This window comes from Humulus lupulus, chromosome 3 (genome assembly GCF_963169125.1).
Source record: "Humulus lupulus chromosome 3, drHumLupu1.1, whole genome shotgun sequence".
Lineage (NCBI taxonomy): Eukaryota > Viridiplantae > Streptophyta > Magnoliopsida > Rosales > Cannabaceae > Humulus > Humulus lupulus.
Genome location: NC_084795.1, coordinates 154,339,735 through 154,411,823, shown reverse-complemented (window position 1 = coordinate 154,411,823; position 72,089 = coordinate 154,339,735). Strand labels below are relative to the sequence as shown.

The window sequence follows — 72,089 nt, the reverse complement described above, 5'->3', positions numbered from 1 at the left end:
GACATCAATCCATACACAATATGCAGTTAATCATTCAAATATTCATTCACATGCACAACAATGCTAATAAGTATGCCTAAATATTATCACACAATAGTCAAGGGTCGGGCCCTAACGGTATCTCATGCTTCCTATTAATTCAGCAAATAACAACATTCATAATTCTTTCCAAGCATGCAATCATATAAGCACAGTTACACATTACCAAACCCTGAATCGAGCTTGTCTCTAGTAGCGAATGTACCTGTCCAGCCAGTCTTCAGGAACCCTTAAACCTAGGATACTCTAATACCAAGTTGTAATGCCCTGGATAGCCAAGACCGCTACACTGTGTATTTATAAATTTGTAGGACTTGCTAGTCAAGTCATTAAAACCATTATTGAGCTATGCTTAAAAGGATTTTATCTCAAAAGATACTTTCCAAATAATTAAACATTTTACACAAGGGATCCTAAAAGAAATAGTGTTCGAAAGTCAGTTTACAAAATTTCCAGAGTACAAAACAACCACTAGCCACTCTAAGGGCAAAACCAACTTTCATGGTTCTCCTATTCCTATCTCCCCTCAACCGTGGCGTTCGAGCAGCTAATCATGTACATTTTGCTCTCGGAGCCCTCCGATTCAGGGTTGATCAAGCTTGCCCTTGCCTTTACCTGCACCACGTAGCACCCGTGAGCCAAGGCCCAACAAGAAAACATAACATTATAGTACAAACAATAACAATAATTGAATAATTCTTAAAGCATGGTCCTATACTTAGCATACCATATTGATCACATAGTCCATAGACATAACCAGCGAATCAACAAACCAACACTCAGCTATTCAAGGTAACAAATTCATCAAATGAAATGATAATTAGGGTCGACGTCCTTAGGTTGCACCCTCTGTTTAATCCCACTGACCCCGGTCAGCTTAAACCGAGCTTAGTGAATAATAAGCTATCCTAAGATACTAGTGGTTGAGCTGCACCTTGTGCGCCAATGTAAACTCCAGTACTCTCGGGCCGTTTGTCTACTATTCACATGGCATAATACCACCCTTTATAAATCATACAAGACAGGGAACACTTAGTCCCATTATAAATTCATAACCAGGTGCAATTTTCTTACCTTTAGTTTCCAAGTGTACTGGTTACCCTAACTTATACCTAGCCACAACCAAGATAAGGGATACCATTAATAATTGTAAAAGGGCTTCTAGATAAGGTTCTAGTCTTCGGAACATTGAATTCCATCAAACACGGTAGTAGATTCGTTCCTGAGCACCCTGGATTAAATTCCCATGCTTAAAATCCCCAAAACCCAAATTTCGTTAAGGGTCGCGGTTCAACCTCTCTATGCCACGACATGGCCCCAAACAGAGGCTCATCCATGCCCAGAACCAGACACGGGCCGCGGCCCTACATAGCCCATGCCGCGGCTGTCCCTCCCTCTCCAGCATTCATCAGCTTCAAAGGACCGCGGCTCACCAAGAACTATGCCGCGGCCCGACCCCTTCAAACTCAGAAAATCCTCCATTTTTAACTCTCAAAACTCACTCAAAACCATCCAAAACCATCCCAATTCTACAACTCAATTATCAAGAACTTTTAATACGATTCCAGCAACACAACCCAGCAAAAACTTAGCCTAGAAACTCACCAAAATCTCACTTCAATCTCTGAAACCCAAAAGCTTAAGAACATCAAAACCATTCAAGAAAACACTAAGATTCAGCCATTAAATCATAAATTCGAGCTTACCTTCTCTAATGAACCAATTCTCTAAGAGATTTCTGAGCTAACTTCCAAGTTCCAAGCTTCAATTCAGTCCTTCAATGTCAAAACCCATAAACACCTCAAAACTCAGCCATAAACACAGAATTTAACCACCGTGCATAAAGCTTATGACTTACCTTAATTCTTGATTGAATCCTCAACTAATTCTTAAGCTAATCTCCTAGATTACAACTCCAATTCTCTGAATCCCAGCCAAGTTTTTCTTAAGTTTCTTGTGGTTTTCTTTGAGAGAGAAAAAGAAGAGGAGGGAAGGTCGGTTCTTAATGCTTCCACCGTGTTCTGTGTTTTACTTAATCTATCCTTAGGTAATTAAGTTAATCCCGAGGCTCGGGGTACCGAAAACGTCCCCGAGGAAAAATGGTAAAATTCCCCAGTATTCCCACCTAAGCTTCCTAACCTCAAATATATCCCCAATTATTTATTTCCATAACCGGATAACCCAGATAACAACCTAATGCCCAAAATACCCCTTGAATTGCTCCAAGTCAAGCATTAGGTCCCGTTGTGACTTTCTCGCTAACTATCTCCCTAGGATCGCCTCAAGTCGCATGCTGCAGATTTACCCACATAATAATGTGCTTCTCACAATTATAACATATAATCACATTTACATTCATATAACCATAGAAGCATGTTTATCATATAATCATGCATTAAATTAATAAATTCACACATGAACCAATTATCCCCTCCCGCACTACAAGAAAAAATACTTTCAATAAGATCGAAAAATTATTATCATATATATACCATAACACATTTTGATGTGTTAAGGAAAGCGGTGTTATAGTAGGTCAGAGCACTTTGCATATTACTTTTCCATAGTTATAGACATGTGTTATGGTATAGCCTACGATAACACTTTTGTTGTGTTATTTTAATAGTTATATAAGTATTTCATTATGCTATTTATAAGTAGATTATATAACACTTTTTTGTACTTATAAAGTAGTGTTATGATACACTTTATAATAACACACTTTCTGCATTACAGAAAATAGTTTGCATAACATAATTTTATGTTTATAAATCGGTGTTATTGTAAAAGATACAATAACACATTTTTTGTATTATTCTAATATTTAGATAAGCTTGAATTATTATTATATAAACCTGTACGTTATAATTATTTTTTATTTCTTTAATTCAAACCTGTTTCATTTAATATACTTAAGACACCCTTAACATTATACAAATATATTTTTGAGTACCAATTATATGGTTCATAACACATATAACCAAATAATTGTGTCAAAATACATTCAAGATTATCTAAAAAATAATACAAAAGTCTTAAGATATTCAACACTGCCTAATTAAAATAAACAAAACATTCTCACAATAGTCAACAAAATAGTCTTAAAGAGTTGCATATTCAAAAGTAAAGGTAGAAATTCATGATCTTCCAAATGTCAGCACACCAAAGCCTTCCAAATAACATTTTCTTTTGCACTTGACTTGTTGAATCTGGTAAATAAATTGTTTGATGCCCAATGGTGGATAGCACTAATTGCTAGTACAATCATCAGAAGAACAAAAAGAAACGCCACACCAATCTGTTGCAAAATAAAAAAAGACGTCTTTAAAAAGGTGAGCACCAGAAACCAAGGAAAATAAGGAGGGAGGGTCTGTAAGTTATTTCTCACCGTCCAAGGTTTAACTACTACTCTAACAGCTGATATTGCACCATGCAGAAGAAGAAGACCAAGAGTAGCAAATATATATACCACTCAAGAGAGTCTCCAATTATCATCTTTCCTAAAAGCAGATTAAAACAATTTCCATGAAAAAATAATTATTTTCATAATGTCAAATGTCTAAAAGCAGCAAAATTTAACTGAAAACTACAGATACAAAAAGCAGAACAAGTTTGCTAACCATTTGTAAAATCCGCAAGAAAGAGACAGTAGAGCTGGAATGGAGATCAAAGGAAGCAAAGCAGCAAGGAAATCAACCTTTGTTGGAACTTCATCATATCTACACTTTATAACCTCCAAATAGGTTACACCAGAAAATGCCACAAGTACAACTACAACAAAACCGGAAGTTAATAGCATACTTCAAAAATGCAATTAAAAATAAATATATAAAAAAACCTCAAGAACTTGGCTTATAGCACGTTTTATTTTAAAGGAAATGAATTGATATGATATTAAATTATATATTTACCTGTGAATATTCCAACACACACGTTCAACTACATATTGGAAAATCACATTGAAAATCCTTGTACAATGTCAAAAACTACACTTACACTCAATATTCCTCTCCACTTTCGACACCAGTTCATGAGTAAATAAAAACATCGATGATAGGAACAGGAAAAAATGGCGCAATATAAAATTTAATTTTAGAATTTCAAAATTCATGTCTATGAGTTATATTAGTTAATGAATACTGAAACACAACTTAACAAACCTTTCTCTTTTAAGTAACCAGTTTATCCATAAAAATTAAAATATAAAGCAACAAAACTAGTGAACAAGATGTGTCCACAGGCAGTGTAAATGAAGCACAAAAATAACAAAATCTCCCCGCTATCCCTAAAGACCATACAAATAGAGATCTGAAGCATCATCCATGCAGCTTGGGCCAGGTGCACCCAACTAGGGTATCTAACTCTATACCTAAGTAAGACTCTTCTTCACACGGATCTACGAAAATTTTCTTGTTTCTTTCTAGCCAAATCACCTCAATTATAACTGAACCCTGCATTCCACATAATCCTACTTTCCCACTTAAAAAAAATATCGAATCCACTGTACAATGCAAAAATAGATGAGCAGAATTTCTCTCTTGTTTCATAATTTTGAAAGGTAAATTTTACTTATTAAATGAAAATGAACAATCAGAAATAAATATTCTACTCGTTTAAATAGGAGAATAGTCAGCATAATTTTCCCATTTAAGTGACCTCAATACATTAAGCAACAAAAAAAAGTGACCTCGATATAAAGTACAATTTAATGATAAGTGAAGGGTACATACCTTGAAAAAGAAAGCATCAATCCAACACAGGTGCTAAGCAGCCAAGCAAGAAAGCCATATTGCAGAAACACACAATTTTCGGAGTGCATAACAAAAAGCACAGTCAACTAAACGATTATGGAAGTCTATTTCTACACAAAAAATGGAATGAATAGAAATTTTTTAGTGCATAAATAGAGTAAACAATAAGAAGACATGTCTGGCTATAGAGAAGAAATGGCACAGAGGTTATAGGCATCACTAGCCAATAAATTGACACAGAGTCAATTTTATTAAGGGGCAAAAAAAAACTTACCATAGAAGTGTTACCATTTAAATATTCTCTCTTTTCTTTCTAGTTTGTCAACCCTCAAGGAAGTATATTTTCTATTTCCATTTCCATCTGTATTTCTATAAACCAAATTTCATAATTTAAAATAATTAAAAATATATGCAAACACAAGAAAATCCTATTTGGACTGTTATGCTTAAATCATTCTAAATAGTACTCTCTCTACCATTTTTTTAATAACATATGCCACATAAAACAAGAAATGAAGTCTTAAGGAGGTTGCAATATTGACCACCATTCTAACTTGGTCAACCCATTGTTCTCTACTAGTCATTTTTAAGGAAAAAGAAAAGATCAAAAACATAGTAAGATCAAAATATTGGTGTGAATGTGACTCAATTGCTACAACAAAATTACCTTTACAAAGCTTGTGATAGGTTGAGTTTGAAAGATCATTGAATGTATTCCTTGTTATTTGGTTATTTTTTTCATGTTCATAATAATGGTGTTAGCTTCTATTCTGCATTCCTGGTTGCAGATTGGTGCAATTATGCAGTTTGTAATTTATGTATAAATTTTATTCAGCATATAATATTCACCACAATGGATGTCAACATATTTTATGAAGATCTACTTTGAAATTTGAAAGCAAAAGTACCTTGAGGGAGGCATTGGATAAGTAGGATATTTTTTTCTTGGTGTTACGGAGTATATAATATTCTTATTCTAGAACAATGCATTATCCTATATCAATCAATTAAAACTATTTCAGGTCTGATCAAATTAAGGCAGTAGAAATCCTTAGTAGTTTCTGCATAATCTTAGGAACATTAGATAGTCTTGGCTTGATATGCACATATGAAAGTTAAACTCTATTGGCCTCAAGAGCTGCATTGAGACTACAATTACGGTAAGTTTTCAGAATATCTTTATGCTCTAAATTTGAACTCTTGCAACCACAAACAAATTTCAGATTCCAAATTTACAATTGGTTTAATTGTATTAAAATGATGTGAGCAGTTGCTGCCCTGTTTTCATGAAACTTTGGTACTTTAAATGATTTGTTTTTTCCAATTCTTCTTGAAAATGTGTTTCTTTTTTTATTTGACAAAGCTATTCAAGTGACATTATTATCACCATTCACAGTCCACTGACCATCCCATCCCTATTCAGGAGGAGTTGTTCTGGGATTTTCATGGTTGCTAAATCTAACTAAATAGTAAAGCTTTTCCTAGAGAAGGTGAGCTCAGGATCAAGTTCTTTCTCAATTGCTGAGTATTTATTTTGTGTTATGATAGGTGAAATTACACCGTGTTTTGCATTCTTAGTTTTCATGTGTGTATTTATATAAAAAGTTTCTTTCAAAATTTTAGAATCATATAGACAAATCCCTATCTTACTTGAATTCTTCCATGCAGTTTTGAGAGTCTATTTTGGCTTGGGTAGTATTATATATCCTTTTATTTGTTAGGGAATGCAAAATGTGAGGATTATTTTTACTGCTTTAATTATTCTCCGAATGTGCATGCTATGGAAAATCCTCAGCAGTTTTAATTAAACTGTTTCAGCAAATCCTTAGCAGTTACTACAAAATCTCTTAAGAATAGTAAATAGTCTTGGCTTGATGTGCCCATATGAAAGTCAAACTTTATTGACCTCAAGAGTTTTATCTGAGAATACAATTATGTTAAGTTGTTTAGAATATATCTAGGCTATAAGATTTTTATCAATGTTTAAGATTTTTTAAGCTTGTTATGTAAGTTGTAGTCTTGATGATAGAAAAACTCACACGAACTCTTTTGTCTAACTCATCAGGCCCCGAGTCTTGCACAACTTGCACCTCTGGGATCTCGAAGTTCTCGGAGTCTTCCTCCCTTAAGCCTTGAAGGAGACATTGTAACACTGTCTCGCCTCTTTTTGGTAACTGCGGACTGTGTCGATACCTAGATCCATGGGGAATTTCATGCACAGATGACCGATGGAGGTGACTGCCCCAAACTCCACCAGTTTTGGCCATCCCAAAATGGAATTGTACGGCAAGGGGCAATCCACCACTACAAAGGTGCAGTATTTGAAGGCTTGGCGAAGTACCTCTCCAAGCATCACGGGGAGCTTTATCTGCCCCATCGGGATGAGGGCTTCTCCCAAGAAGGCATAGAGTGTTGAGGTGCATGGGCACAAATCTATTGTAGTCAACCCTATCTTCTCAATGGATGACTTAAATAGGATACTCACCAAGCTCCCGTTGTCTACAAGAATCTGCGCCACCATTTTGATGGAGATTTGACTCTCGATCACCAACGGATCGTGATGCGGGAAATGCACTCTCTGATCATCGTCTACAGAGAATGTTATGACTTGGTCTGTCATTTGAGGCATTTGAGCAGGTTTTTGGGTCAAATCCATTACCTCATCATCGTGGTTCAATGCTCGCGCATACCTGTTCTACGAGCTTCGTGAGATGCCCCCCAAGTGTGGTCCTCCTAAGATGGTTCCTACCCGTCCATTCACTGGAGGAGGTCCTTGGGCCACAGGATGTTTGGGAACTATGGTAACCACTACCGGGACCTGTGGTGTTGCAAGCGGGACCATCGGTCTGGCCACGAGAGGCTATGCTTGACGCGCTCCACCCTTAGCATACTGATTGAGGTGTCCCAACTTGATGAGATTCTCAATCTCATCCTTGAGCTGATGGCACTCGTTAGTGTGATGCCCTATGTGGTTGTGGAAATGACAAAATTTGCCAGGGTCAGGCCTGTCCCTGTCTCTTCGGATGGGCTGTCGCTTCCTGTAGTGCACTTGTTGTGCCGTGGCTACGAAGATGTTTTCTCGAGAGTCCACCAAGTTAATATACTCTGAATACTATGAGGCATATTTCTTGCATGATGTGACTCCCTTCTCAAGCTGTATAGTTTCACTTCCCTTTAGATTGTGACCCTTACTCTTCCCTCCACGCCTTGTGCCAATGGGAGCTCGACTGGATTCAGCCGGCTGGGGTGGGATGAGAACTCAAACACTAAATGCATGTTAAAAAGCATTGTATCCAGTGGGCACTGCCCCAAACCTTGCCGAAGCCATACCAAATCTAGGAACAGACATGATGCTACAACCGGAAGGGGTGGCACTCTGATTAGGTGGGGCTCCCAACGAGCCATGCTGGATGTGAACATAGGCAGAGTATTGGATCCCCGAGACCATGGGGCCAGGTGTGGCTGAGACAGGAAACAGTGCAGACGCTCCGAACGCCCCGATCTGGGCATCCTCCCAGCTGATGTATTCTTGTGCTCGATGAATGAAGTTGTCAAGATGCCGGCACCCCGTTCGCTGGAGATCATCCCAGAGTGGGGATCCTGTGCATATGCCAGCTTGCAATGTCATCAATTGTTGGCCATCATCGACCCTCTTGGTTCCCCTCGCTTCCTCTTTGAAGCGTTTGATGTAGGCCTTGAGGGTCTCCAATGGTCCGTGATTGATGTGGCCAAGGTGTTGAACTCAAAGCTTACCTTCTAAACCCCTATGAATTGTCTTTAGAAGGCAAATGATAACTGCTGCCACATCTGAATTGACCTTGGTCGAAGCTTCTTAAACCATTCATTTGCTGGTCCTGTCAGGGTGAGAGGAAACACGTGAAATTTTTCCTCATAGGAGACACGATGCACCGATATTAACCTGTTGAACTTGGATAGATGGTCCGTGGGGTCCCAGCCACCATCATAAGATGGTATGGACGACATCTTGAATCCAAGAGGTAGTGGGGCCTCAACAAGGTGAGGAGCACATGGCTATACCTCTTCATCTTCCGAGTCTGACTCGTGGCCTTGTCGCCTGGCCAGTCTGAGCGTTATTTGCGTCAGATTTTCTAAGTTAGATCAGAGAGGGTCACGATCCTAGGTTATACTTTGGGTTGGGCAATCTCTTCTCCAAGCATTGAAATTATCTCAGAGATCCAACGGGCCTTTACCAACATGCTCGCGTACTTCTTCCTTATTACACTTCTGACCATTGAGGTTATCTTGCAAGTTGGCTTGTCCTCGGAACACATCATTGTCTCCTGGGCGAGCCACTTCAGTCTCTCCATCTGACTCATTTTCATTTACTGAGATACTGAGGCCCTACTCTAAATTTTGTGGGGCATTCCTTGGGCGATTATTCCTGTGGGACTGGTTAGGTCCCAAAGGGACACCAGCTCTAGGCCTCGCGTGGTCCGTATCGGTGCGTCAGGGCGGAGGGCCCCGACCTCCACGGGCGCTGTCAGGCTGGCGATGTCCTCGGGCCCTTGTTTCGTTACCTTTTCCAGCCTGGTCGCCTTCGGGCTCTTGACTGGCGCTCTTATGCTTCGAAGTAGGGTTATCATTGGCCTTTACTTTACCATGGTCTTGAGGTAGTGCTGAGGTTCTAAGGTTCCTTTACCCGGCGGACACCCCAGTTGGTGGATCTCGTGCCTTTACACCCGGGTGCTCAGAAGGCACACCAGTTGCGTCGACAGGTGGCATGCCAATGGGGTGCACAAGTTGCACACCTATTGGGTACCCAGTTGGCACGTTTCCACTGGGTCCACTTGCAATCCCTAGGCTGTAAGAGTGGTCATCATGGAAAGTACCATTTCTTAAAAGGCAGCGATGTTACCTTCTTGATCATCAATTTTTAGCTCTTGGGTAGCCACCTGCTCACGGAGCACCAACACCTCCAGCGTCTCTTCTACCTCCATGGGTTGAGGATATTCATCCTTATAATACCCTTGGCCAGCACCATTATATTCGCCGTCGTACTTGGCATTCTCATTGTAGTCCTCCATCATCTCAAGTATGTCCTGAGGTGGTTGCCTAATGGGTTCTCGTCCTTCGATTCCGGTAAGAGAGAGCACCTTATCTATAATGTTTCTTCATGTAGTCACCATGATCATGAATGTTTTAAATGCTTCTTTCAAGATCTCAATAAAAGCACCAAAATGTTGATTGCCTTTTTCGCTATCAACCTTAATAGGAAAGATTAAAGAAATAATAGTAAGAACATAAGGAGTTTTACGTTGTTCAGGTTATAAAAGAACACTAATCCACGAGTCTCTAGTATTAAGAGAATAACAAGCTTGTGGTTGCAAGCTTCAATGGTGTATTCTCAGGTAGCGTGTAGATTGCTCTGAGTACAAATAGTTTTCTCTCCAAAACTGAATCTTTACACTGAGACTCCCGACCCTATTTATAGAGGCTAGGGTCATTAATAATAATCATAGGTAATTAATACACATTCTTCCCAATATTGGGGGATTAATACCAATTTAATGTATCGGGCTTCATTGAATAGAGACTAAGACCCAAACGAGATTTGCGGGGCCCACTGTAGAAAGATAACCACATGCCCCTGGGACTGTCCGGGCATGTTATACATATTTTCGTGTCAGGGGGTGTAGTGGGTGTGCGAATTGTTGAGTCGTACACTCGACAAAACTGTTGAGTGATCTCCCATAAAGGTTGTCAGACGATCATCTAACTCTGAAAACCTGTGCCTACTAACACGTTGCTCCTTGTCTTAGGTTTAGAACCTCGGACCTGGGAGGCAATTGAGAGATGAGACCTCTGGCCTTAACTGTCTAGGCTGGAGAACCTCCATCTCCGAGACCGAACATCAGGGAGTAACTTACCAATGCACCCATGGCCTACTGTCAAAGACAAAGTCTCACCTAGGAAGACCCTTGGTTCGACTATAGGCCTCGGGCAGTAACATGCCCCGAGGATATCCACAAACATCCTAGCCATCCATTGGGAATCACCACATGTCGGAGGATAAAAATATGGACAACACTTATAAATAAAAATTGTGTATATTTTTTCAAATACATAATGGATAGTGACAAAATTTTAGAAGGTGTTAATGAAGAATATATAAAATAAGCTACAACAGAAGAAATTGGAATTGATGAACTTGTCATTGTTGTTGCAAGAACATCGATATATTATGATAATAATTTTTTGGGTAAGGAACCATGTAGAAATTCACTTCACACTAGCTGAAAATTTATGATGGAAATAGTCAACGATGTCATGAGATGTTTCGAATGGAAAATCATGCTTTTTGTAAACTATGTGATAGATTGAGAAGTTACAGAGCTAAAATATAACGAAGGTGTGCGACTAGAAAAGTCAATTGGTATGTTTCTGATGATTTTAGGACATGGTGCGTGAAATAGAATGATTCAAGAGAATTTTCTAGATTTAGATGAAGCTGTTAGTAGAAATTTTCAAATGTACTAGAAAAAATTATTATGCTTTCTTTGGATGAAATTAGACCACCTGAAAATTTTGATGAAGTCCCATATTATATACGAAACAATCCTAGATATTTGCCATACTTTAAGGTATGAATATGTCATCTTCATATGTATATATATTTATATATTTTAACTACTTATGTAATTCATAAATTTATAATTTTTATCAAATTGTTATTAATATGATTGTATTGGAGCGATAGAAAGAACACATATTCGAGTTCCATTTCCAGTAGATCAACAAAAACCACATACATTGGAAGAAAGGGTTGTCCTACACAAAATATTATGCATGTATATGGATTTGATATGTTATTCACATTTGTATCGGCGGGATGAGAAGAAACAACACATGATACTCGTATATTTCTTGAAGAATTAAGAAATACACATCTTAATTGTCCTAAACCATCTGATAGTATGTTTTAATCATTTATATTATTTTTGTCAATATGATTGGAATTTTTTTTTTAAATGATAATCTTTTGTATTGTAGGTAAGTATTTCTTAGTTGAGGCAGGGTATCCAAATATGAAAGGTTATTTAGCTCCATATAAAAGGCAAAGATACTATCTTCCTCAATTTCAATTAGTCAACCTAGTGGCTCTAAAGAAGTATTTAACCACGCTCATTCATCATTGCGCAGTGTTATTGAATGCTTTTTTGGTTTATGGAAAGAACAATGAGAAATTTTGCATCGAATGCCAAAGTATAAGTTTTATAAACAAGTATCTATTGTTACCGCTTCAATGGCTTTACATAATTTTATCAGGAGAGAGACAATTAATGACATGGAGTTCCCATATTGTGATGAAGCAAATGATGATTTTGTAAAAGATGATGAACCAAATTGTTTCCCTAAAAGTTAGCATGATAACGTGACATAAACATAAGGCACATGAAAGGCACACGACAAGTCATTTATAGAAGACAGGTCGATCCACGACTAGACAAGAGAGCAAAAAATATTATCGAACACATGCAGAAGTTATGCAGAGTAGCGGGATAAGAAGTTGGTCATAGTAAATGAGACTAGAGCTACTCAATGAAATGTAGTTAAAGCTCAAATTTAGTTAAATATATAGATATTTATAGGATATCTGTTATTTCAAATGTAAAGTGTATTATTTACATATTATTTTACTATTATTTGTGGCAAAAGTTACACAATGCCCATGACCCATGTTTTTACGTCCTTAAGTCTATATATAGAGACATAAGAATTTGTTATTCATTATGCTGTAATTCTTTACTTTTAGAGAATACTAAGAATCTAGTGTTGTTATTCATTTTCTTGTATCCTTTCTCTTAGCTTATGAAACTTTGTTGACTCTAGCCATCTGATTGCAGGTTTTGGGAATTTACATAAATAAGAGTACTGAGTGGACGTAGGTCATTACCCACTATCAGGGTCGAACCACTATAAACTATGTGGTGTTTATTAATCTTAAATTTAGTTCTTACTCTAAATCATTTATTTGACTCAGTGTCGCTGGCCATTTCGTGGGTCAACCTTTTAGTGCTTTCATTGAGAGTTGAACTCAAGAAGATCAAAGTGAACAAAAGATGGATAAGTCTACTAGGAAAATGCAGGGTCCGTAGGTTGGTCAGACGTTTGAGAATCCTCATAACCCAGCTCCTCCAATTGGAGTGACTGTAGAGGAGCCTCAAGTAGAACTGGAGGAAAAAAGCCAAGAATTGGATCCTGAAACCCTACGAGCATCCATGGGAATGTTGCAAGATAAGTTAGCCACACTAAAGGCTAACCAGGAGAATGTGGCTAAGACTATGATCATGCAACAAATGGAAATTGAAAGACAAATGTGAGAGCTCAATGATAGGCAAGTCAAGATGGATCGTCATCAGAAAGATGTAATTGCGACCTTGGAGGTGGCTATACAATTACCACAAGGAATTTGACATGCACACAACCTTCAACGTGACCCAATACAAAATCCTCAATAGCCAAAACAACACTAGGTTTCCCAACCTAAAAAAAATCCTAGAACTATTGTAGATGTATCGAGCAGCACCAACCTCCTCAATCTGGTCAAGTAAGCAAACAACCACTTCGACTACATAGGGATGAGCAGCGTCCTCGAAGTCCATGACATCTTGTAACAGACGAACAAGTCCTACTAGGGAGAGAACTATGAAATGCTCCCTCAAGAAATAGGAGGTAGCCAGATTTAGGCTTTGTAGTGAGAGACCACCCACGACATAACAATGTCCCAGGACCTAGGAACCAATGCAGACCTCATCGGTCTCCTTCAGTTTATCTAGACAGTTTTGGATGAAGAGAAGGCGATAGTTCATACGCTATTGGAAAGGAGAACACCTACGCAAGTATTATCAATGAACACTTCTTTTTAAAGAATGCCTTGTATTTATTAGTTTTATTTTCACAAGTTTTTGAACTAGGGTTGGTCGTTTTATGGCTGGTTGCTTATAAGCTTAAGATCAATTATGGTCATTGGTACAGACACGAATTCGTCCATTTTTTATGAGAAATAAAAGGAACTGTGCGCATCCAATTATTCTTGCCAATTATTGTATATTTTTACAGGTATTTGTTCATTACGTGTATTGTTTTTCTATATTTTCATAATTATTTATAAGTACGCGAGCAATAATTTTTGAACAGGTATTGGTCTATTACAAGTGACCAAGCAACTTATGCTACTCACGACTCACTAAGCTGGGGGGCATATAAGATAATAAGGGAAGCAAAGCATATGAAAATATGTAAACACAAAAAAAATAAGGGAAAGCATGCAAGAACACTTAGAATAATTTTTAAAATTTTTAGATTTTGCACAAAAATATAAAGTGTTATGTTGAGTTAAATCATGCAAGCAGATATTATAATAAGAGTTATAATATCAAAGAGTTGCCTTTACACCATGAGGAGTACTTCTCGAATGTAATTAAAAAACTAGCATAAAAGTAAAACTGCCTTGGGCAGTAATTTGTTTCAACACCACAAACAGAATGCTTGGGTGTTATAATTACAAAATAAAAGGAAATAAATAAATTCACTGAGCCTGAGGGTATTGATGGGGATGTTGGTTGGCACTAGTTCCAACCCCCTCCTCTCCATCGATCCCCGTGGCTAAAGAAATATTTGGAGATGCAGGGGAATTTTTCTCCTCCTCCAATTGAGCAGCGCATCGAGCAAGCTTAGACTCCCTTATCTGCTCGGGAATATAATCAAACTTTGCACCTTGATTATTATTCCAACACTTGTAGAAGTATGTGAAGGTTGCACCTTGAAACCTTTCCAAGTTGCTTGCATTATTCTCCTCGAGTTGCTTCACCTTGTCCTCCAGCTCATTGGCCTCCTTCTAACTCGTGGCCAATTCATCTTGAAGCTTGACCGCCTCATCGTGGTTAGCCTTGGATGCAGCCTTGTATTTTTGTTTTAAAGCTATGGCCTTGTCCAAGTCTTCCTTGACGACCTTGATCTATTCCTTTGCTGCTTTTCGCCACTAACCAAATTTGGAGTTGTCTTCTTCAACATGGTGCCACCCGTTATTCAAGGTTAGGATATCATGTGAGTAGTATAAAAATTAAAGTGATTAGTGAAAGAAAAAAATAATAGTACTGACCATAATAACATAAAAGTTTTAAAAAGGACTTACGCCGAGCATCCTGTTGAAACTGTGAATAATAACCTGGTCGGTGGTCAACCAAAGAAGAAAGGCAAAAGCCTCTTTGCTGAGCCGATGCTTGGCCACTTTTTCAACTCACCTAATATGGAGCTAGAGGCATTGGTCAACATCTCATTTACAAAGGGATCTCCCATCTGCTCAGTGGAAGATTCAAGTTGAGGAGACAGAGGAGTAGTAGTGGTTTTTGAAGGAAGAAGATTCTTCGTTTATTGAGACTTCTCACTAATAGGTTCCGCACTGGTACCTCTGGTTTCTCTCCTGCTCGATTTCCTTGAGCTAGCGGTTTTGCCTCCTGAAGCATAGATGTCGAAGGCGTTGTTGTCATGCTTGACTGAAAAAGGGGCAAACAGATTAGTTAAAGTGCCCACAAAAATTCATGAAGATCAACAAGGAAAATTTCTAAGTATTTTAACTAAACCACAGTTATTGGTCTCTATGTTATCTAAGTTACTACTGCTACAAACATTATCCTCCTTGAAGAGATCTGAATAAAAGCTACTGGTAAGAAAAATAAATTTTCCATTCCTATTGAACTAACTATTAGGATTGGGCAACATATTCAAAATATTTGATAAATCCGTACCATTTTTTCCTCGGAGGAGTCATATACCCGACCAGGGTGTCGGGTAGATTTTATTTCGCTTTCACGTGGGAAGAGGGAATAGTTTCTAGTGGGGGATTGGAGCTTGGCTCCCTGATAGTGACCTTCGTTGGATGACACCTGGGGGCTTGGGAGATATCTTGTGGCTTGTAATGCCCCAAATTTCCTAATAAGGTTTAGGACCTTGATTAGGAGGCCGGGAGGGCCATAATTGATTTGTTATGGTATTTAATTATTATATGCATGTTTATGTGAATTATATTATTATATGAAGGTGAATGCATGCATATGGGTTCGTATTTTAATTGCAAGGGAATTTTGGTAATGTGGCCGCTGTGGGCGTAATTGTGTGTTTTGGGTGCATGGTTGTGATTAATTAATATAGCCATATTATAAGGTGGATTGGTTCGAGATATTCGGCATGAGACGATCATGAGATGTAAGTGTTCGGTCTAGTCATAACGGGTTTAAGTTCAGGGCTCGGGGTGAGTCTCGGGGTCATTTTGATGATTAGAACATTACCGGGAATTAAATGGTAATGGGATAAGATTTATTGGCATTTGAGAATATTGAGAATAGTGGGAATTGGAGAGCGTTAATTATAATTAACGAGATAAGCGGGAAAGGACGGTTTTACCCTTGGGAGTGTTTAGGAGCCTTTATTTGACCTAGGGGCAAAATAGTCTTTTCACTCCTAAGTTATATATCAGCCTTTGGGAGTGTTTAGAAGGCTTTAGAAGTGTAAAAAAATAGAGCCCTTATCTCTTTCTCACCCGTGCATCATCTCCTCTTCTTACCCTTGGAGGTTTTTGGTCCCAAATTGAAGAAGCAACGTAGGGAGTCAAAGCTTGGGGATTATAGATTGAGTTCAGCCATTGGGAAGGATTCAAATCAGCTGAAGGTAAGGAATTGAACTTGAGTTTGAGCCATACTCTGTTTTTGAGTTAATTTTTAGTTGGTGATTTATTGATGGAAAGTTTGGATTAATGGAAGTTTGATTGATGTTTACTTTGGGTTTGGATGAGGGTGAGTTGTGGATGATGTTTAGTGGTTGAATTGGGTGTTAGGTTGGTGTTTTGGATTGGTTTGAAGGGCTGGTTTCAAGGGAAAACGCAAGGGTAGTCGAGCTGGTGCGTGCTGGGTTTTTGGCTGATTTTCGTAGTGAGTCGTGGCATGGAAATGGTGCGCCGCGGCCCATGGTGCTTGATAGGGTAGGCCGCCTCTATTTGAGGGCGCGCCGTGGTGCAGCTAGGGAGGGCCGCGGGCCTTAGTGGCTTTTTGGCCAGAAATGTGTTTTTAGCTTGGGGATTCAAGCCTTAGGCCTCGGGGTCGAACCTATTACCCGGTTGAGTAGTGTTTGATGTCTCGGAGGCTAGGTTTTGGTTTGGGAACCTTTTGTTATTCATTTTATTGATGGAATCCCATAATTGGTTATGACCAGGTAACCGCTAAAGGACCAAAAAGTTGATCGTTCTCAAGTGTCGTTCTTTTAATCATTCTAGCTCGAATCTGAGGTAAGAAAACTGCACCCTGTGTATATGTGACATGCATGGCTATTCTTGATGCATGTTGGTTGATTATTAAACGTGACATGCATGGCTATTATTGGTGCATGTTGGATTGTTAAATATAATGCATATGATGCTTGAGAAATATGTGATTTGGACATGCTTTATATACTGAGTATGGTATCATTCAGAGCTTGAGCCTCTGTATTCGTGCATAGTCCTAATTGTACTAGTACTTGTTAGGTAAGCATGCTGAATACCTAGTTATGGATATTGGATATGTGATATATGTTTGGTGGCATGGCTTACTTGTGTGTGGCACTGACTTACTAGTCAGAATCGGCAATGGTATTAGATCCATCTGTGAAGCTGTGATTTACTAGTCAAGTTCACAATGGAATGAACACTGGTCGTGTTTTACTGACCTAAGAGTCAGAAATGGGATAGCGTTGTGAACGCCGAGCCAAATGAAGATTAGATCTAATCGATACCAGCAAGAATGACTCATATGGGGTATTAACGCTGGACATACCATAAGGTCGACGAAATTATAAGTGCTTGGCTAGTCTAAGACTAGTTATTCAGAGCCAGGGCATATGGCCCGGTGACTGTTTGTCACATGGCTAAGGAACACTGTTCCATAGTTGTGACTCCAGAGACAGGAGGAAGGTTATGTTGGTGACTAATCTCCATGCACCTATCCTTCTAAATCTAGTGAGATGCTTACTTATTTGTTAAGCCCTGGTGATCCTATCGTCACATGGCTAAAGGGTGTTGTTCCCATATTTCTGACTTTTGATATCTGTTAAGCCCTGGTGATCCTATCGTCACATGGCTAAAGGGTGTTGTCCCCATATTTGTGACTTTTGTGTTAGTCACCTATTTGTTTGGATTGTTGGTCCTGAATAAGTAATACAATCACTATTGATATTATATCATGTTATATTGTGTTTTCTTGCCAGGCTTCGGCTCACGGGTGCTATGTGGTGCAGGTAAAGGCAAAAGAAAGCTGGACCATCCTTGAGTTGGAGAGCTTAGGTGATGAGGTGTACATATGCAGCTGCTCGTCCACCACGGCCGAGGTTGAGAATGAACTAGGGTTAAACCCTGTTTTTCCGCATAGAACGGCCTGTTGTAAATATTTTCTTGTAGTAGACTCTAAAATTATACCTTTGGGATCCTAGTATATATGTTAAACGTTCTAGTGAAACGTTACATCTTATCCAAAGTTTTTAATTCCTAAACCGCTAATCATACTTAGTTACACAATTTTGGCCAAATGACTCTATTAGCGAGTTTAAAACTGTTTACAAGGCACACTGTAACAGTCCCTGGAGTTGGTGCGTTACAACTTGGTATCAGAGCGAGCCAATGTTTATGGTTCCTGAAGACAAGCTGGGCATGTACACTCATCACTGAAGATAGCTTCACTCATGGAATGGTAATTATTTCTGTAGTTATGTGCATAATTGCTTAAATAGAATGTAAATGCTTTACCTGCACATTGTATTAGGGAGCATGAAATTCTGATTGAGCCTGGCTCTTGACTATATGATTATATGCTCTGTAAATGTATATATATATATATGATTGTGATCATATGATTGCCTACTCTATGACTTTATTTAAATGTGATATTTATATGCTGGAGTTGGAGGCATGGTTTGAATGTTGGAAGAGCGGGGAATATGAATAATGTATGAATGCCATGGGCATGTTTTTAGCCCTGCAAGGGGTTAATGATTGTGGTGTGGTAAGATTTATCCCGTGGGGGAAAGCTCTTGATATGCTCATTGTGATTAATGGGTCTTGTTATTGACTGCAGATCTAATCAGCAGGTTTATATTCAAGGCAGATTATGAGGCCTGGTGGTGGTTATACAGGGGTTGGGAGTTACAGCCAGGGTATCAGTTCTTCATCTGCACCCATGAATTTTCAGCAGATGCTTACAGATTTGCAATTAAGATTGCAGATGCATGAGGAAGAGATTATATATTTGAAGCAACAGCGGAGTCTGTTGGGGAGCACCTTTTCCTCTACTATGCCAAGAGTGGCATCAGCTTTAGCTCAGCCTAGGGTTGAGAATAGATGGGAATTTCTCTGTGGAAGATTCCTGAAGTATTACCCTTCAGTCTTCGAGGGAGGCCTAGATCCATTCAGAGCTGAAAAATGGATAGGCATGATCAGTTCCATTTTAGACAGTATGGGGCTGGTGGGTCATGATCTGTGCGACATATGTATTGCGGGATGATGCCCGGACGTGGTGGGAGGTGGTATCCCAGACACGAGATACAACTGTGATGGACTGGAAGGAATTTAGGCAGCTGTTTAATGAGAAATATTACTGTGATGCAGCTAAGACCGCTAAGATGAATGAGTTTCTGAATCTAGTTCAAGGAAAGGCATCAGTAGCCGAGCATGTTAATTAATTTGATGGGTTGGCCAGGTTTGCCTTTGATATGATACCCACAGATATAGCCCGGAAGGAAAAGTTTATTCAGGGGTTGAATCTTGGAATAGCTCAGGGCATTAGAGTTGCCCCAGTGCATGAAGTCTCTACCTATGCTCAGGTGGTAGAGAAGGCTCTTGCTGTTGAAAGCGCAGGACATCAGATTGGGCAGCAGAGTGCTGGAGAGCATGGGGCTCAGATAGCGGTATCTCCACTTATTCGAGCAAGTAAAAAGGAAGGCCGGAAGACATATCTGACATGCACTCGGTGCAAGAGGCATCACCTTTGAGTATGTCGAGCAAGGGCATGTTTCTCATGCAGGATGTTTGGACATCGTAAGAAGAATTGCCCAATGCAGAAGAAGAATGAGAAAAAGGGGATGGACAACTCGACTTCAGCTCGAGTGTTCATTCCGATGCAGTCGGAATCAGAGACTGAGACTAGTTCCTCAGGGGTGGTAGGTTAATTTTCTAGTTTTGATTTCTAAGTTATACTGATTGGTTTTGGTGCCATGCTGTCCTTTTGTTTGTTGCATATATGGAAGCATAAGGATGATATGATGATCACATGGTTATGTTGTGATGGAAATGTAATATGGTATTGGAAACTTAAGAGATGAGTTAGGTTATGGAAAGGACTCATCAGTGATTTTGATAAAGCTGGTTATGACAGGCTTTGGTTTGATCCAGGATATGGATTGGTTAAGTAATTATGAAGTAATCCTGAATAGCAAGGAAAGTATAGTAATAAGGCTTGAGAGCGGAAAGCCTTGTGATAGTTGGTATGGTACATGGTTCTATATGCTTATGATACCTGTAGTAGGAGCTAGAGTTTTGTTGCAGGGAGGTGCATGGAACTCTTAGCTAGCGTGGTGGATACCACTTAGATTGTGCTAGTGAGATCAGGACAGATTGGATTAGTCTATGGATTTTGAATGTGTTTCCAGGTGGTTTGACAGGGCTTCTTTTTATGAAAAGAGACTAGAATGGTGGTTGGACTAGTGCCAAAGATGGAATCAGATGTAAATGAGAATTGGTTTAATGCTAAGTGTTTGTGAATCAGATGAATGGTGCATTCAAAGGTTTATTTGAATGGGATTTGTGATCGTCTTGGACGATGACATTGTGGTATTTTCTTTGCGGAGAATTACCAAGGTTGAAGAGTGCCTTGGGGACAGGAGTGTCCATGGGTGGTAAAGATGTTTTAGGTGCCTTGGGAAAGCGTTCTGGGTCTTTTATGGACCAGGATCAGTTAGTGGATTGTTATGACATCCCAGTAATAGAGAAAAGTGATTGTCTATGCAACATGTTGATTAAAGTATCTGACCGGAACTAGAGTAGAGTTCCTGGTGGGCCAAGTGGCCAGTTTATTGTTTGAGATTCTCATCTCAAGGAAGATAAAGGGGAAAGATGGTTAAGTGAGCCACATATAGGAAATATTGAATGGAAAGCTTTAGATGGATTAGCTAAGAGTTGTACAGTGAAAGATATGAATTTATTATGTTATAGAGATTGGACTTGGAATCCGATGGACATTGAGATTAGCTGGGAGATTATGGATGAATCTCATGTTATTCTTTTATTTTTTTCATTCAGGCATCATGGAAACGTAACAGGATATGAAATCTTCATAGTGGTGGCCTGAGATGGAGAGGGAGCTAATGGGATGTGTGATAAAGTTCTTAACCTATTTCTAGGTCAAGACAGAGTATCAGGAATCAGCAAGGCCATTACAGCCTTTGAGTATTTCATAATGGGAATAAGAGAGCATCGCGATGGGTTTCACAGTGGGATTTCCAAGTTAGTGGGTCAGTATGAGTTGGCATTGAGTCATTGTGGACCAGTAGTCCAAGTGAGTGTATTTTTGTCAGCAAGGATGAATGGTACAGCTGATCAGTATTCTTATCTCTTTGTGAAAGAGATAGAGCACCTTCATGAGTCTCAAGGTCTATCTTATTAGATGAAGACTTTATTGTGACTTCCAAGTTTTTGAAGGGTTGGAAGGCCATGAGAACATAGATAACACTCAGTACAGTTTATTACTCTCAGACTGATGGCAAATCAGAGAGAGAGGGTTATCCGATTATTATTTGAGGAACATCTTATAAGATGAATGCGATAATGAATATCTGGATCCTAAGGTGGTTCAGGGGATTAATGAGATTGTTGGAATTTGAATCTTGGTTGCTCATTTCTCGGAGTAAATGGAAAAGTTTTATTGAATTGAAAAGCAGGAATGTGGAATTCCAGGTAGGAGAATGTATCTTCTTTAAAGTGTCACCATGGGAAAAAAGGGCGAGGATTTAAGGCAAGTTGAGCCCTAGTCCATTTCGGCAGTTGAGTCCTGAACAGGTCTGAATAGATTGACTCTGAATCAACTTTACTTATGGAACTAGCAGTTGCAAACAATAAGTTATGTGTTTCCATGCAGTGGACATGGGTTAAAGGAATTTATGAATTAAGTTATGAGAATTTGAAGGTTAAGGTTAAGTATTCCGGTAAGGAATAGCCAGTTCAAATTGTGATGTAAGCAATAAGGTTCTGCTGGGTGGAATGTATATTGGGTTAAGGTAATGATATTGAGATAGCAAGGTCAAGGAAATGACCTGAGGAATCTGTGTCAATTGTGCGGAATTCTTATTCCTAATAAGGTTTAGGACCTTTATTAGGAGGCCGGGAGGGCCATAATTGATTTGTTATGGTATTTAATGATTATATACATGTTTATGTGAATTATATTATTATATGAAGGTGAATGCATGCATATGGGTTCATATTTTAATTGCAAGGGCATTTTTGTAATGTGGCCGCTGTGGGCGTAATTGTGTATTTTGGGTGCATGGTTGTGATTAATTAATATAGCCATATTATAAGGTGGATTGGTTCGAGCTATTCGGCATGAGACGATCATGAGATGTAAGTGTTCGGTCTAGTCATAACGGGTTTAAGTTCAGGGCTCGGGGTGAGTCTCGGGGTCATTTTGATGATTAGAACATTACTGGGAATTAAAGGGTAATGGGATACGATTTATTGGCATTTGAGAATATTGAGAATAGCGGGAATTGGAGAGCGTTAATTATAATTAACGAGATAAGCGGGAAAGGACGGTTTTACCCTTGGGAGTGTTTAGGAGCCTTTATTTGACCTAGGGGCAAAAGAGTCTTTTCACCCCTAAGTTATATATCAGCCTTTGGGAGTGTTTAGAAGGCTGTCGAAGTGTAAAAAAACAGAGTCCTTATCTCCTTCTCACCCGTGCATCATCTCCTCTTCTTACCCTTGGAGGTTTTTGGTCCCAAATTGAAGAAGCAAGCTAGGGAGTCAAAGCATGGGGATTATAGATTGAGTTCAGCCATTGGGAAGGATTCAAATCAGCTTAAGGTAAGGAATTGAACTAGAGTTTGAGCCATACTCTGTTTTTGAGTTAATTTTTAGTTGGTAATTTATTGATGGAAAGTTTGGATTAATGGATGTTTGCTTGATGTTTACTTTGGGTTTTGATGAGGGTGAGTTGTGGATGATGTTTAGTGGTTGAATTGGGTGTTAGGTTGGTGTTTTGGCTTGGTTTGAAGGGCTGGTTTGAAGGGTAAACGCAAGGGAAGTCGAGCTGGTGCGTGTTGGGTTTTTGGCTGATTTGCGTAGTGAGCCGCGGCATGGCAATGGTGCGCCGCGGCCCATGGTGCTTGACAGGTAAGGCCGCCTCTGTTTGAGGGGCGCGCCGCGGCGCAGCTAGGGAGGGTCGTGGCCCTTAATGGCTTTTTGGCCAGAAATGTGTTTTTAGCTTGGGTATTCAAGCCTTAGGCCTCGGGGTCGAACCTAGTACCCGGTTGAGTAGTGTTTGATGTTTCGGAGGCTAGGTTTTGGTTTGGGAACCTTTTGTTATTCATTTTATTGATGGAATCCCATAATTGGTTATGACCAGGTAACTGCTGAGGGACCAAAAAGTTGATCGTTTTCAATGGTCGTTCTTTTAATCATTCTAGCTCGAATCTGAGGTAAGAAAACTGCACCCTATGTATATGTGACATGCATGGCTATTCTGGATGCATGTTGGTTGATTATTAAACGTGACATGCATGGCTATTATAGGTGCATGTTGGATTGTTAAATATAATGCATATGATGCATGAGAAATATGTGATTGGGACATGCTTTATATACTGAGTATGGTATCATTCAGAGCTTGAGCCTCTGTATTCGTGCATAGTCCTAATTGTACTAGTACTTGTTAGGTAAGCATGCTGAATACCTTGTTATGGATATTGGATATGTGATATATGTTTGGTGGCATGGCTTACTTGTGTGTGGCACTGACTTACTAGTCAGAATCGGCAATGGTATTAGATCCATCTGTGAAGCTGTGGTTTACTAGTCAAGTTCACAATGGATTGAACACTGGTCGTGTTTTACTGACCTAAGAGTCAGAAATGGCATAGCGTTGTGAACGCCGAGCCAAATGAAGATTAGATCTAATCGATACCAGCAAGAATGACTCATATGGGGTTTTAACCCTGGACCGACCATAAGGTCGACGAAATTATAAGCGCTTGGCTAGTGTAAGACTAGTTATTAAGAGCCAAGGCATATGGCCCGGTGACTGTTTGTCACATGGCTAGGGAACACTGTTCCATAGTTATGACTCCAGAGACAGGAGGAAGGTTCTGTTGGTGACTAATCACCATGCACCTATCCTGCTAAATCTAGTGAGATGCTCACTTATTGGTTAAGCCCTAGTGATCTTATCGTCACATGGCTAAAGGGTGTTGTTCCCATATTTCTGACTTTTGATATCTGTTAAGCCCTGGTGATCCTATCGTCACATGGCTAAAGGGTGTTGTCCCCATATTTGTGACTTTTGTGTTAGTCACCTATTTGTTTGGACTGTTGGTCCTGAATAAGTAATACAATCACTGTTGATATTATATCATGTTATATTGTGTTTTCTTGCTGGGCTTCGGCTCACGGGTGCTATGTGGTGCAGGTAAAGGCAAAAGAAAGCTGGACCATCCTTGAGTTGGAGAGCTTAGGTGATGAGGTGTACATATGCAGCTGCTCGTCCACCACAGCCGAGGTTGAGAAGGAACTAGCACCCGTGAAACCCCCAATGTAATTCACTTTCTTTAGGGAACTCTCTTGAACAGTAAGACACATATCAGTAAAATGTCCCACCATCATACATATATCGCATGGTCTCACCTAATGTCCTAAGGCCAATTATTGAACCATGTAAGTGAGTTGAGCTATCTAACGCTATACTGAAGTGCTCATTTCATTATACTTATGAGCCGGTGGCGGTCATGGATCTTGTCTTGCACCAAATTGTTGAGAGTTCGATTCTATGTTAGATATTAAACTTCTTGCTAGGGCAGGGGTTTTTTCCACCAAAACTCCCCCACTTGCATCATCAATCGTACTCCTATCCAATGGTAACAATCCTTCATAAAAATATGGGATAAGGCGTTGTTCGTGTATCTAATGGTGGGGGCAGCTAGCACATAGTCGATTGAATCTTTCCCATTATTCATAAAAAGACTCTCCAGTTTGTTGGTGAACGCAACAAATTTCATTTATGAAGGTTCCAACTTAGATGCAAGAAAATATTTCTCCAAAAACAATGTTTTCATTCCATGCATCAACAGTTCTTGGTTGAAGATAGTGGAGCCATTCCTTAGCAGCATCCTTTAAAGAAAATATGAAGGCTCTTGACTTGAGATGCTCTTCAGTCACTACAACTTGTTTAATACTAGAATAGGCAATATGAAATTATATCAAGTGTTTGTTCGGGTCCTACCCAAGCAACCTGTGAAAGGATGGCAATAAGTGAATGAGACCTGACTTAAATTCAAAGTTGACATCCAGAGTTGGATGTCATATATATAATGGTTGGTGGTCTTGATCTAACGCATCCAACTCTTTCATCATTCTATTATGGGCCATTGCTATGTGAGATTTAACAGATGAATATGAGTTAGAGTCATTGTCAGACAGTAATGGCACTTGTATAGGATTTACTTTGTTTGTTGAAAGTTTAAAGAGTGTATGATAGTGATAGTACGAGAAGAGCGGGACAACGATGTCTAAAAATATTACTTTATCACATGAAATTTGTCTTGAGTGTCATCGCCAGGCATATAAGCGTGAGAGTAAGCAACAAAAGAAAATAAAGTATTTAAAAAATGAACAATAAATATAAATTAAAATAGTGACCAGCAATGGTGCGCCAAAAATTTGATGCGGGTTGTTAGCCATACCAAATTTAATTATTTTATTCCTTATTACTCTCTAAAATTAACGTGGTAGCAAGGGTCGATCCCACAAGAAATATCCATTTAATTTATTATTCAAAAGCAAAAAGTTTTAAAAATAGAAAGAGGGGCTTTTATGATTTATGAATTCAAAAATAAAAATAACAAATCAGTTAAATGAAGAAAAATTCAAAGATTGAAGATAGTTAAGAGTTCATTCTCAAAAACTAGATACACTTTCAATTATTCATAAATTAAATCAGCTCTTATTTCCAAATCAAATTATTAACCCCGCAGGTAAAATATAAGCAGTCATTATCCCGAATTTCCCTAATTTATTTTATTAAAGCGAAGTTTTCTTAATAAATTATATTTACTAAACAACTTAATGGAAAAACATGTTAGATTTAATCTACCAAAGACATTAATTTTAATAGAGATGATTTAATCTAGGTAGTAAACTCAACAAGTGTGCGATACATTTAAATTAGGTTATGTTTTTATAATAAGTAAAGAATAGTTTGACCATAATATCTAATTTTTAACTACCACAAATACTTAGAATTCTATACTATTAGATGAATATCAATTCTATGATGGCATTAAATTCATATTTAAATCATATCTAGTGGTCATATTAATAAGATAAAAATAAAATTTGTAATATTGAGAATCGAAAAACATAATGAATTTGACATAATAGAAATAGAAAATAATAATCATTTCTGATCAAAAGAAAACACATTTAGAGCTCTATAAACACCCTTAACCTAAGAAAATCTTAGGTAGACATAATAGACATTAAGCACAAGAATTCCATGAAAAATAGAGAAAGTGACGAAGAAGAATAGAATTGAAAATATATAACTGATTTCTTGAATTCTCTCTAAAATTCACTAAAATAATAATAAATTTTCTATAAAAAAAGTGTGCTCTCAAAAATAGAGTTAACTCTAAAAAATAATAATTTACAGTGCCAAAAATAGAGTTCAAAGATGCTACCTTCCACTCACATAAAATAGTCACTTGTGGATCAAATTATTTGAACCATGATTTTGGTACCATGAATATTCAAAATTTCTTGAAAATTTGTAGGATGCTCTAAATAAATTCAATATAGACTTTCATAAATAAAAAATTCGTACCAAAAATCATCCAGTTGCAAAAAATGGGAGGGGACTACCAGTACACCAAAAAATGGAGTGTATATCGTAGAATCCCCCTATAATATATAATAATCATAAGAGTAATGATATGTTCACAAACAAATTATACCCAAACATTACACACACTTATGTGACAATTTTTTTCAAACAATCGTATTTACTTAAGATGGGTCCTACTAAGTAAAAGAGACTTGCCACATAAGTGTGTGTAATGTTTGGGTGTAATATGTGTGTGCACGTATCATTACTCTAATCATAATATCTAATAAATGTTTGCTTTTTCAATTGAATAGTTGCTTCAGTCCACCACGCTTGAAGAAAAGAAGAAAATGGTTTATCACACATTTTGATTTCTGCACGAGAGAAGGCTACTAATTTTTTTCCTTAACACAAATTTATTTTTATTAAAATTAAACATATTTCCTAATTAAAAATTTATCAACTAAATATATAGAAATATTAATTAAAACTCAATATACTTTAATAATAATAATAAATATGTATTTTAACTCTTAATTTTTTTTTATAACTAAAAATTCACAAAATACCAAAACCAAAACTAACTGTAACGCCCTGGATAGCCAAGATCGTTATACTGTGTGTTTATAAAGGTCCAAGACTTGCTTATCAAGTCATTTAATTAGAACGTGTTACCGAGACTATAGTTGAACTAGGGTTAACAGATTTTGGTCTCAAAAGTTACATTTCTGATAATCAAACATTTTCTTATAATCAAACATGGGATCCAAGAAGTAGTATAGTTATAAGACAGTTTACAAAATTTCGGGATTAAAAATACAGTTAGTAGCCACTCTATGGAAAAACAGACAATTAGGCTTTTCTCGTCCTGTACCACCCCTCGGCCGTGGGGGTGGATCAGCTGACTATGTACATTCAGCCTCGAAGCTCTCCACCTCAGGATTGGTCCAACTTGCCCTTGCCTTTACCTGCACGACGTAGCACCCGTGAGCCAAGGCCCAACGAGAAAACACAATAACAGAGCATAATCATCAAGCAAACAACCAGATAACTTATACAACATTAACATGTACTCAACAGTCCAAACATTCATGTTATTCAAGTATTCAACAAACCAAGTACATCAATTCATATCAATAATCAATTCATATATGATAACCAGGGTTAATGCCCTTAGGCCGCACCCTCTATTTATCCCACTGACTCCGGCCCACTTAAACCGAGCTCAGTGAATATTAAGTTGTCCTCAGCTATCAGTGGTCAGGCGCCCTGTGCGCAAGTATTATTTACGGCACCCTTAGGCCATTTATCACATGTCCCATGGCATAAAACCATCTATGATATCACATATATATAGGGAGCTCTTAGTCCCATCATAAACACATAACCGGGTGCAGTTCTCTTACCTTTAGATTTCGATAGCTTTGTTCAACTCGATCCTCAAGCACGATCCCGTCTGAGCCCTAGCGTACACCTAGTCACAGTCACAAGTTAGAACTAACTACAAACCTCAATTCCAAGACCTAGCCTCAGGACCAATCTCGAGCCCTCGAGAATCCCTAATTCTACCAAACGGGGTGGTGGAATCAAACCCCGAGCCCCCGGGAAAAAACCCTAAGAAATAACCCAAAAACCCCTTTCTGGGAACAAGGTAGCGCTACAACGCCCTAAAGTGGGTGCTATAGCGCTACAAGCAGAGCCATCAGACTCCCAGATGCCCAAGCCTAGCGTTGTAGCTAAGGCTAGCGCTACAACGCTAGTTACAGCCAGACACTACCCAGTTTTCTCCTCTTCGAATTTCCTCGAGCCAAACTTTTCTAAAACTCAACAAAACTTCAAAACAAGCCTCCCAATACCTTCAACTCATCCCAAACAACCTAACCACCAATAATTCAATCACATGCACCCCAAAACACAAAATTCACCATGGCTGAACTTAGAGCTCAAAAACAAAAACAACTGAAACCACTGAATTTAAGTGACCAAGTTCAGAACTTCTTACCTTCAGCAGAGAGGTTCAACCTTAGCCTATCGTCCACTCTTCCTTAGATTTCACTCGTCAAAGCTTCAACCTCAATTCCCTAGAATTCCCACCAAAACTCAGCTCAAAATCCATATTAATACTAAAAACCAAAAATTGAGTTACAACCTCAAGACCTTACCTCAAATGATGAGTAACCTCTGCCAATTCCCCAAGACAAATCAAGGATCCTAGTGTTGATTCCTAGCCTAAACCTTCTCTGAACTTTAGCTCCAAATTTCCAGAGATTTGGTGAAGAGAAGCCCAAACGTGTGAGAGAGAAAACCCCTGCTTTTTCCCTCCTTTCCTTTTCCTTCTTTCTTTTTCTTTTCTTTCTTCAGACTTCCAACACATTCTACACAATCCACTAAAGCATAAAGCTTAATAACACTTATCTATGCTTCTAACTCAAATGACCAATTTACCCTCCCACTTAAAATTAGGCTTCTAAACCTCGTAAGGGCATTTTAGCCACTACACCCAATTCCCGCTAATTCCTCGAATGCCTCCAATATTTACCGCTTACTCCCCAACACCTAACTAACCACCAATTACATTCCTCAATATCCATATAGACTCCAATATATTCTCTAAATCCCCATAAATACCCCCAGGCTCGCTCCCGAGCCGGGTATAAATCCCCGCCGTGACTTTTTCGCTAAACCGATCACTAGGATCGCCTCAAGTCATAGATTGCAAATATATCCGCATAATAATGTGGTCTCAACAACTTATCACAATTATTTACATTTATGCCCTCAACGAGCTAAAACTACGAATATGCCCTTCTAACCTACTCAGGGCCTACATGCATACTAATATACATAGTCATGCATCACAGATATTCAAATAATCATATAACATGCGTTTAATCATTAAATCACATATAATCCAATTATGCCCTCCTAGCACACTAATCAAGTCCCTTAAGCCTTATTAGTGAATTTGGGTTGTTACACTAACACTACAAGAAATAGTATCCTTAGGGTTCGTTGCCCCTAATAACCCCAAAAGTCGACCATAATACCATCAACTCACGGATAATATGCATTTTTAACACGACATTGTTTGTCTCTGCTAATAATTATGCCGCTAATACTTTCAACGTCGCTGCAAAAGGTTGATCCATTTGGCAGTTCCAGAATTGTTTTCACTGCTAATAATAAGTTATTGCCGCTAATGTTATATTATTAGAAGTCGCAACTAATAGATTTTTTCAAATAAAAAAATTTGTATTTATTAATAAAAAATTTAAATAATATTTTTTAATTCATAAAATAATAACAATTACATATCAAATAAATATTCAATGAATGTGTTTGACTCAACTTCTACTACTGTTACACCCGAATTTCGAGAATAAATAAACAGCCTCAAAATGTAGGCTCGTAAAGTGTAAGCTCAGATTTAATAAGTATTAACATTATACTTGTACAAATAAAAATGAAGTTCCAAAATGCCATTTCTTTTCACTTGAGCATTAGTTGCAGGAATAACGACAACAAGGGTCTGCTCTGAAAGATGAGTTTGATAGACCAATCAAGCAAGGAGGTAGAGACAACTGGAACGATGAGCATGAAGCTACATATGATCTCGAAAGCGCACAGAAGCAACGTTGAAGCTCAAACGTGCATTAAACCAATACACGGAGATACTGTTAGGAAATCCCTATAATCATCGAGATTTAATTCAAACCGTGTAATCAACCCTACTATTTAGGGATATTTATCTACAATTAATTGTATTTTAATTAACAGATTTGTATTTCAAATTCAAACCTTATATGTATATTGTAATTCCCCACGAGTAAGGGAGAATTCTTGGAACCGGGTCTATAAATAGCCTGGGTTTAGTCATTTGTACTCACACACTATTTTGTACTAGAAAACGCTATGTGAAATGGCTCTCGGAATACTTTAACGCATACCTTAACAAAAGTGACTCATGGATCTAGGCAAATTTTAAATGCTGAACCACGTAAAAATCCTTGTTCATATTTTCTTTCTTAAATATACATTGCTTAATTGCACTTTTGTGTTAGTTGATGAAAAACGTCATCAATAGTTTGGTCCTTTCATTGAGAGCATAAGCATTCTTGTTCTTTCAAACCTTTCATTGAACAAACAATGGTTGCACCTGCTGGCAACGTCCCTGCATCTTGAAATGGTCAACCATTTCCTAGAATCCCTGAGGAGATCACTCCTCAAATGGAAGAACATCCATGACGGCCTGGCAAACAACCAATGAATGAGGAAAATCCTGCTCAATGGAGTGCGTCATCAGCCCTGCGAAAACCTGGTTAGGGGTCTAGGCCACTTAACGAGGATTATTAGTATTATAATCTCGAGAGATATGTGAAAATGGTGGATTTGGAGACTCGAAAGCTGCGAGAAAGTCTGGCTGAAGCCACGCGGCTGAACGAAGAAATGATGTGGAAGGCTGCAGAATTGCAGGCACCCCCACGATGGACTAGGGGACACCATCTAGGTATAACTGTGGCAAGGGTGGCCAAACAAAGATCCTAAAAAGGTCAAGTAACAAGGGCTGGAACGATTACTATAATCAACAAGTCCTGGATGTCATCGTGAAACTCCTCGCAAACCAACCAGCAAAGAGAGGTTTTGATCTCCATTGGGAACAACCGAGCTACCCTGCAAGCAGCCCAGAATAATAACCCAGAATCCAATGAGGCCAGCCGCGAACAATGAGAGGCCACTTCCATCATCAATTAGGCATCCTCCATCACCCATTAGACGTACCCCAGTGATATCCTAATGGAAATCGAGCTGGGGAAAGGGAATCTTAAAGGCATGCCCAAAGGTCTAGGAGTGCAAGCCGGGATAGAAGCCATCAAACTCGACCCGAGCATAGGGGTAATCGTCATGTCCCACCAGGGGCACATGAAGAGCATAGACATGCTAGACAACCCCAGCTATCAAGAAGTTATATGTCTAGGTCACGTACTGCCAGAGTTACGGTGCCCATGAATAATCCACCTCGAAAACATGCCCCACAACATCAACAGCAGCCACAAAAAATGGTTAGCTTCCTTGAGGGAAGGAAGGATTATAGCAGGTTGGTGAGTGTATAACACCAAACCTAGATATTACGAGAACTATCCAAATGATCATCCTGATCTTCAAGATGATCTTAACATGAACCGGGGGCAATTCAACCAGCCAAACCCAGATGTGAGGGCACATTTAAATGCTCAAAGGGAGCTTTTACAGCCTATGTACAAGAATTATTATAACCATATACTGCAACAAGGAGTTGGAGTTCTTATGAATAATAACCAACTCCCAGTGGCATAGGCTTCCACTCCGGCAGAATCAGTTCAAGAAAGAATTAACCAACTCGAGGAAGCATTTAGGCTTCTTTGAGAAAGGAAAAACAAGAATAAGACTTATGACATAGATGAGAAGCTTGATCCCTTTGCTCCACATATCACGAGCACGCCTTTCCCCAATGGATTCAAGATACCTCAACTGGCACCAGTCGACTGGATTACCGACCCATGCAGCCATATGAGAACATTCAATACAATAATGAGGGCTAGTAGTGTCAGATACGTGCTTAGATGCATGCTCTTCCCAACCACACTTACTGCACCAACAAAGAGTTGGTTTGAAATTTTTTTTAGGCACTCGATCTCGTCATGGGAATAGCTCTCTATGGAATTGAAGAAACAATTCCAAGCTGCAAAAAGCATCAAGCCTGAGGCTTCCTCCTCGACCAATATAAGGCAGCAGCTAGGAGAATTGTTCAAGAGTTACTTGGTCAGGTTTAATATAAAGGAAGCCCGAGCTCACAACGTTGATGACAGTGGCCTTCTCATGGAAGTGTGAGCTGAAGTATTAGAAGGAAGTCCCCTTTGGGACAGTATGTAAAGGAAGCCCGTAAAAACGATAACCGAGTTTAGCACTCGATCTTAGAGTTTCATCAATGTAGAAGAAGTAAGGTCAACACTTAAACTTGCTCTTTCCCCCTCAATAATTACAACGACCAGCATTAACTCAGCTACGACCTCGACCATGCCATTCGCGGCACAACCTTCAGGACACTATTCTTCTAAAAGAAAGAAGAATGAAGGAAATAACCCCGAGGCACTTGGGGGTGAAAAGAAGAAAGGAGATAAGAATTTCTCCTTTCTCATAGACACCCCGAGAACATATTTGTCACAAATGAAAATTAGGTCCACGAGAACATATTTGTCGCAAATGAACATATCAGGTCCAACCGTGTATACCAAGCTCATAGACACCCATGAGAACACATTTGTCGCAAATGTAAATCAGGTCCCATTTAAACAGCCCGAGGGAATGTCACATCAACACAACAAGAAGGATTTGAGTAAGATCTACAAATTCCACAGAGACATAGGTCATATAACTTAGTAATGTAGACATCTGAAAGATGAATTGAAGGACTGATCTCGAGGGGTTACCTCGAACAATATGTCCAAAACTGAAATCAAGCCCAAGCTCCACCTAATCAAAGAGTAGCTCCAGCCCAACCTGCTCAACTAGCTATGACACCACCTGCAAGGGAGGATAATCGACCTCCCCCAATCAATGGAGATGACATAATAACCATCACAGGGCACCTCACATTACAAGGGTGAGCTGAAATGCTCAAAAGAGGTATGTTGTAACGCCCCAAATTCACTAATAAGGCTTAGTGCCTTAATTAAGGGTTCGGGAGGGAAATGATTGATTTAATTTTATTATTACATGATTATTCATGATATATGTGCCTCATTATGTGATTGCTTGAGTAATGATATGATATGACTAACTATGCATGTTTAGGTGTAGTAAACGTGCATGTGGACCCATTCTGGTTAATAAGGGCATGTTTGCAAATTTTGACCCATTGAGGGTATATATATGTGTTATGTATGAGATATGAGTAAGACCACAGTATTGTGGATATATATTTGAGAAGTGTGGTCTGAGGCGGTCCTAGGGAGTGAATTAGTGGAATAGTCACAACGGGGTCACTACAACAATTTTGACATTTGATGACTCATTTTAATGTCTTACTCTATTGGTGTAAGGCATTAAAATTTATTTAGGATATTTGATGTCTTAGTGTGAGAGACATTAAAAGTTTTTATTAATGACTAAATTGGTAACACATAAAATTATTAGGAAGACGTTGAAACTGGACTGAGTGGGAGTGTAACGCCCTGGATAGCCAAGACCATTACATTGTGTGTTTATAAAAGTGCTAGACTTGCTAATCAAGTCATTTAATTAAGAACGTGCTTCTGAAACTATAATGGAACTAGGGTTAAAATGTTTTGGTCCTAAAAGTCACATTTCTTATAAGGAAACATTTCCTGTATACATGGGATCCCAAAAATATTAAGATTAAAACCATTTACAAAAGATTCAAGAATTAAATACAGTATTAGCCATATTAAGGAAAAACAGACAATTAGGCAATCTCTGTCCTGATCCACTCCTCGGCCATGGCGACCAAACAGCTGGCTATGTACATTCAGCCCCGCAGCTCTCCATCTCAGGACTGGTCTAACTTGCCTTTGCCTTTACTTGCATCACGTAGCACCCGTGAGCCAAAGCCCAGCAAGAAAACAGAATAACAGAGCATAAGCAATCAATAGACAATTCAATATCGCAAATTCCATAAACATGTTCTCAACCATTTAAACATTCAGAATAACCAAGTATTCAACAAACCAAACATATCAACTCACATCATACAACAATTCACAAATGATAACTAGGGTTAGTGCCCTCAGGCCGCACCCTCCGTTATCCAACTCACTCCGGCCTGCTTAAACCGAGGTCAGTGCATATTAAGCTGTCCTCGGCTACCAGTGGCCAAGCCGCGCCCTATGCGCAAATATTGTGTACGATACCCTTAGGTCGCTATCACATGTCTCATGGAATAATACCATCATTGACATTATACAGATATTGGGAGCTCTTAGTCCCATCATAAGCATATAACCGGGTGCAGTTTTCTTACCTTTGAGTTTGCTAGCCTTGTTCACTGTGATCCTCAAGCACGATCCTTCCTGAGCCCTAGCACGAACCTAGCCACAAACATAGACCCAAAGTCATTACCAACCCTCAAGTCTATAACCTAGCCTCGGGACCAATCCCGAGCCCTCAGAAAGTCCAAATTCCACCAAATAGGGTGGTGGAATCAAACCCCGAACCCTTGGTCAAAAACCCTTGAAAATAACCCTAAAACCACTTTCTGAACACAGGGTAGCGCTACAACGCTCATTGGAGGGCGCTACAGCACTACAAAAAGAACCAAAATGCCCTCAGAAAACTTGGCCTAGCACTACAGCGCCCAAACGGTAGCGCTGTAGCGCTAGTCACAGACTGCTAAACTGCTCAATTTCTTCCTGCGATTTCTCCCAAGCCAAACTTAACCAAAACTTCCCCAAACTTTCACCAAACTCAAAATCAATCTCACTAACATGTCTAACTCATCCCAAGCATCATAATCATACAAAATCTAACCACATGCACCCCTAATCCCAAAATTCACCATAGCTGCTTCTGGACTTCATAATTCAGTAAAACACAATCAAAACTTCAAAGTTTAAAGCTTAGAATTGTATACCTTTGATGGAAATTCGATTTCTAGTTAGCCTCTAGACCTCCTTAGCTTGTTCTTCCTCAATTCCTTGGCTTGAATTCCCCTAAAGTTCCCATCAGCTTAGCTTAGACCCCATAGCTTAAACAGGCCAAACCAGAAACTGAAAACTCCAAAGTCTTACCTTAAGTATTGGTATGTTCCTGCTAATCCCTTGCCAACCCTTCAAGTTTAGCTTAGAATTCTTGTTGCTCAGCCTAACCTAGCTCCCCTCTGAGTTCTGCTCCAAGAAAACACAAGGAAATGGTGAAGGAAATCACCAACCGACCCTTAGAAAAACACCTCTGTTTTCTTTCTTTTTTTTTCTTTTATTTCCTTCTTTTCTTTCTTTCTTCAGACTTCTATATTATTCTACCAGTTCCACAAAGTATAAAGCCTCAACATACTTATCTCTTGCAAGCCAATTGACCATAATGCCCTCCCTTTTAATTTTAAACCTTTAAGTGCACCTAGGGCATTTTGGTCATTTTACCCAATTCCTGCTAATTCCTCAAGTGTCTCTAATATTTCCCACTCACTTCCCGATACCTAATTAATCACCAATTATAATCCTTGATGTCCAAAATAGACCCCAATATATTCACTAAATTCCCATTTATACCCCCAGGCTCGCCCCGAGCCGGGTATAAATCCCCGCCGTGACTTTTTCGCTAATCTGCTCACTAGGATCGTCTCGAATCACAGATTACAGATATATCCACATAATAATGTGGTCTCAACAATTATCGCATAAATGTACAGTTATGCCCTCAACAGGCCAAAATTACAATTATGCCCTTTCTAAACTAATCAGGGCCTACATGCATACTAATACACTTAGTCATGCATATCAAATATTCAAATTTCCATACGACGTGCTTTTAATCATTAAATCACATATATTCGGATTATGCCATCCCGGCACACTAATCAAGGCCCTTAAGCCCTATCAGTAAATTTGGGTCGTTACAACTATCCCCTCCTAATGAGAATTTCGTCCTTGAAATTTACCTGAATAACTCGGGATACTAATCCCGCATCACTGTCTAAATCTCCCAGGTCGCCTCCTCGACCCTATTATTCCTCCACAACACTTTAACAAGAGGAATCGTCTTATTCCGTAATACTTTATCTTTTCGATCCAGGATCTGAACTGGTTGCTCTTCATAAGCCAAATCTGTCTGTAACTCCAAATCTTCATACCTCAACACATGAGTTACATTCGAGATGTACTTCCGGAGCATAGAAACATGGAATACGTCATGAACTCTAGAGAATGATGGTGGCAAAGCTAATCTGTAAGCCACCTGACCAATCCTTTCCAGGATCTCAAATGGTCCAATGAATATAGGGCTTAGCTTGCCCTTCTTTCCAAACCTCCTCACCCCTCGCAGAGGTGAAACTCGAAGAAACACGTGGTCCCCAACCTGGAACTCCACCTCCCTACGCTTAGGATCAGCGTAGCTTTTCTGTCTGCTCTGAGAAGCGAGCATTCTAGCCCGGATCTTCTCTATAGTTTCACTTGTCCTCTAAACCATATCTGGCCCCAAATATCTCCTCTCACCTATCTCGTCCCAATGAATGGGTAATCTACACTTTCTCCCATACAACATCTCATAGGGAGTCACTCCAATCGTTGACTGATAACTATTGTTTTATGAAAATTCAATCAACAGAAGATACTTACTCCATGAACCTTCAAAGTCAATCACACACGCTCTGAGCATATCCTCCAATACCTGAATTGTCCTCTCGACTGTCCATCAGTCTAAGGATGAAAGGCTGTACTGAACTTCAATTGAGTCCCCAAAGCCTTCTGCAGACCACCCCAAAACTTGGAAGTGAAGATAGGATCCCGATCTGACACTATAAACTTAGGGACCCCATGGAGACGTACGATCTCCCTCACATACAACTCAGCATATTGACCCACAATATATGTTGATCTTACTGGACGAAAATGGGCTGACTTGGTGTACCTGTCTACTATCACCCATACCGAGTCATGAAGCTCCACTGTCCTAGGTAAACCTCCCACAAAATCCGTAGTAATATCCTCCCATTTCCATTCAGGAATACCCAAAGGCTGAAGCAACCCTGCTGGTCGCTGATGCTCAGCTTTCACCTGCTAACAGGTTAAACATCTGGCTACGTACTCCACCACATCCTTCTTCATCCCAGGCCACCAATACAACGTCTGTAAATCTTGGTACATATTCGTGGTACCCGGATGAAGCGAGTATGACGTCGTATGAGACTCATCCAGTATCTCTCGTCTGATCCCCTCATCAGCTGGAACACACATCCGTCCCTGATACCGAAGTAACCCAACCTCAGAAACAGAATAGCCCTTAGCTACTCCCACTAAGACGCCCTTCCTAATCCTCTGTAACTGAGCATCTGCTAACTGTCCTTCTCTGATCCGCTCTAGCAAGGTCGACTGCAAAGTAATATTGGCCAACCGGCCTACCACCAACTCTATCCCTGCTCTGACCATCTCATCAGCTAACTCTCTTGAGATCTGGGTGGAACTGTACAACTGACCTGCGCCTCTCCAGCTCAATGCATCTGCCACCACATTGGCTTTCCCCGGATGGTAAAGAATGCCTACTCAAGCCAAAGCCTCGGCCTCATGTTCAGGTCCTTTTGTGTGAAGAAATACTTCAGACTCTTATGGTCAGTATATACTTCACACTTCTCCCCATACAAATAAAGTCACCAAATCTTCAGTGCGAATACTACCGCTGCTAGCTCTAAATCATGGGTAGGATACCGCTGCTCATACTCCTTCAGCTGTCGTGATGCATAAGTTATAACCTTCCCATTCTGCATCAACACACAACCTAGACCCAACCTTGACGCATCACAGTAAACAACAAACTTCCCTTCCCCTGAAGGAAGACTCAACATAGGTGCCATAATAAGCCGTCGCTTCAGCTCTTGAAAACTATCTTCGCACCTGTTTAACCAAATAAACTTCAGATTCTTCCGTGTCAATTATGTGATCGGTGCTGCTCTCTTTGAGAAGCCCTCTACAAACCGTCTGTAGTAACCCGCCAAACCAAGAAAACTCCACACCTCCGAGGCATTCCTTGGCCTCGGCCAATCCCTGACTGCCTCCACCATAGATGGATCCACCTTAATCCCATCTGCACCCACGATATGTCCAAGGAATGTCACTTCTGGTAACCAAAATTCACATTTCTTAAACTTGGCGTACAATTGATGCTCCCTCAATCTCTGAAGAACCTGTCGAAGATGAAGCTCGTGCTCTGTCTCTGAACTAGAATACACCAAGATGTCATCGAGGAAGACAATAACAAACTGATCCAGGAAATCCTTGAACACCCTATTCATTAGATCCATAAAGGCTGCTGGGGCATTGGTCAAACCAAATGACATAACTAGAAATGCATAGTGCCCATACCTCGTTCGGAAGGCCGTCTTAGGTATATCCTCATCCTTGATCCTCAACTGGTGATAACCAGATCGAAGATCAATCTTTGAGAACACCGTCTTACCCTGCAGCTGATCGAATAAGTCGTCAATCCTTGGTAGGGGATACTTATTCTTAATAGTCAACTTGTTCAATTCACGATAGTCTATACACATTCTTAAAGTTCCGTCCTTCTTCTTCACAAATAGAACTGGAGCACCCCATGGTGAGTAACTAGGCCTGATAAACCCCAAATCCAGAAGCTCCTGCAACTGTATCTTCAATTCTTTTAGTTCCGCCGGTGCCATCCTATATGGTGCCCTCGACACTGGCTCTATCTCCGGTGCCAACTAAATAACAAATTGAATCTCTCTACGTGGCAGCAACCCGGGCAAGTCCTCAGAAAACACATCCAGGAACTCAAAAACCAATCTGGTCTCCTCCGGTCCTATTGGTGAAACTCTGGTGGTATCCACCACACTAGCCAGAAAACCTATACATCCACCTTGTAACAAGTCTCTGGCTCTCAATGCCGATATCCTGGGTATGCGAGGTCCATGCACCGCTCCCACAAAGACAAAGGGATCCTCGCCCTCTGGCTCAAAAGTTACCATCTTCTTCCTATAGTCAATGGTAGCTCCATATCTAACCAACCAATCCATACCTAAAATCATATCGAAATCCTCCATACTCAACTCAATCAAATCTACTAAAACTCCCTACCATCAACTATCACTGGCAGTGCTCTAATCCACCTCCTAGATACTACCAGTTCCCCTGTAGGAAAAATAGTCCCAAACCCTGAAACACAATACTCACTAGGTCTACACAGTCTATCAATCACCTTACTAGAAACAAATGAGTGTGTAGCACCAGAGTCAATCAATACAGTAAAAGGAGTGCCAGCACTAGAAAGCTAGCCTGTCACTACTGAGGGACTAGCCTCAGCCTCCGCCTGCTTCAGGGTGAACACTCGAGCTGGAGTCAAGCTGTCCACCTTCCCTGTATCTCCCTTCTTCACTATCGGGCAATCTTTCCTGAGGTGTCCCACCACCCCGCACACATAACAGGCCTTAGCCTGACACTCGCCCGGATGGCGTCTCTTGTACCTCGTGTACTCAGGATAAGTCTTCCATGTATCACGACCTTCCTGATGGCCTCCCTAAGTACCCCGACCTCCCCTATCAGGACCAAGAGCGATCGAAGCATCAGGAATCTTCCTCTTCAAATCACTTGGGCCTCTGCCCCTACCAGAACCAGAATATGGAGGCACCGCCCTGCGGCCCTCCCTCCTCACTGCACTCTCTCTCCATATCTTATTCTCCGCTTCCTCAGTGGTAAGAGCCTTCTCTACAGCCTGGGCATAAGTTGTCCCTCCAGGAATTGTTGTAATTCTCACATCTCTGGCTATCATAGCATCAAGCCCTCTAGTGAATCTGTCCTGCCTAGCTGCATCAGTAGGCACAAGATCTGGTGCAAATTTCGCAAGCCTGTAAAACTTTAGGGCATACTCTGTAACTGTCATGCTGCCCTGAACTAACCCCACGAACTCATTTATCTTCATTGCCCTGATGGCAACATTATAATACTTCTGACTGGATAGATCATTAAATCCTTCCCAAGTCAAAGCAGTAACATCCTTGGTCTGTGATGCCACCTCCCACCAGATTCGGGCATCATCTCTTAGCATATACGTGGCACAGGCCACTCTATCATGTCCCTCTACCCTCATAAAATCAAGAATGGTAGTAATCATAGTCATCCACTGCTCAGCCTTCAGTGGATCTGGTCCTCCCTCAAAGATCGGAGGCTGCTACATCCTGAACTGCTCATACAACAGCTCTCACTTACTACCAACCTCAGTTGGCTGCACTACAGGTACCACTGCAGGTGGCACAATAGGGGCAACACTCCCAGATGGAGCCTCCTGCCATAGAATTCGAATCTGTTCATCTTGGCTCTGAAGCCGAGCTGGAATATTTGCCATCAATTGTTGCTAGTTCTCAGGGACTAGTGGAGGGGTCTGGCCCTGATCATCATCTCTAGCCCCAGACCTGCCGGCTAGTCGCGTAGATTTTCTTGGACGTATAATTATCCAAGTCAATCTGCAATCAACGACTCAGCAATTAGACTATGATGACAGGGTAATAATCCTTTCATGATCCATCACTGGAACTCCAATCATTCACAAGCAATCAAAATATAGCAATTTATCCAAATATTCATCCACATGCATAGCAGTGCTAATAAGCACGCCTCAATAACATCATGCAATAATCAAGGGCCAGGCCCTATCAGTATCTCATGCTCCCTATTAATTAAACAGATATCAACAGTCATATCTCATTCAAATCATTTAAACACATAATCATGTATACACAATTACCAAACCCTGAGTAGAGCTTGTCTCTCGCAGCGAATGTACATGTCCAGCCAGTCTTCAAGAACCCATAAACCTAGGACGCTATGATACCAAGTTGTAATGCCCTGGATAGCCAAGACCGTTACACTGTGTGTTTATAAAAGTGTTAGACTTGCTAATCAAGTCATTTAATTAAGAACGTGTTTCTAAAACTATAATGGAACTAGGTTTAAAATGTTTTGGTCCTAAAAGTCACATTTCTTATAAGGAAACATTTCCTGTTTACACGGGATCCCAAAAATATTAAGATTAAAACCATTTACAAAAGATTCAAGAATTAAATACAGTATTAGCCATATTCACTATGATCCTCAAGCACGATCCTTCCCGAGCCCTAGCGCGAACCTAGCCACAAACATAGACCCAAAGTCATTACCAACCCTCAAGTCTATAACCTAGCCTCGGGACCAATCCCGAGCCCTCGGAAAGTCCAAATTCCACCAAACAGGGTGGTGGAATCGAACCCCGAACCCTTGGTCAAAACCCTTGAAAATAACCCTAAAACCCCTTTCTGAACACAGGGTAGCGCTACAGAGCTCATTGGAGGGCGCTACAGCACTACAAACAGAACCAAAATGCCCTCAGAAAACTTGGCCTAGCGCTACAGCGCCCAAAGGCTACCGCTGTAGCGCTAGTCACAGACTGCTAAACTGCTCAATTTCTTCCTGCGATTTCTCCAGAGCCAAACTTAACCAAAACTTCCCCAAACTTTCACCAAACTTAAAATCAAGCTCACTAACATGTCTAACTCATCCCAAGCATCATAATCATACAAAATCTAACCACATGCACCCCTAATCCCAAAATTCACCATAGCTGCTTCTGGACTTCATAATTCAGTAAAACACAATCAAAACTTCAAAGTTTAAAGCTTAGAATTGTATACCTTTGATGGAAATTCGATTTCTAGTTAGCCTCTAGACCTCCTTAGCTTGTTCTGCCTCAATTCCTTGGCTTGAATTCCCCTAAAGTTCCCATCAGCTTAGCTTAGACCCCATAGCTTAAACAGGCCAAACCAGAAACAGAAAACTCCAAAGTCTTACCTTAAGTATTGGTATGTTCCTGCTAATCCCTTGCCAACCCTTCAAGCTTAGCTCAGAATTCTTGTTGCTCGGCCTAACCTAGCTCCCCTCTGAGTTTTGCTCCAAGAAAACACAAGGAAATGGTGAAGGAAATCACCAACAGATCTATTTTCTTCCTTTTTTTTTCGTTCTTTTCTTTCTTTCCTCAGACTTCTATATTATTCTACCATTTCCACTAAGTATAAAGCCTCAGCATACTTATCTCTTGCTAGCCAGTTGACCATAATGCCCTCCCTTTTAATTTTAAACCTTTAAGTGCACCTAGGGCATTTTGGTCATTTTACCCAATTCCCGCTAATTCCTCAAGTGTCTCTAATATTTCCCGCTCACTTCCCGATACCTAATTAATCACCACTTATATTCCTTGATGTCCAAAATTGACCCCAATATATTCACTAAATTCCTATTTATATCCCGGCTCGCCCCGAGCCGGGTATAAATCCCCGCCGTGACTTTTTCGCTAATCTGCTCACTAGGATCGTCTCGAATCACAGATTACAGATATATCCACATAATAATGTGGTCTCAACAATTATTGCATAAATGTACAGTTATGCCCTCAACGGGCCAAAATTACAATTATGCCCTTTCTAAACTAATCAGGGCCTACATGCATACTAATACACATAGTCATGCATCTCAAATATTCAAATAGCCATACGACGTGCTTTTAATCATTAAATTACATATATTCTGATTATGCCCTCCCGGCACACTAATGAAGGCCCTTAAGCCCTATTAGTAAATTTGGGTCGTTACAGGACACTAATCAAGGCCCTCCCATAGCAAGACATTGGAGACCTCCCATGTCTCCCTATGGGAGACATGAGATGTGTGTATATTTAAATAACAATAAAGAAAATAAGAGAAACAACCCAAGTTTAAATCCCTCTTTTTCTCTTACATTTATTATGAATTTAAACTAATCTATTTATACTACAACCTGAAAAAGGAAACAAAAGGTCACGTTTCCATCACTCTGTCCCACGTACATTATTTATTATTATTATTATGAAAGGTACATATTATTCTCTCTCTCCATCAAATGCACGGTTATAATTATTAGTATTATTACTATTATAATAAATTAAAACATAACAACTACATATCTCATTTATCTCACTCCCTTCGCTCTCAATAATATAGAACCCTAGCCATCCCTTTTATTTTTCATTACTCATTTCTCATCTCTCATTCCCTACTCCTCAAACATATCCCATCTCTCTCCAAATTTACTCAGCAGCCCCATCATATTTCTCTCAAACTCTCTTTCATAAGGGAGGCGACCAGGGTGCTAGTAAGCGGTAGATGCAAATCCATAGGTCGCAGTAAAGAGGGCTTGCAGAGGTGAAGACTTGGCATGGTGGTGAGATTTTGCGACAGGTAGACTAATGGCGAGCAACAAGGGCTTATGGCTAGCATTCTTTGTTTTTATGTTTTTTATGGTTATACTTGTTTTTCTTGGGGAGAATGAACTATTTTTGTGTTAGAATTGTAAGAGTATTGTCTTTGTTCTTGTGATAATTTGTAGCTTTGATCTGTTGTGTATTTTGACTTTTTTTTCAATAGTTTTGTATTTTGTGTTAATCTGAGTTTGTATATTGTATTATTTGTTGTTGGCTTGAATTGTGGTGTTTTTTTGAATCTGTATATATTATTTTAATGAAAATTAGAATAATTTTAGTATTAATTTTATTGTTTATTGAAAAAATGTTGATTTCAGTTTTATTAATTAATTTCAATTTAAATTTAAATATCAATGTCAATATCAATATAAATTTGTTTTATTAATAAATATATATTTTAAATATATTAATAATATAAATATATATTATTTAAAAAAAAATGGAAGACCCATAATGTCTCCCCTAGGGAGACGTGGTAGACATCTCACGTCTCCCTAGGGGAGTCGTTGTAGCCCTATAGTGGATTGACTCCCTATAACATCTCACATGTGGAGACATTAAAAGTCTCCTATATCTCTCATACGAAGATGTTAAATCAACAACTACAATGACTCTCTCTAAAATATCTTCCCTTATGGGAGACATGGTAGACTTTTGATGTCTTCCAAATAAAGTCATAAAATATTCATTTTGTTTTAGTGGGTCAAATACCCAGCTCAGGGTGAGACTAGGGGTATTTTGGGAACGTAGTGTTCGGGGTTACTGGGTAACGGGTAGGTATTTAGTGATTATTTGGGTATGGTAGGATTAATTAGGGATTTGTAGGACTACTTGAGGAATTAGCAAAATTATGGCAAATGATGGATTTTCCCTTGGTGGTATTAAACGGCTAGGAATTGATCTAAGGATTGTTGGTCTTTTGGTGCTAAGGATAGAATCGGGGAAGCTTTGAGAAGTAATCAGAAAGGGAACACTTATTCTCTCATCTGCTCTCTCTATCTCTCTAATTAGTTCACTCTCCCTCCTTTGGTGTGCTTGGAAGCTTTATGAAACCGTTGGAAGATTGGCTCAGGAAATTGAGGAATTGAAGCTAGGAATAAGTGGAGTCGCTCAAGGAGATCGAGATTCTCAGTGGAGGTAAGGTTTTTACTCTGATTTTTCGGTGAATTTCTGCTAAGCTTTGAGGTTTAGCAAAGTTTTAGACTTAGGTTGGCTTTTGATTTTAATTAGGGATTTATTCAGTTTTCTAAGGTGTTTGTTCAGCTCAAAGTATAGTGAAGATGTTTTGGGACTTAATTATGGCCTTAGAGCATGTATGGAACGATTTTGGGGAGTTTGGAAATCTCAAAACTCTTGGAAAAATTGGGTTCCCGAGGTCGTGCCGCAGTGCTGTTCTTGAGCACCGAAACCCCCATGAACCCACAAGGACTTAGGGGGTTTGCTGAATCACCTAGGTGCCACAGCGCAGGTTGGGGAGCACCATGGCCCGTGTCCCCCAAGTGACATTCTCGAGCTCTCTGACTTGTAGGTGGTCACGGTGCCTTTGAGGAGGGTCGCGACTCAAGTAGAAATTATTGGCCAATTAGGGTTTTTGGGCTTCGAAACTCAAACTTAGGGGCTCAGGAAGGATCCTACTACCGGGTTTCCTAGAATTCGAGGTCCTGGAGGCTAGTATATTATTCCGAAAGATTTTAATCAGTTTAGATTGTGATGGTTATTTATTATTACGTTGTGACTAGGTTTTACCGCTAAGGCTAGGGATTAGGGTTTGTGCTCGGGATCGCCTTGTACTGTTAGCTCGAGACTCAGGTAAGAAAAATGTACATGCCCTTAGAGCAAGGCATAGCTTGATTATCTATGGTTAGTATTATCTTTGAATTTTTGTAATTGCTATGTCATGTATATGTGTTTGTGACTAATCGACGAAGGCCGGGATCGGCAAGGGCTGGGATCGACAAGGGCCGGGAATATCAAGGGTCGAAAATGGCAATAAGCATGTTGAATGTAGGCTGCCATGGCATGTAAATTTAGGGTGTTATATTCACCCGCTTGATTAGGACCATGAACCTGGTGCCTGTTAACGCACCTTGATTGGCTTAGGCCGCTGTTGTGGATTGTGTGTTGTGTTTGTTTCGTTATGTATTTATTGAAATGAATTTTCATACACTATGTTTGTGGATTTTTCTTGTTGGGCCTTGGCTCATGGGAGTTCTATGGTACAGTTAAGGCCAAAGGAAAGGTCGACCAAGCATGAGTTAGAGGGCATGGAGCGGTGCATTCATGTTTTGTCTACCTAGCCGCCACTGCTGGGATAGTTTTGAGGAATACTGTGAAAACAACCAATTTTGTCACCTACGTCGAGTGTATAATAACTTTTCACTTGTAATTATGTTTTAAAAAATGTTTTGGGATCCCAATGTAACACTTTTATAATCTTAATGAATACCCAAACCTATTATATTAAAGTTTCACCTAATGAGTCTTCACCATAATTTAATCACACGTTTTGGTCTAAAACTTTGATTAGCGAGTTAATGGCACAATTTAAAATCACCTGGTAACGACTCTACATTGGTAGGGAATTACAACTGGGTATCAGAGTGTGCCAAGGTTTATGGTTCCTGGAGATTAACCGAACATGTCCGCTCACTGCCAGAGACAAGCTCGACTCAGAGTTGGTCGGTATTAAGTTAATTGTCTATATAATCGCTTATATGAACTGCCTGTCTACTGTTGATATATATAGAGAATGATGTGTCTATAATGCTAGGGCATGGTTGTAACACCCTACTACCTTAGAGCCATTACCGTGTGATTTATAAGTGTGCCATTTACTCGCTAATCGAGGTTTTAGGTTAAAAAGTATGATTAAATCACAATAAAGACTCATTTGACAAACGTTAATTATAAAAGATTTGGATACTCATTAAAGTCATAAAAGTTATACATTGGGATCCCAAAATACTATTTCAAAAATGTATTACAATTCAAAAGTTTCAATATAGTCCACCTAAGCAACAAAATCAACAATTTACAGTAAAATTCTCAAACAATCCTGACCGTGGCAGACCGGTAGGTTGAACATGTACACGTCGCTCGACGCTCTCAAGCTCTTGGTTAGTTGACCATACCCTTGCTCTTACCTGCACCATAGACCACCCGTGAGTCAAGGCCCAGCAAGAAAACTCAACATAAAGCATATCACAATTAAATCAAGTAATACATAACTTAAATAGATAATCGATTAAACATATAATGACCTATGCTGACCCAGATGCAATACCAGGTACTGGGTTCACGGTCTTCACCGAGTGGGTGAGTACAACACCCTTAGGTGGGTCTCACCCTAGTTTCCTACATTCAGCATGCTTAATGCTTATCCCGACCTTTGTCGTCCCCAGCCTACGCCATTCCCTACCTTTGTCGTTCTCGGCCTTCGCCGTTCTTAGCCTTCGCCGTTATCAGCCTTCGTTGTTCCCGGCCTTTTCCATTCATTCATAATAATGCACAACATAGCATAATATTTACAGGTATTCACACACATATTAAACATAAATAATAGGGACATGCCCTGCTCTACGGCCACAAACAGTTTTCTTACCTGTGTCCCGAGTTGATTGATTAATGAAATCCTGTGCAGAATCCCCTAAACGCAATCCTTGACGTAAAACCTAGTCACAATGCATCAATAAATAGACATCCATCAAGCCCTAATATATTAAGAACTTCAGAATAATATTCTAACCTTCAAAAACACGAATTTTACTAAACCGAGTAGCAGAATCCTTCACGAGCCCTGAAATTTGGGTTCCCAAGCTTAAAACCCCACATTGGCCATAATTCCCTATTTGAGGCGCGACACACCACCAGTCAGAGAGCCTTGGGCTCTCATCAAGGGTACACAGGTCGCGACATGCCTTAGCCTGTATCGCGGCGCCTGGACTATTTTAGATGCTCCCAAGCCTCTTTGTTCATACGGGTCGCGGCGCCAGAAGAGGAGGGCCGCAGCTCAAGCCCCAAAACCTAGAAATTCTAGTATTGTCAGAATTCTCAACCTCCTGAAATTTAGTCTAAACATGCTCTTAAGCCAGAGTTATGTCCCAATACACTTCCACTATGCCCAATGCAGTACATAAACCCGAAAAACTAAACAAAAACCTCATTACAACTTAACACAATCACTTGAGTTCAGAAAACCCCAAAAACATTTAAACAACAGAGAAATTCATTAAAAATCTTGCTCTAAACCTTACCTGTGCGATGATTTTGACCCTGAGCTGATTCCCTAACACTTCTAGCTTGTTTTCCCAAGTCCCCAGCCTCAATTCGGAGACAATTCCTCAAAGAATTCACCAAAGCTCCAAGCACACCAAAGAGAGAGAGGGAGAGAAAGAGTCGAGTGGAGAGAGAGAGAGAGAGAGAGAGATAAGGCCGAGGTGCGTTTTTTTCTAATTTCTGGCTCATTCTATAGAATTCCTAAGGCTAAGGCTGAGTCTATCCCATAGTCCAAAAGACAACAATGCCCCTAACCTATCCTTAACCCTTCTAACACTACCAAGTGTAAAATCATCATTCTCCACATCCTGATAATTCCTTGAGTGTTCCTATAATTCTCCATTTAACCCATGACATATATAAACAAATCGTTAAATTACTACCTGTTAGCCAATAATCCCAAACACGTACCATAGGCTCACCCTAAGCAAGGTATTCAATCCCGTTGTGACTATTTCGCTACTCCGCTCCCTAGGACTGTCTTGGATCACACATCACAATTAAATCTCCACAATCTTGTGGTCTCAAGCACAACACACATAAGTTACATTTATGCCCTCAACAGGCCAAAATTACAAATATACCTCTATTAACCAAAATGGGCGCACATGAATATTTAATTCACCTAAACATGCATTTCTAATCACATAATCATTTAATGCACGTTATAACATAAGTAAATTAATTATTTCCCTCCCGGCACAATAATCAAGGCACTAAACCTTATTAGCAAATTCAGGACGTTACAATGACCCATTTGACTGTTATATGATTATGTCATGTGTGAATTGTGTTGGTTTGTAGTTTTATTTGACCGGGTGAGCTGGGGTGGTTTCTTTGGATGTTGTTATCGTGCTTGATTTGCGATTCCATTGATTGCGTGCATATTAAAGTTATGCCTAGGCGATCAAATAGATTTTGTGGCAATATGTCCGAAGATAAAAACCAGGGTCAGGACCCTCCACCTACCCCACAGAATTGGCAACAAATGTTTGCAGAAATGCAAGCGTGACTTCAGAGAACTAAAGATGAACTCTGAGAGCTAAGACAGCAGGCTCCTCCTCGGGATGTTGGATCACAGGTCCCATAGGCTGTGGCACCAGTGCCAGTCAAACTTGTGATGGAGAATAGATGGGAGCCTCTGTATGAGAGGTTTAGGAAGTAGCACCCTTCCACCATTGAGGGTGGTCCACACCCATTGTGGGCAGAGCAGTGGATGAATATGATTTCATCCATACTGGATTTCATGAGGGTGGAAGGAAATGAGAGGGTGGCTTGTGCCAGCTATATGTTAAAGGATGATGCCTGCATCTGGTGGGAAGTTGTGTCTAATAGGATAGATGTGACTATTATGACTTGGGATGAATTCAGGGATGTTTTTAAAGAATTGTACTACAGTGTGGCATTTCGAGCTACAAAGGTTGATGAATTCACCAACCTAACTCGGAACAGAATGATTGTAACAGAGTATGCCTTGAAGTTTAATCGGTTGGCTAAGTTCGCATCAAACTTGGTGCCTACTGATATGTCAAGGAGAGATCGCTTTGTATAGGGGTTTAATGTAAATAAATCCTGAGATGTCAAGATAACATTGGATACAAGGACTACCACTTATGTTCGGGTAGTGGAAAAAGCCCTTACTGCTAAGGGTGTTGAAGACCAGATTTGGAAAGAAGGCACTGCAAGGCGCGATGAGCAGAGGATGGTGCCTCCCTTCACTGTTTCTATCTGAGGTAGTGGCCCAATTGAGGAAAAGAGAAAGGCCCAAGATTATTTTGTTCCTCCTGTTCCAGATAAGAGGGCACGTGGTGCCTCTATGGCCGACTGGGCGGGGGAGAGAACTGGAGAGGCTACCCAGAGTGTGCACGGAGCAGGCGATGCCTTCTTGGAGAGAGCAGAGTCAAAGCTTGTTTTGTCTGTGAGAGTGTCAGCCATTTGAGGAAAGATGACTCTCATGTCAAGAAATAGGAACCAAATAGGAGAGACAGTCTCACTCCAGCCAAAGTGTACACCTTGACCCAGACTGGGGCTAAGGCTAGTCCCTCGGTTGTGACAAGTCAGATTTCTAGTGTTGGTTCTTCGTTTATTACATTGATTGATTCAGGGGCTACTCATTCATTTGTATATGCTAGAGTGATAGACCATTTGTGTAGACCTTGTGATTTGTATGCTAGGGGATTTAGAACTTTGTTGTCGACTGGGGGAATCGGTAGTCTCTACGAGGTAGAGACAGATAGTAGGGAGTCATCTGTGGATCTTATTGTAACGTCCTAAAATTACCTAAGAAGGCTTAGGGTCTTGATTACGGGGCCAGGATGGCAATATGTTGAGTTATATGTTTATTTGTTATATTTAATTGTAATTATGTGGATTACGTGATAATTTGACTAGTTGTGCATGTTTAGGGGTATTAAATATGCATGTGGGCCCGTTTCTTATTGGAAGGGCAATCTTGAAAATTTTCCCATTATGGGCATAATTGTATATTTACGTGAATATATGTGATATATGTGTGAGACCACATTATTATGTTGGTTAATTTGAGTTACTCGGCACGAGACGACCCTAGGGAGCAAGTTAGCAGGAAAGTTACAACGGGACCCAGTACCCGCCTCGAGGCGAGTCAAGGGGTATTTTGGGTATTAGGCATTTAAAAGGGTTATCAGGTAATGGAAATTAATAATTGGATATAGATTTGAAGGTAGTAAGTTTAGGAGGGAATACCAAGGAATTTGACCATTTTTCCCTTGGGGACGTTTTTGGTACCCCGATCCTTGGGATTAGCTTAAGTCATTTAAGTCTTAGGAAACACAAGACAAAACACAAACAACACTTCTCACTAACTGAACCTTTCTCTCTCCTTCACTCTCTTCCTCTCAAAAGCTTTCTGAAGCTAACCTTTGATGAATTAACGAGAATTTGTAGCTGAAACTTGGAGAATTGAGGCCTTGAATTCTTCCAGAAGACAAGATTTTTCACCTTCCATGACCTCAAAGGTGGCGACCTTTTCTTGCTAAACTATACATTTATTTAATTGCTCTTATTTTTAGTTGACGAAAACGTAATCAACAATTACTTTATGGAATTTTAGACTTGCACAAATAGGGTGTAGCACCATTAAAAGAACAATTAAATATGGATTGATTAATTGTGATAATGTTGAGCATGATAAGTGTGAGCTATGTGTAATATCTAAAATGGTTCAATAACATTTTCATTGTGTTGATAGAAATTCTAACTTGTTAAATTGTTAATTAGAGGAGAAAGTAGTTATTTTATTACTTTCATAGACCCACAATAGCAAACTAGGATACTACAGTAGTCTGTTGTAGTGGGAGAGTTGTTAGACAACCTATTCATTATACTTGATTCAAAGAAGCACAAGTTGCAATATTTAATGACAAGGTTGATGAATCGTTGACTTTCTATCAAGCGATGAATGATCCTGATAAGGAACAATGGCTTGAAGCTATGGAACATGAGATGGAGTCAATGTACTCTAACTCAGTCTGGGAACTTGTAGATCCACCTCATGATATAGAACACATTGGGTGCAAGTGGATATAAAAGAGAAAGAGAGGAGTTGATGGGAAAGTAGAGACTTTCAAAGCGAGGCTAGTATCTAAAGGCTACACACAGAAAGAAGGCGTGGATTATGAAGAAACATTTTCTCCTGTGGCCATGCTAAAATCCATCCAGATCCTCTTATCCATTGCAAATCATTTTGACTATGAGATTTGGCAAATGAACATCAAAATGGTTTTTCTTAATGGTCACCTTGATGAAAATATCTTTATGGTACAACCATAGGGCTTCATAGAACAAGGCAAAGAGCAAAATGTTTTCAAACTGCAAAGGTCCATTTACGGACTTAAGCAAGCGTCCAGATCATGGAACATAAGATTTGACCAAGCTGTTAAATCTTAAGGTTTTGATCAAAATGTTGATGAGCCTTGTCTATACAAGAAAATTGATAAGGACAAAGCTTTCTTTCTAGTTTTATACGTAGATGATATATTACTTATTGGGAATGATGTGAATAAATTATCTGACGTAAAATTCTGGCTAGCCAACCAATTCCAAATGAAAGATTTGGGAGAGGCAAGCTACGTTCTTGGGATATGATGAATTTGTGACTGCAAGAAGAAGTTGTTGGCACTGTCTCAAGCATCTTATATAGATAAAATACTTGCAAAGTATGTGATGCAGAACTCCAAGAAGGGAAACCTCCCATCTTGTCATGGTGTTCACCTCTCCAAGAACCAATGTCCTAAGAAACCCCAAGAGGATGAGGAAATGAGACGAATACCCTATGCCTCTGCAGTAGGAAGCTTAATGTATGCAATGTTATATACCAGACCTGACATTTGCTATGTTCTGGGTATAGTCAGTAGGTACCAGTGAAGTCCAGGAATCGATCACCAGACAACAGTCAAACACATTCTCAAGTATCTTAGGAGAACGAGAGAGTGTATGCTAGTATATTCCGAAGAGAGTTTGATTCCAATCGGATATACATATTCTTACTACCAAAGATTCTACGAAATCTACGTCTGGTTCTGTTTTCACACTTGGGAGTGGAGCAATTATATGGAGGAGTATAAAACAAGCTTGCATTGCTGACTCCACCATGAAAGCAGAGTACGTTGTTACAAGCAAAGTAGCTAAGGGGGTTGTATGGCTTAGGAAGATTTTGGGTGATCTGGAAGTTGTTTCAAATATGAATAAACCAATCATACTCTACTGTGACAACAACAGAGTGGTTGCCAACTCAAAAGAACAAAGAAGCCATAAGAGAGCCAAGCATATAGATCGTAAGTACCACCTCATAAGAGATATAGTACATAGAGGGGATGTGATCTTTCAGAAGATTGAATCAGCAAACAACCAGGCTGATCCCTTTACAAAGACACTGCCTGCTACGAGTTTGATAGTCATTTCTTACACTTAGGATTACGTGACATGTCTCATCTACTTTAGGGAAGTGGGAGGTTTTTGGGCTTTGTGCCCTTAAAGCGTATTTATGCTCTTTACTCAAATGAAAGAAGATTAGTTGTTCCTTTTAGTGTTGATTCGGGACTTGAACATAGAGTGCTCAATTTTTGTTAGAGAACCGAAATTTCATTCTATAATTAAATTTATAGAATAATGATCATTAGAGGATCAATGGAACTAATTGATAAAGACATAATTATAGAGGTTAACGGACATTAAGACCTAGCTTTAATTATGAACAACTAGTAGAGGGTCATCACTCATGAAATGACTAAATCAATGGACGACTTTATAGTTATTGCTTCTAATAATATAAGACTATAGTTTTGAGAGTTCAACTATGAATTTCTAGTGGAATAATTCATAGTTAATAAATTAATTAATGGAATTAAGAGTTAATGAAATATATTAAATTATTGGAGCTTAGAACTATGGGTCCATACTATCCCTGTGCTAGCTCGATAACACAAAGGTAGGATTTTGGTATTAAAATGAAATAATTAAAAACAATAAAGTATTATTTTTAATCTCATGAAATAATATTATTTGTGAAATAATATTTAAAATATTATTTATGAAATAATATTTAATTGTAAATAAAATCATATTTATTTTTGTGGTATAATTGTATACTACATAAAATCATATGATAAAGGCCCAACAAATAGCATTATATAGACATAAAATACCACGGGGCCCAAAGCCCTATAGTTGGTGCCAACCACAGTCCAAATGGACTGTGGCCCACACAGAGGCCCAATGTGATTAGGGCTAGGTCTTCTTATGATTGTTATATTAATGTAACATAACATCATGAGAAATAGACATCAGATGCATTTCACCTTATTTTGCAAAGAGAGAAAAATAGAGAACTTTGTTCTCTCTGTATTGTGATAAGAACATCTCTCATGTGTTGAGATTCAAAAGTGTGTTCTTGTGTATCCTACCAAATAGCATAGACATCCACCTATCTCCTTCTCTTTGTGCTAGCCATAGTATGGAAGATGGTGGGTTAGGAGGCTAAGACGTTATTTGATCTACACGTGTTCTACATCTAGAATAGGTATTTATAAATTTTTATTTTATTCAGATTCATGTGCATGTGAAAGATCCCATTCTAGTTATGGTTCCTAGAGTGATTTGTTCTTATGCTTTAATAATTGTAATTATTGCATTGAAATATTATCCCATGATTCCGCTGCACTGTCAATCACATGATCGAAAACCAACAATAGTTACAAACAATACACATAACACTAAGAACAATATAGCTCTATGGGCACAGACAGATTCCTTACCTAAGTACCGAGCTAACAGCAATTAGGCAAGTAAGCATGGCTTCCTAGAACGATCCCCTCCCGAGCCCTAGTGGTAACCTAGTCACAAACCACAAATAACATTCTCATTACTATTCGATTCCATAATTGAACCCTGGGACCAATCCCGTGCTCTCGGGACCTCCAATTTCCCCACACGGGATGGTGAAATTATCCCCCAAGGCCCTTGGACTAAGCCCTAAAAATACGAAATCAAGGCCCCCGAAAATGACCTAGCGTCATGGCACAGTCTAACAAGCGTCGTGGAACCCAGCCAGGGCCCCCTGCCCTGGATCATCCCAACATCGTAGTTCGGAAGAACAACGTTGCGACGCCCTTAAGCGAACGCATAAAAATTGGCTTTTTCCACCATTTTTTTCCTGAGACAAAAACCCTACAAACTCACTATAGCTCCAATCGAATGCCCAAATTATACCCCACAAAGATTCCCAACCATCCTAAACAACTTATAAACCCAATTAATCTCAACATAGCCCAATACCTCTAATTAACTACACGCTACACGGTAAATCTTGAACACGCACTAACTTCCAAAAATACCCCTAGGCTCACCCCGAGCCGGGTATTTGACCTCGTTGTGACTATTCCGCTAATCTTCTCACTAGGATCATCTCTGACCACACATCTCAAATATATTCCCATAACACTGGGGTCTCACTCACAACACATACATAATGCAAATATACCCTCAACGGGTCAAAAATTACAGATATGCCCCAATTTACATAAATGGGCCAACAGGCATATTTAATACACATAAACAAGCATATCTTGTCACATTACCACACAAATCATTAATATCGTATAATCACAAATATGTCCCACTAATCCCAACTATAATTCTGACTATGCCCTCTAGGCACAATAATCAAGGCACTTAGCCTTAATACCGAATTCGTGACGTTACAACTATCCCTTCCTTATCAAAATTTCATCATCGAAATTTATTCAAACATCTCAGGATACTAATCCCGCAACTCTGACTAAAGCTTCAGAGTCTAGTCTTTTACCTTGCTATCTCTTTGTAACACCCTCACTAGATTGACAGTCTTATTCCGTAAGACTTTATCTCATTTATCAAGAATTCCACTAGCTTTTGCTTACACAATAAATTCCACTGAAATTCCAGGGTCTCTTCCCCCAATCAGGGGTAGTACTCAACTCCCTTCCCTTAACATTAGCACTAGTAACACCTTATGAGGCTCTACCCATGCTGGGGTAAGGCTAATTTGTATGCCTCTAGCCTAATCCTTATTAGAATCTCACACGTCTATCAAATCTAGAGTCAAAACTCCCCTTTCTTTCCCAAACTATCTTACCCTTTTAGTCTTCAATACTCGAAGAAGTACAAAGTCTCCAATCCTGGAACTCCACGTTCCCATGTTTGAATTTGCAAATTCTTATATCCTTTCAGTAAAGCAGATAATCCTACCCTGACAATCTTTAATAACTTTATTGGCTATCTGAACCGACTCTGAATCGGAACACCTCCTGTCCCTCGTTTCAGTTCTCGAAATGAGTACTCCTCGTTTCCCCATCTCATAATATCTTATTCAGAGTTGCTCCAGCCATCGACCGGCATTCATCACTGTGAAAATGCACTCCAGGGATTGTGTCTACCTCAATATCTAAAAAATCTACACATTCGAGGGAAAATACTTAGAGTCTGAGTTGTTCCTTCAAGTTATCAGCCTGTCTGAAGATAACCAATAATCCCAAATCTCATTCTTATACTCATCAGCGTCTATGACCCTTTTCAGAACCTGGGAACTAAAGGGTCTTAATCCGACACTATCGACTTCAGTGTTCCATGGAGACGTACAATCTTTCTTCGCACATACACTTTCCTATGATAACTCGCTCACACCAGTCAGAGTGTACTAATATAATATGTCAAGTCACCATTCTCCGTACCCACTCATCTCACCTACCTTCTGAGGTGATCCACCCTTACGCTCCATAATTATATCCCTCCAAACTAACTAGAGTCATAATAGCCCTTCTGGCTTTTGTTTATCATTTCTCACCTACTAAAAGATTAGGTTGCGCGCCTCCTGGTATACAAATTTTAGGCCTTAATGCCCATTCAAACTTCTTGGATACAAAAATCATATAGGGTAGTATAAGACTCATCCGGGATCTCCACCACAACGTCAGCATCCATCAAATCACTCATCTGATTCTCATATCTTAACATGTCCATGCTAAAATAGTAGGATTCTAAATCATTCCTACAAGATCTTTCTTATGTATTTCACTCTTCATAGAAGTATATCGGTTAATTATTAATCATAGATTCTGTAACGTCCTGAATTTTTAAGACTCAATAATGTAGAAATATAAACGTTTTCATTTAACAAAATGTCTCAAAAACCCGTATATAAAAAAAACTTTTTAAAGTCGTATGGCCATACTTAGTATTTAATACGAAAAGTAAACTGGGCTTTGTTTATGAAAATAAAACAACATTCCCAAAACAAATAGCTTCCCAAAAGGTCAGTCCACATGTACATCCACAAAGTAGACTTGAGTGCTCACTGCTCTAATTTGCCCTTGTTCTTACCTACAACAGGAAAAAACTACGTAAGAGCTAAGTAAGTTCAACTTTAAAACAACAGCATGTAGAGAAGACAGGTGGTCACTAACCACTGGTAACAATATCTCAACAGAATTGGGGTTCCAGTTCCATCCGGACCCTAAATAATCAATTTCAAGAACACAAAAGCGTCCTAGAAAACTTATGGTCATGCCTAATAACTAATGGAAAATTATTATAGATAAACAGATAAATCCCTACACTTAGAAAATCCCAGAGCAAACTGATATAATATATATCAAAATAATTTGTGACCAACGCTAGACAATTTCCAACAATTCTGGCGTACCACACCCTCCAACATTTTTGCTAATCAATAGGGGAGATCCGAGTCTCAGCACTAAAATCTAGCCAATAAATATTGCCATCGGAGGTAGCTATCAAGTTACCTAGGGCATCGCTACTTATCAAAAAGTAAAATCCCTCACAGTGTAACTATAAGGTTACCTAGGGCATTGCTACTATTCAAGAGTGTAATCAAAGTTACAATGGTTTATAGAGACTTCTATGTTAATCAGTGGTGATGGCGAGCAGTTTCCCCTAGGGTATTCTACCTCACTGAAACTTGGCGACCCCTAGTATGTCGAGGCACTATCACTGAATGGCCAATATTCATGGTTGCTATCTGGGAATAACTTATCAGAGCACTTGCTCGGGTTCTAACCGTTCAATGATTAAGTAAGCATGAGGGCCCCTAGGTCCCATTTATTTTGGCGCCCCTAGGTTTAAACCAGCAATCCTCGCCTCTTGGCCACTCGTCGTGGTAGTGAACCGGACATAATAAAATCAAACAAGCAATTTGAGAAGAATCAATCGTCTAGAATATGACAGATATCTACCATTCATATTTTCTGAACCAACACGTCTCTATGTAAACTTTCTACGTTAGTGTAAACATGTGCATATTTTTCTATACTAACAGACATTACACCAATCGTTTCATGTTGTAGCCAAACAATAGAAGTTGACTTACTTAGAGTCCTTAACTTTTAGCAGGATTTCATCCTCCAACGTATAGTCTAGTTATGCTTAGCCAATACTGTAATTATCCATAGAGTATACTCAGATTAATTATGGCACTTCATAATTCATTATTATTATTTTGGGCGGCTTCGTCATTTTCAAGATCATTTGTAAGGATTAAAGATCCTTATTTGGTTTTAAACCCATTCAAGAAATTGGTACCCAAAAATTTGAGACTAAACCGGTAACGACCTCAAATTCACTAATAAGGCTTAAGGGCCTTGATTAGTGTGTCGGGAGGGCATAATTGGGTTTAATGTGATTTGAATGATTTTATTGATTTAAATGCATAATTATATGATTAAAAATGCTTGTATGACTATATTGGTATTAATGTGATATGTATATATGGTAATTGTGATAACCACATTATTATGTGGGTAGGTCTACAAAGCACGACTCGAGGCGATCCTAGGGCTAGTTAGCAGGGAAAAGTCACAACAGGGCTTAACAGTTGACTTTGGATAAGTCAGGGGTATTTCAGGTATCAGGTAGCTATTTAGACTATCGGGTTATGAAAATAAATATATGGAGATATATTTGAGGTTAGGAAGTCTAGGCGGGAATATTTGGGAATTTTACCGTTTCGCCCTCTGAGACGTATCCGACACCCCGAGCCTCGGGATTGACTTAATGGGATAAGATTGGACTGAAGCTTTAGAAAATAGTAGACAGAAAATTAAACTGACCCTTTATTCGACCTTTCTCTCTCTCTCTCTCTCTCAAGGAAAACCACAAAGGAAAAACAAGGAATTTCTGGGATTTTAAGCTGGGAATCTGCTGGGAATTCTGTGGGGATTTGAAGCTAAGCTCAGGGATTATCTAGGAGATATTTAATCAAGGCTAAGGTAAGGATCAAACTCTGTTTTTGAAGTTTCAATTCTGAGTTTTCAGCTGGGTATTGAGGTGATTTCAATTTTGGTGTTTAAGGTGGAATTTGAGCTGGAAAGCTTTGGAAATTAGCTGGGTTTTGGTTAGCGAAAGGATTCCATTGAAGAGGTAAGCTTTAATTTATAAATTAGAGGTTCAAATCTAAGCTTTGACTGGTTGGTTTTGAGTGTTTATGCTCTTATGTTTCAGGAATTAAAATCATGATTTCTACGAGTTTAAGCTGAGTTTTTTTGTTGAATTGCGTGGCTTAACTTGTTCTGAAAGTGTTGCGATTGTTGGGTGTTGAAATGGGAAGCCTTGGGATGGCTTTGGATGAGGTTTAGATGTTGGAAATGGTAGGAATTATGGGTTTGAAGGGAAAGGTCGCGGCTCTGTTCAAGAGTGCTGCAGCCCTAGGTTGAAGATGACCAAGGAGGCTCGGCTAGGGTGTGCGCCACGGCGCCCAATGCTAGGGCCGCGGCGTGTGTCTTTGTCCAAGGCTTTCCTTGGTTCTATTTTGAGGCCAGGGCCACAGCTAAGCTTCAAGGTCCGTAGCCCTTAGTTGTGCACTTGAACGTTTAGGGTTTTTAAGGTCAGGAATTGAGCCTAGAGTACTCGGGATCAATTTCACCACCATGCTTGGTGGGATTCAATTTCCGTGAAGTTAGTTTTGTACCCGAAAACCTATATTTGGATATTAATGAAACCTAATACTTTGGTTGTGACTAGGTGATAAAAGCTTAGGCTCGGGAACAGATCGTGCTTGAGGAGTGTTGCTCATAAACAATAACTGCAAAGACTAAAGGTAAGAAAACTGCACCTGGTTGAATATATGTGATGTGACTAAGGGTTCCCTATCATGTATGCTTGTAAAGATGGTATTATTCCATGTAATCTATTTAGTGAAACAACGGCCTAAGGGTGCCAAGGGTTACACTAGCGCACAGGGCGCGGCTTGGCCACTGGTAGCTAAGGACAGCTTAATATGCACTTAGCTCGGTTTACGCTGGCAAAAGTCAATGTGGTAAATAGAGGGTTCGGCCTAAGTTGTCAGCCCTAATTACTACCTGATGTGAATGTTATAAGTGTTTGATTGCATCCATGATTCTGAATATATGCTAAGTGATTAATGTGGATTACTTCGTGAGAGTTCATGCTTAGTGAGTTTGCTATCTGTTATTACTGTTTGTGTTGCACATGTTTTCTTGTTGGGCCTTGGCTTACGGGTGCTACATGGTGCAGGTAAAGGCAAGGGAAAGCTTGATCAGCCTTGATTGGAGAGCTCTGCGAGTGGAATGTACATGGCCAGCCGCTCAGCCGCCACGGTTGAGGTTTAAGTAGGGACGCGAGACCCAAAGATTGTCTATTTTGCCTTAGTATGGCAAATAATTGTTTATGTACTTTTGGAAGTCTGTTAACCAACTTTTAACTCTGTTTCTTTTGGGATCCCATGTATATAACAGTTTAATTATATAAAATGAAACTTTTGAGACCAAAACCTTTTTAACCCTAGCTCATACATGTTTAGTGACACGTTTTTAAATTAATGACTTTATTAGCAAGTCTTGCACCTTTATAAGTACACAGTGTAATGGTCTTGGCTATCCATGGTGTTACAAAACACTAAGTCTCGAGGAGACCTATCCTGTGGTCTCAATACCTAGGCTAGGGTATCGCAATAGTAGTTCCCATAATTCGCTAAAATACTTACTCTTTAAAAGTTCTGCTATTAACCCGTGCTTTCAACAAGTCAGTTAAATATATAAAGATTTTTGCCGGTATCATATCCAGAAAATACTAATTAAATTCCTCACTTATTTTTCAAGAAAAATAATCTCTTAGTTTTCCTTTTAATTTTCTTAAGGTTTTAATCTCTAAAAATTGTTTTAAGAATATAGCCTAATCCTAACTTAATTAGGAAAAAATGTTACTAATTTCTTATCTTGACTAGTTAATTCTCCAAAGTCAATTAATCAAGCTTACTTACTAGAAAAATAATTTAATTAATTGTTTTCTCAAAATAGAGGGTTTTAAGCCCTCTTTTAATTTATTAACTTATTAATAAATTAAATCTTTTATTTTTAGAAATAATAAAAATTATTTGATAAAAATAATTCTCACTAATCTCAAAGTGGTATTTAGGTCAAAATGTTTTTAAGACTTACCATGTTTTTATCTTGCAATATGCACATGTACTTTTATCTTAAGTTCCAAAATCTCATTTTTGCACTAAGAGTGAAAACCTCATTTTTCACATTTTTAACTACATACGTTGTTAGGTCATAATTTGAAATTTACTTACCCAATTGTTACCAAGTTTCCCAATTCCATCTTTGCTATTCCATTTAGGTCTTTGTAAAATCTTAGGTCAAAAAGAAGAAATTTTATTGGTGAAAACATTATTCAAATATTGAGGTAAAAATGACCTTATTTTGAAGTTCTTATTTTTTTTTCAAAATTTGGTACTTAATAACTCTCAAAAAGTTAAGTATTTTGTTACCAAATTTTACACAGGCATACTAGGGTCTGCCAAGAACATCGTCACCAAATTTTAGAAAAAACTAGGTTCATTTGCCCAATACAGTGGTTGTCCAAACTTGGTCCCAAAATTAAGATTACGAAGAAAAAAAATGAGCTTTTTACCTAAACATTGAAATAGCATAACTAAATCATTTCTAAACGTTTTTTAGTGTTTCAAAAGCTAAAATTCATGTAATCCATCTAAACAACATCACAGTATAATTTATTTTTACAAAGTAAGTTTATAATGGATTCTTGACGTCTTGGAAATCACGGCTCAAAACTTGTATTTTTGTTTTAGGGTTTTCAACAAAACCCTTAGGGATTTTTGGTCCCTATTTTAAAAAATCAACCTACAAGCATCGTAAAAATTATCAAGCTACTACCCTAGCTTTATTACATCACCAATAATAAACTTTAAGTATTAAATACACAAAATAATTCTTAAAAATAAAACTATACAAAAACAACCATAAAAAGTAAACTTTTTCCCTCTTGTTGTTCTTGCTTGGGTTTTTAATGTTTCTACTAGCTTTATCGGCTTCAAAAACTTTTTCAAAACCATAAATCAACTCCCCCAAGAACATATATAGTTAGTTATTGAAGGATATATGATTAAAATCTTCACAAAAGTCATGTTTTTTAAACTTTTACCTTAGGAAAAAAACTATTCCAGAACCAAAGCTTAAGATTCCAAGTATTCTTAGTGTTCTTGGTAGTTGAAAATGGTGAGAAACTTGAGAGGAAATTTTTGAAGAAGATGAGAGTGAGAATAGAGAGAGTGGGCAGTTTGGGAGAGGTAAATAGAAGAGTATAACAACTAAAAAAATATCTAAACACTTGAGTGTTTTTACTTCATGTCACACTGATGTCATTGACATTAATGGGTGTGATTAAAAGCTTAAATTTATTTGAAACACACCATTTTAACACCTCATGGCCGGCCAAGTTTGTATGTATATATATATATATATATATATGTATATTTTTTATAAAAGGTTAATAAACATTTCCTAAGAATTTGTCATTTTCCAAAAATCCAAAAATAAAATTCTATAACTTTTTTAACTCTTGTAAAGTTTTAAAAAAAAATTAAAGCTTAACACATAATAATTAAATTAAATGTCTTTCACATTTAATTTAATTAATCATACAATACAATTTAACCTAAAGTCCATTTATGGAATAAAATTCGATAATTCAACAAAAATTAAGCATTTAATAAAAAATGCCCTAAATTTCCATTTCCTCTTAGGTTTATTATTTTTCACAAAACTTAAATTTTTATGAATGTATTTTATGCCCAAAATATTTTTTGCATAGTTTTTTATTTTATTTTCTGAGATTTTTACCCGATTAGGGTTTTTGTGTCGGTTCAAGACCGAAAGTTTTATCTTGACTTTTAATCACACAATTCATAATTTGGCTAGCAATAACTCATGGAAATAAATTCCAACAACTATAATATTATTTCAATATTATTCTTAACTCGTGTAAAACAATCCCGACCCGAGTTGTTTAAAAGTACCAACCCCGGTCGTTACCTCACCCTAACCGTGGCTAACTGGCATTACTGCCAACTTAAAGTCCCATGTAAAGCATCTATGTTCTTATTTCTTTATCCACTGTCAAGCACGAACAATCACATTTTCGGTCTACACACAGGCGCACCCATATCCTTAATGCACCGCACTATAACTCACATTTTAACCAGGGACAGTGTCCTTCGCACTGTCCTCCTATACCAGTCCATCACATGCATATTGTAGTACCATGATGTGTGAATCAACCCTTATTTCAACTTCTGAGAATTTTGCATACAACTATCAATTCAAACATACTTTAGGTTTCTACGTTACTTCAGTCAAGTGTATGGCGATCCTCGAAGATGCTTCAAGTAAAAGCTGACGTGCCTTACCAGTTCCCAATGGTCAACCCCGTTACACACTCAATTTCCTAGTCACAACAGCAATCCTGGCGAATCTGTATAAACCTATCTGAGACCTCACTGAACGATCTAGTTTTCCCTCTGGTCTAACTGATATAATTCCTGGTGGTACCCACCATAATAGCTTGGCATCTCATGAACGCAACCGGGTCCTTTCCTTTTAAACTCAAAATTAACCATCCTCTCTAACAGTCCATAATTGTCCCTTATTTGGCAAATTAATCCATACATAGGATGATACCGAGATCATCATATAATCATCTTAATCAATTATTACTGCTAACTTTGTACCCATAATACTCTGACCCATTTCCTGGAATTACCAACTTTTCCTAGCAGACACAAGATCTCAAGCTCCATAGCGTAATAACCATATAGTATGTACCACATATCTATGTCTCCACCAGGAGATACGTAGCACCAGACTCAATCATTATAATATATAGGAACGAGAACTTAAAACCCAACTTGTCATCTCCGAGGAACCAGCCTCGGGCTCTGACTTCATTAAGGCGGACACTCGAGCCGGAGTCGGGCTATCCGCACTCCTTGGTTCTCCCCTTTTTGATCTTAGGCAATCCCTCTTGAAGTTCCCAACTATTTCATATCGAAGACATGCCTTGACTCGGCATTCTCCCAGATGGCATCTCCTGCACCTGGCGCACACTGGATAACTTCTCCAGACCTCGTTGTCGCCCTGGCGACCGCCTTGAATACTGTGACCCCTCTTGTCAGGACAAAGAGTAGTAGAACTATCAGGGGTCTTTCTTTTCTGGTTACTGGGGCCTCCACCCCAACCTGACCCCACAAACAACGGTACCATTATTTGAGCTTTGTGTCCTACGACACTCTTACTCCATATTTCACCTCCTGCGTCCTCGGTAGCAAGGGCACTTCCAACCACCTGAGAGTAGGTATAAATCTCATGTACTAGGGTGGTCCTAACTCTCTGGGCTACCCCTGAGTTCAATCCCTGAATGAATCATTCCTTCCTATCCACATTCGTTGATACTACATTAAAAGAGAATTTGGCCAACCCATCAAATTCCTTGAAATACTATGTCACTATCTTACTACCTTGAACCACATTCATAAACTCATTGGTCTTCGCTATTCGAACTACGTCACAGTAGTATCTCTTGTTGAAAAATTGTCTGAATTCTACCCAATCCATCATGACAACATTCCGGGTATGGGATACAACTTCCCACCACATTCGGGCATACTCCCGCAACATGCACATGGCGCAAGTTACTCTATCATTGCCTATCACTCCCATGTAGTCGAGGATGGAGCTAATCATGCCCATCCACTGTTCATCTCTGAACGGATCCAAGCCTCTCTCGAAAACTGGAGGATAATTCTTCTGCAATCTTTCATGCAGTGATTCCCATTTGTTCCTACCCTCCGGTTGAACCAAAATTGGTGCCATTGTTACCAAAACACACGGGCTAGTGTTCCCTATGAAACCCACTATCTAAACCAACTAATTTCTTCCTCTTGCTTTTGCAGTCTTGCTTGCATGCCAACAAACATTTTCTTCCAATCCCAGGGGGCAAATGGAGGGTTCTGGCCTCAACTGTCATCTGTAACCCCAATATTAACAATGCCTAGTCCAGTTTACTGCCTTGGATACATAGTTTCTGAATCTGTCTGCAGTCCACAACTTAGCATATCAGGCATGATGATCATATTTGAAACTACTCTTCGGGGAGGGCCAAACAACACAATAGCCACATACAATAAGCATACCAAGACACAAATATATAATGCTCATGCTGCATATATTAACAAGTAGATGAGGCAATTCAGATAAGCAATTAGACAAATATTTCACTCAATACCAGCCAACCCTGAGTCGAGCTTGTCTCTGGCAACGACCGTACATGTTTGGTCAATCTCCAGGAACCATAAACCTTAGCTCGCTCTTATACCAAGTTGTAATGCCCTACTACCCTAGAGTCGTTAACATGTGATTTTAAAATGTGCAATTAACTTGCTAATCGAGGTATTAGACCAAAAAGTGTGAATAATTAAAGTGAAGACTCATTTAAGTATAATTTTAGCATAAAAGGTTGGACATTCATTTAAATCATAAAAGTGTTACATTGGGATCCGAAAAATATTTTTTAAAACATATTTACAACTCAAAAGTTAATTTATAGTCGACCTAGGCAATATCAAACATTTATAACATGTTCCTCAAAATACCCCAGCCGTGGCGACAAGGTAGGCCAAACATGTAAGCACCGCTCCATGCCCTCCAACTTATGCTTGGTCGGTCTTTCCTTTGCCCTTACCTGCACCATAGAGCACGCGTGAGTGGAGGCCTAACAACATGACAAATAGTGTTTTAGATTAAATAAATGTGACAAATAGTGTCACATATTGTAACATATAATAGAGAAGTACAATATTTAGATATATGAGATATATCCATATATGTAACATATTTGGTGTTACAAATTTGTAACTTCCAAATATTACCCTTTATTGTGTAAATTTGGTGTTACACAATATTGAGATGAATTTCATAAAGCTATATGAGAAATGGCTGTTAGAGATATGATTTTAACCCCAATAATGTGTTTTGGGGGTTATACAATCAATTGGGAGGGTTTGGAACCATTTGGAAAAACAACACAAAATGTGTGCTGAAAATGGTCAGTGGCTGCGGCCTAGGGGATAGAGAGCAGTGGCCCCGGCCACTGATGTCCCTGGCCACGGCCACAGGTGCATTACTGGCCATTTTTTCAAATTTTTCAATCTTTGTTGAACGCCTCCAAAAACCCAAATAACTCCCAAATCTCATATTTAATTCCATAATAATCCAATTAATCAATGGTAATAGCCATGTGGGTTGGTGGAATTTGAAATTCAAAGGTTGTTTTTAAACTCTATAAATAGGAGCCTATAGCTCACTTGAAAAACACAACATTTCTAAACATTAGAGAACTTGGCTAGAAACACCTTGAAACTTGCTAATTCCATAAAGCATTTCCAATATCTGAGAGAGATCCCTTGGTGCTTGAATTAGGGGGAAATAAGCTTTTGGACAAAGGTTTTAAACTTTGTTCAAGTTGGTGATCCCCAACACTCTTCACTTAGGTTGTGTAAGTGAGAGTTTCCTTTTGTTTTGTTCTTACATTTTTCTCTATTGCTTTTCTTCTTATTTTCATTTTCTATTTACTTGTAACTTTTGTTTAGAGTTGTAATATTCTTTTCTTTTGTTTCGAACATCTTTCCTTTACTTGTAATCTTTTGTTTAGAGTTGTATCTTTCATCATTCTCTTCTTCTTCTTCTTCTTCTTCGTCTTCTTCCCCTTCTTCTTCTTCTTCTTCTTCTTCTTCTTCTTCTTCCTTTTCTTTGTTTATTTGTAATTTTCAGTTATAGAGTTGTAACTTTATTTAATCAATCAATATTTATTTGTAATATTATTGCATAGAGTTGTATTATCTTACCATTTCCATTGAGGCAAATACTATTTTTCCTAACAAAAACTTCACAGCATAGCATACAATAATTTATTTCAACAAATGCATAATTAATCAATTCTCTATTGCTTTTCTTCTTATTTTCATTTTCTATTTACTTGTAACTTTTGTTTAGAATTGTAATATTCTTTTCTTTTGTTTGGAACATCTTTCCTTTACTTGTAATCTTTTGTTTAGAGTTGTATCTTTCATCATTCTCTTCTTCTTCTTCTTCTTCTTCTTCTTCGTCTTCTTCCCCTTCTTCTTCTTCTTCTTCTTCTTCTTCTTCTTCTTCTTCTTCTTCTTTGTTTATTTGTAATTTTCAGTTATAGAGTTGTAACTTTATTTAATCAATCAATATTTATTTGTAATATTATTGCATAGAGTTTGTCGATCTCGGCCTTTGCGCTCTCGACTTTTGTCATTCTTGACCTCTGCCTCTCCTAGCCTTTGCCATTCCTGGGCTTTGCTGCTCCCAGCCTTTGCCGTTCCCAACCTTTACCAATCCCGGCCTTTGCCATTCTGTCACAAACACATGTATGACGTAATAGTTACAAAAAATACACATAACACTAAGCACAATATAGCTCTATGGGCATAGACAGTTTCCTTACCCGAGTCCCGAGCTGACATCAATTAGACAAGAAAGCACGAGTTTCGAGAACGATCCCCTCCCGAGCCCTAGCAATAACTTATTCACAACCACAAATAACATTCTTATCACTATTCGATTCCATAATTGAACCCCTAAAAATACAAAATCAAGGCCTTTGAAAATGCCATAGCGCCGCGACACAGCCTAACAGACACTGCAGCACCCAACCATGGCCCTATTCCCTAGATCATCCCAGTACTGCAGGTTGGAGGAACAACGCCGTGACGCCCTTAAGTGAATCTAGAAAAAGTGAGTTTTTCCACCATTTTTTCCCGAGCCAAAAACCCTGCAAACTCACTACAGCTCCAACCAGAGGCCCAAATTATACCCCACAAACATTCCCAACCATCCTAAACAACTTATACACCCAAAAAACTCAGCCAAATCCTTAACCCAAATCAAAACCCAACAAAAGCTTAAAACTTTTCTTAACCTTAAACCACAGCTAGAATTTATCAAGAAAACAAAGCATCATCATACCTCAATAAAGGATCATGCCCTTGAGTTGCTCTTATTCAATTTCTTCAATCTCCATTAATTCCATTCCTTTCCTCCCAAAAATTCAACAAAACCCCCCTAGGCGTAAAGAGATAGAGAGAGAAACGAGAGAGAGAGAGAGAGAGAGAGAGAGAGAAAGAGAGCCGAGAGAGTGTTTCTATCTTGTTTCCCCTAGGTTCTGAAATGTTCTCAGCTAACTAAGCTATCCCTAGACATAAAAGGTCCAGTATGTCCCTTATCCCACTAGCTACTCTCTAATGCTCACAAGGGAAAATTCGTCATTTGCTACATTCCCGCTAATTCCTCAAGTAATCTTATAACTCCCCAATCAATCTCGGCATACCCAAATAATTATTAATTAATTACCTGTTACCCGGTAAATCCCGAACACACACTAACTTCCCAAAATACCCCAAGGCTCACCCCGAGCCGGGTATTTGACCTCGTTGTGACTATTCCGCTAATCCTCTCACTAGGATCGTCTCAGACCACACATCTCCAATATATCCCCATAACACTGGGGTCTCACTCATAACACATACATAATGCAAATATACCCTCAATGGGTCAGAAATTACTGATATGACCCAATTTACATAAAGGGGTTCACATGCATATTTAATACACATAAACATGCATATCTGGTCACATTACCACACAAATCATTAATATCGCATAATCACACATATTTTCCACTAATCACACCTATAATTTTGATTATTCCCTCCAGGCACAGTAATCAAGGAACTTAGTCGTAATAGCAAATTCAGAACGTTACATATCTTGTAATTTTAAAATCAATAAAAAATGGTACCCTAGACACAAATTTTGTCAACATTATTTTATAATACCCAGATAACTCTTAGTTATATATAATTAAATAATTGTATTTATAATTAAAATGATAGTCATTTTATTTTAATCCAATATTCTTCAAAGCCTCAAACCTTGAAAAATAGAGCAAATTTTTTTGTGAAATCTTACCCTACATTTGAATCATCTTTCTGGTTGTTCTTTACAACTCAAACCAAACCAAATGAAAAAAAAAATAGACAAATATATAATAATAAAAAAACAACAAAAATCTACATCAAAATTAGATCATATTATCTTCCCTATTTCTTTATGTCGCTAAATTTCTTTCGATTGAACAAATACATATAGTTTTCTTGTTTGTATTCTCAAACAATAAATGAAAATCATATTCAGAATTCAAATCAACAAATCAAAATAAATAATATCTACATTCAAATTTAAAATACAAAACCATACATAACCTGAAATATCAAACTTGAAAGTACCCAAAATATCCATGGCTAAATGTGTACCGATCTTAACCTTGTGAACTCGGTGGGTTTTAAAAGGCGTTCTTGATTTTTTGTATGGTTTGAAGCAATATTTTTTGTGTCTATGTTTTGTACCATTTTTTACCTGTATTACAATTATAGGGTACCAGAAGATAATTATTCGTAATAGAGGGAACTTAAATTGTACTCGGTCAAAACATAGAGTACTAAATAAACATATTTTCTTTTAAATAAAATAAATTAATTCAGGTTAAGCAAGGGTAAATATGTCATTTAAAAAAATATTGACCAAATTCAAGCGGAGGGTACAATTTTTGACTGATTTTACAATTATAGGGTACCAGATGATAATTATTCAAAATAGAGGGTACCAAAGTTGTACTCAGCCAAAAATCAGGACACTAAATGTGCATATTTATGACCTTGTATTAGTAAGAAAAAATTAATATCATATACAATGAATAAAATAGTCTGTAATGTAAAGTCCAAAAATTACCTAATAAGGCTTAGGGCCTTGATTAGGGGGCCAGGATGGCAATATATGGAGTTATATGCTTATTTGTTATATTTAATTGTAATTAGGTGAATTATGTGATTATATGACTAGTTGTGCATGTTTAGGGGTATTAAATATGCATATGAGCTCGTTTCTTATTAGAAGGGCAATTCTGATAATTTGGCCCGTTGCGAACATAATTGTATATTTGTGTGATATATATGTGTGGGACCACATTATTATGTGGGTTTGTTTGAGTTATTCGGCACGAGGCAATCCTAGGGAGCAAGTTAGCAAGAAAGTCACAACGGGACCAATACCCGACTCGAGGCGAGTCGAGGGGTATTTTGGATATTAGGCATTTAATTGGGTTATTGGGTAATGAAATAAATAATTGGAGATATATTTGAAGTTAGTGACTTTAGGAGGGAATATTGGGGAATTTGACTGTAACGACCCAAAATCGCTAATAAGGTTTAAGGGCCTTGATTAGTGTGTCAGAAGGGCATAATTGGTATCTATGTGAATGAAGGATTAAATGCATGATTGTATGGCATGCATGATTAAAGGAGTATATAGATAGGATTAGATGCATGTTTATTAGTATTGAATATGCATGTGGGCCCTATTCTGTTTTAAGGGCATGTTTGTAATTTTGGCCCGTTGAGGGCATAAATGTAGTTATATCCGATAAATTGTTGAGACCACATTATTATGTGGATATATATTTGTAGCTTGTGATTCAAGGCGATCCTAGTGAGCGTTTTGACGGAAAAGTCATGGCGGGTATTTATACCCGTCTCGGGAGAGCTCGGGGGTATTTCTGGGAATCTAGGAAATATATTGGAGACTATTTGACATTGAGGAAAATAATTGGTGATCAGTTAGGTGTCGGGATGTAAACGATAATTATTAGGGACACTCGAGGAATTAGCAGGAATTGGGATCAAATGACCAAAATGCCCTTAGAATATTGAAAGGCTTAGGATTTAAGTGGGAGGGAAAAATGGTCATTTGTTGGTTAAGAGGAGAGAAGGGTGTTTTCTGCCTTTATGCACTTAGTGGAAATTTTAGAAAATATTAGAAGCAGAAAGAAGGAAAGAAAGAAGAAAAACAGGGACTCTTTCTTCTCCATTCGGTTTGCTTTATTCCTCACCATTCCTTGTGAGTTTTGGAGCTGGAATCTTAGAGAAAGCTCAGGCTAGAGCTTGGGGCTAGAGACCTTGGTGAAGCTAAAGGAGTTAACAGGGATTATCTACTCAATTGAGGTAAGGTTTAAAGGGTTCTGTTGAGTTTTCTGAACTTTGCTAGAATGGATTTCTAAACTTGAGTTTTGGATGGAACTTAAGGGAATTGAGGAGCTAAGGACTGGAAGGATACTAGAGGCAACCAAGTTTTGGGCTCTCCATAAAAGGTGAGGATTTATGGGTTTGGTCATCTTGAATTGCTAGGTAGTTGCTGGTTTTCAGATGAGTTCTTCAATTCTGAGTTCAATGCTTGTGTTTCCTTGCTTGATGATTCATGTGGTTAGAATTGAGGTTGTTGGGCCATTTGGGGTGAGGTGTAGTGATTGGTAGGCTTGTTTTGAAGTATAGTTGAGGTTTGGAAGGGTTCCAAGGGGTTTTGGTTCGAGGAAAATAGAAGGAAGAAAAATAGGGTGTTGCAGGTCTGTGACTAGCGTTGTAGCGCTAGCCTTTGGGTGCTACAGTGCTAAGCTTGGGCTTCCTGGGTGCTTTTGGCTCTGCTTGTAGCGCTAAGCACCCACTTTGTGGCGCTGTAGCACTACCCTGTTTCCAAAAGTGGGTTTTTGAGTTATTTCTTAGGGTTTTTTCCCGGGGGCTCGGGGTTTGATTCCACCACCCCGTTTAGTGGAATTAGGGCTTCTAGAGGGCTCGGGATTGGTCCCAAGGTTAGGTTTTTGAATTGAAGTTTAGTGATGGTTCAAATTTATGGTTGTCACTAGGTGTACGCTAAGGCTCAGACGGGATCGTGCTTGAAGGTCAATTTCGCTAATCAAAGCCATCGGAATCTAAGGTGACAAAACTACACCTGGTTAGGTGGTTAAGTTGGGACTAAGTGTTCCCTATATTTGTATACATTACTGTATGATTGCGATATGTTATTGTACTGGGACTAAGAGTTTCCTATATTTGTATATAATGTCATGAGGTGGTATTACGCCACGGGGACA

General features: G+C 38.9%; 1 non-coding gene across 1 annotated transcript; it reads left to right on the top strand.

Annotated features, from left to right (window-relative positions):
- The first annotated feature begins 25,000 nt into the window (after window positions 1-25,000).
- On the top strand, window positions 25,001-25,107 carry LOC133828214 (small nucleolar RNA R71). Its single transcript, XR_009890846.1, has one exon. It is a non-coding gene; the product is annotated as a small nucleolar RNA R71 (small nucleolar RNA).
- Window positions 25,108-72,089: the final 46,982 nt, after the last annotated feature.